Raw genomic sequence first — 72,089 nt, forward strand, 5'->3', positions numbered from 1 at the left:
CCCCCCACCCTGATCCGGGACACCCTTCGGGGAAAACCAGCCGGCCCCCACCCGTGCACCAGGCCTCTATTCTGTAGAGTAAAAGGGTAATATGCAAACTGACCCTAACAGCAGAAAGACTGGGAATGACTGGTCACTATGACACACACTGACCACCAGGGGGAAGACGCTCAATGCAGGAGCTGCCCTCTGGTGGTCAGTGCACTCCCACATGGGGGAACTCTGCTCAGCCACAAGTTCAGCTGATGGCTGCCAGTACAGCGGTGGAGGTGGGAGCCTCTCCCTCCTCCTCAGCATCACTAAGGATGTCAGACTGCAGCTTAGGTCTGCTCCCTGCTGGCAAGTGGACATCCCCTGAGGGCTGCTGGGCTGCCAGAGGGATGTCTGATTGCCAGCTTAGGCCCAATCCCCCAGGGAGCAGGCCTAAGCCAGCAGGTGGTCATCCCCCGAGGCGCCCCAGACTGCAAGAGGGCACAGGCCGGGCTGAGGCACCCCCCCAAGTGCACAAATTTTTGTGCACTTGGCCTCTAGTAGAGTATATAAAACAGATTAGTTGGAAATTAATTTCAGCTGGATGAGAACTATATTGGAACGCCTAGTTATAGAAGGTAACATTTATGTTTGTCTTTGATGATTTCAAAAGTCACAGATGATAAAGAAAGAGCATTCCATCAAAAGTAGATGACTTAAATGCATAGGAACAGTAAAATGCCAGGCATGTTTAAAGTATGCTGAGAGATTCCATTAGGTTTGAGGTTAGGACATATGAGTGATATAATGAGAAATAATGTTGAAATATTAGGTTGGAATAAAATTAAAAAGACTTTGAGTCCAATAAATATTTTGGATTTTGACCATTCCATTTATCCATTCATAGCCATCCAGTGGTCTCCCTTTTTCTATGTAACTTCCCATTTTATAAATCAATCTAGTAGTGTTATGATAACTGGGGAAAGAAGAAAATGATGACAGAATGACCAATTCAATAAACTCAGAAGTTTAGGTGTTAACATGGTAAGGGCCCCAACTTTTATTGTGGCTGTAGACAAGGAAAGAATGGTTTAGCTTTAGCTTTTGTAATAATTGCCAATTGAGAGGTTCATATAACATTCAATTTCCCCATCTTGGCACACACACTATCTAGACCTATGCTATGTAATATGGTAACTAGTAGCCACATGTGACAATTTACATTTAAGTTAAAATTAAGAAAATTAGAAATTCTGTTCCTCAATGGCACTAGGCATATTTCAAGTGCTCGGATATCCACATGTGGCAAGTGGCTACCATATTGGACAGTGCAGATGGTAACTATTTCTGTATTTGGAGACAGTTCTGTTGGGAAATACTGATCTAGGCTATACATCCAATGCAGGAATGTTGCAGCCTGAAATGAGTTATTATGGATAGCACAGTTTCTGCCAGTACTGGCCATCATGGAATTCTGACGCAGGAGAATCTGGTATTTAGTGTCTTTGCCTACACTTTCTGCCAATTCAGTGCTCATTTTTTACTCATTCTCTCATGCTACATGTCCCTCTACAGCATTTTGTGCCTATCTCTATTGGAGCACTTATGACACAGTTGATACATTGATTTCCTTGTCTTTCTCATCCATATATTGTATCTCCAGCATCTAACACAATGAGTTACACAAAGGAACTTACAGAGAAGTTGATTAGTTAAGTTTTGTGAATGAATGAATGAAGTATCAAAGCAACATCCTAGTAGGACACTACCAGGGGCATGACATGAGATATTTTTGATTAAGGTAGTCTGTTAAGTCTGTTCTCAAATATCAACATATTTCATGAACAAATTCTTATACCAAAGATTTCTTTTCTGAAGTGCCTTCATAATTAGGTTTGAGTGGAGTCATACTAGAGATGAAGCTTTTCTGGAAGTCTGACAGACAAGTACAGAAGTGAAGAAGTGCAACTGATTTAGCTTCTAGAGGAGGGAAGGCATTATCCAATCCATTGTGGCTAAGCATCCACATTGCTTTTTGTTAATTAATTTCTCAGGATGATCATTTTGATTCTCATTATGAAATAATAAATGTACAGAGACCAACTGAGTTGGGAAATAGAGTGATCACAAGCTTAGTCACAGTGAGATCTTTTGCCTCTCCATAAAAGTAGAACAGGCTGACAAATGGAGAGTCTGAGACACCTGGGACTTAGATGAAGCAGCACAGCAAGTATGTAGACAAGGTAACTGCTTTTGGTAATTAAAGCTGGTCTGCTTAGTACTGGGAGGTAACAAAGATGGCCTGCTTAGTTCTTTCATGTTTTCCTAAAACATTAAAAGCTCTTAACTTTTTTTCTCCCTTAATCGTATAGGTCCTGATAAATGAGACTGTGTCTCTAGATAGAACCTGAGTGTGGCTTTAAAATCTGATAGAATAATGGTTCACCATCTTACCAGTCTGTTTCCTGAAATGGTTCCTAATTTGAAATCTCCAATTCTTGCATTTCCATTCCCTTTGGGAGAGCTCAATTCTCACTGTTGTCAGCAGAAGCAGTTGCTCAGTGTGGTGCAACAAGCCTGATGGATGGCTTTAATTCGCTAGTTCCAGACTGCCTTTACAATTGCTCAGGTCCTGGAAAGAGCTGGCCACCCAAGGCAGCAATCACTGCCTCTGTGTTTCAACACCTGCTTCAACAATCCGAGTGCATGGAAATTGGTGCCAAGATGGAGATATAGAAAGGGATATTTCTCATGATTTTCACAATGCTAGGGGCTGGCAGAGCATTAGATTGTCTTAATGTTATATCACAACATCCATAGTCTCCCATGTGTTATCATTTCAAGCTCAGGATGAAATAGGTTTTACCTCCTTGTCACAAGAATGACATCAAACAGAAAATATAGATAACTCTTTTCCAAATTTAAATTTAGGAAAAAAATTAATTTGTTTATATATTTACTTCGGGATATCTCCTTGAAAGAAATCATATATATATATATATATATATATATATATATATATATATATATAATCTTTTACTATTCTGTGACTAGTTTAAATTCTTTCTTCTCATTTCCCTTTATTAATTAATTTTACTTACTTGTGTTACATTATTTATTGCTACACATACTCATTGCTACACACAAAGATGCCAGAAAAGTGAACAATTGACTATAACCAGTGTAATATTGAACAGTATACTTCCAATCCCTCAGTTTGTACTAAAGTGATCAGAATAGTTAAGAGGGATATTTTTTCAGGGGAATTTATTAAACTACCTTCTTGCTGTCTAATTGGGTGATAACATTTAGCTTTGCAACAGATTAAACTTTTTTTTTTTTTGTATTTAAGAAGAGTGTGGCCATGAAAGAAATTCATGACTAAACCATTGCTTACCATAAATTTGATAATCATAACCAGGCTATGAAGAGTACTTTCTAGCTTACAAAGACTGTACACATCTATTATTTTATTGAATTCTCATAAGAACATTATAAGAAAGACTGGAGGCCCGGTGCACGAAATTCGTGCATGGGGGGCAGGGGTCCCTCAGCCTGGCCTGCATGCTTTCCAATTCAGGACCCCTTGAGGGATGTCTGACTGCCAGTTTAGGCTCGATCCCAGTTTAGGCAGTCAGACATCCCTCTCGCAATCTAGGACCACTGGCTCCTAACTGCTCACCTTCCTGCCTGCCTGATTGCCCCTAACCCCTCTGCCTGCCTGCCTGATCACCCCTAATTCCTCTGCCTGCCTGCATGATCACCCTTAACTGCTCCTCTGCTGGTCTGATTGCCCTTAACCACTCTTCCCTGCCAGCCTGATCACCCCTAACCTCTCTCCCCTGCTGGCCTGATTATCCCTAACCACCTCGGCCCCCACCACTGTGGCTTTGTCCAGAAGTACATCTGAAAGGATGTCTGGAAGATGTCTGGTCTATCCGGTCTAATTAGCATATTACCCTTTTATTAGTATAGATTGGGCTCAGAGATTACTATTATCCTCAATTTAGAGTGCAGCATAGTGATTTTTAAAGATAAAAGTTTTGAAATCAGTATTTCTATGATTTTTTTTCTCTTTAGCATTTCCAGCAGTTACACTATACTTTCCTAAAGAACAAATTTATATATGTGGCTATACTGGCACTAAGCAAAATCTGGACAAAAAATAAATTTAAGAATCCAGATAGCTATGATAGCTCTTTCTAGTAGAACTTGTCTGGTTCAAAGTGTTTGCTTCCTCCCTCCAACTGCTGTGAGTCCTGACTTTGAAAAACTGCAAGCTCAGCATTGCCCCAAACTCTGGAATCTATCTGATGACAGGACAAAGGCGTTTCCATAGCTACAGACCAACATTTTGGGACTATCATGTTGCCCTTGTTGCTGTGTCAGCCTTTATCTCATGCCACATTTATGATAACTGGGCCTTATTCCTCAGACTCAGCTACTCCCATCATTCTCCAGTTTAGATTACCACATCCTTATCCTCTTATTTTTAAGTTACTGTTGTGTAAGTTGTCATGCATTATTAATACCTCTAGGACAATAGGTAGCTTACTTTCATGAATAAAGTTTTTGGGAATATAGCTATGCCTGTTGTTTATGTATTGCCTATAACTGCTTTTGTGGCACAAAAGCAGATTTGAGTAGTTGCAACAGAAAACATGACCTAGAGAGCTTAAAGTATTTACTGTCTCACCCTTTATAGAAAACTAGAGGCCTGGTGCATGAATTCGTGCATGGGTGGGGTCTGACTGGGCCACCCCAATCAGGGTCGATCACAGCTGATGGGGCCAGGCCAGCCAGGGGGAGGGGATGCAGGAGGTTGGCCAACCAGCCCCGCCCCCGATCGGGGTGGGGGAGCTGATCAGGGATGGGGCCGGCCAGGAGGTGGGGTCACGGGCAGTTGGCTGGCTGGCCCCACCCCCTGATCAAACTCCCAGTTGAACTCTGGGTCAAGGGGATAATTTGCATATTAGCCTTTTATTATATAGGATGTTTGCAGACCCCTGCCCTAGGATCGTACTCATGCTTTGCTTTTCCAGTTTACATTCTCTGTACTTAAGTCTTTTTCTCCATGGAATTTATTGGGGTGACAGTGGTTAACAAATTTATACACGTTTCAGGTGAACAATTCACAACACATCATCTGTACACTATATTGTGTGTTCATAACCTCAAGTCAAGCTCCTTCCATCACCATTTATCTCTGACATGAGGGTGGTATTTTAGTCTTAGCTTAAGCTAGCATAGTGGCTGGGATACGGCAGCCCAAAAAGAGATTTCCCCTTATGTCTGTCTGTATGCTGGTTTGCCTGCTATAACTTATAAGTATTATCTATTCCATTACTAACTGTATTGTCCCTGCCATATGCAGGGCACCTCATCAACTTATGTTCGTTTCCCTCTTACCATGCTCACTGCTTGTCTGGGACACCATCTGCATTTTAAACTAACATTAAAATGAGTTCTTCCTGTAGAATTAGGCTTCTTCCCATACACTTAATCTGTGTCCATTCTATCCTCTCAGACCACACTATTCAGTGTCCTGCATGTCTCAAGAAATAGATCTATTTTCAAGCACTGTATCCTTCTGGTCTGTTCATTCCAACTGAAGGCACCTTTGTTCAAATTTCTCTGGGCCACTCTTCCTAGTCCTTTCTTGAAGAGAGCAGAAAAAATTGAAATTAGTTTAGAGAAATTTCTCTTTGAGTTGGTACTCTAGTGACTCTCCATGTGCCTTAAAAAATCCAGTTAAAATTGAGATCTAGCCCAGCTGGTGTGGCTCAATGGTTGAGCATTGACCTATGAACCAAGAAGTCACAGTTTGATTCCTGGTCAGGGCACATGGTCAGGTTTTGGGCTCAATCCCTAGTCAGGGGTATGCAGGAGGCAGCTGACCAATGATTCTCTCTCATCATTGATGTTTCTATCTCTTTCTCCCTCTCCTTCATGTAAATAAATAAAATATATTTTAAAATTTAAGATCTAGCCCTAGCCGGTTTGGCTCAGTGGATAGAGTGTTGGCCTGCGGACTGAAGGGTCCTGGGTTAAATTCTGGTCAAGGGAAATTGCATGCCTGGGTTGTGGGCTACATGCAGGAAGCGGCCAATCAATGATTCCCACTCACCATTGATGTTTCTATCTCTTTCTTCCTCTCTCCTCCTCTCTAAAATAAATATATTTCATAATATATATAAAATTTGAGATGTAAAAACATAGGGGTATGATTACCATAGGAACTAGTTAGTCATATGTAGGAGCTAGTATTCTTCTTTGGACTATTTATAGATGAGTATCAATTTCTACACTCCATCCTTCCCCTCCTTATTCCTAGGAATGAAACTTGATACTTATTGCATAGGAATAACCAATAGCAAATCTGAGTCCCTCAATTAAAATAAACAGAAGCACCAAAGCTTATAATTCAAAGCATGATTGGAGTTTTATGAAGAGATTTTATGTCAAACATGTTAGTAATTCTGTGATGAAACATATATGTAATTTAGTAGAGCTTCTAACAATGAGCTGATTATATAGTTTCCATGGTAGACAATATTGCGTTTATAAAAAATAAACAATATCTCCAGTACGCTCAAATCAAAAGAGTTGATTTAAAAACCAGTGTGTTTGCCCCATCATCCCATTGGAGAAAACTATATAGGTGAATACCATCGTGTCAAATCTGACACTATAATTATTTTCCCTGTTGTTAGCAGCACTTGAATCAATGATGTTTCCTCAGTGTGGAAAGTAACTTCACTAAAGTAAGTATAATCTCTTTGACTTTCTTTTTTTAAAAATATATTTTATTGATTTTTTACAGAGAGGAAGGGAGAGAGATAGAGAGTTAGAAACATCGATGAGAGAGAAACATTGATCAGCTGCCTCCTGCACATCTCCCACTGGGGATGTGCCTGCCACCCAGGTACATGCCCTTGACCGGAATCGAACCTGGGACCCTTCAGTCCACAGGCCGATGCTCCATCCACTGAGCCAAACCGGCTTCGGCAACTTTCTTATGTATTTAGTTGTCTGGTACCCTGGTAAAGAGATTCAGATTACTGGCTTTGTTCTCCTTATCATTTAGCTGTGTTTCAAGCTAACAGTATTTCTAAACATCTTTATTGACCAAAGAACTTATATGCATATATGCATAACCCATGGACACAGACAGTAGTGCTGTGAAGGACTGGGAGGGTACCTGAGTAGGGTGGAGGGGGGCAAGGTGGGGGGAAGGGGATATTTGTAATAATTTCAACAATAAAGATACATTTAAAAAAAGAATTTAGAAGTATCTTCTCCTTGCATGTAAGTTGTTGTTTTTTTTCTTTGTTTTTTTTGGGGGGGTAAGGAAAAAATTGCTGCTTTTAAAGAAGAATAATATGTTATCTAAGTGAAAGTGATATAGCTTTTCTATTTCCCAATTTTATGGAAAATTTAGACAAATTAAAAGTTGGTTAAAACATCATTTGTGAAGAATTGACCAGAATGATTGGCACTTTAAAGATTGCCAAAGGCCTCTTCGACCATCAGATCATATTGAGGTGGGTCTGGGCTGAGAGAAAACTTGAACAAAAGCCCTGAAGATTTGTATTTTGTACAGATATATTTTTGAACTGTCAAACATACATTTCTCCTTCCTGTAGCAGATTTTTGGAATATTGAATGAATATAGGGAGGAAAATAGCAGGAATCAGGGTTGGCTACTCATCAAACACTTATATATGATTGGCTCTGAGCTGTGATAACAGCACAAAATTTGATCTATGGTTTTGTCCACAGTGAGCTGTTTTCCCTTAGACAGAAGCTAAGAGTAATTGCCCATTTAACACATGCAGAAGATTCTTTTATAGTCAGGCTTTGGTTCTTGACAAATTTGTATTTGTTTGGAGATAGCTAGATAGAGAGAATTAGTAACACACACGTAAGTCCTTTTCCTTAATCAGATTGTAGAATGTTATTAGATATGGGAAGAAATTTAGAGGTTAAGAATTCGTACACCTTCATTTTGGAGATGAGGGAATCAAGGCCCAGAGAAAGAAAATTACTTGCCTAAGACATACAGTTATTTGGTAGTACAGCCAAGAATTGAGTCGAATTTAATAGCCTTTTTTGGTACCATTTTTTTTATTTCTTTATTGATTAACGTATTACATATGTGTATTGCCCCCCTCACCCCCCACTCATGCCCTCACCCCCCTGTCATCTGTGTCCATTGGTCAGGCTTATATGCATGCATTTACTTCACTTCTTTTTTGGACAATATATATTTTATTATTATTATTATTATTATTATTAGTTAAGGTATTACAAATGTGTCCTCATCCCCCCCTTTAACCCCCAACCTCCCCCCTACACACAAACTCATGCTCCCATCCCCCCGTTGTCTATGTCCATTGGTTTGGCTTATATACATGTATACAAGTCCTTCTGTTGATCTCTTCCCCTTACCCCCGCCCTCCCCTACTTTCCTTCTGGGGATTGATAGCCTGATTGCTGTTTCTCAGTCTTTGGGTCTGTCCTTTTTCATCAGTCTATGTTGTTCTCTATAATCCACAAATGAGTGAGATCATGTGGTATTTATCTTTCTCTGACTGGCTTATTTCACTTAGCATAATGCTCTCCAGTTCCATCCATGCTGTTGCAAAAGGCAAGAGTTCCTTTTTTTTTTTACCGCAGCATAGTATTCCATTGTGTATATGTACCACAGTTTTCTAATCCACTCATCTGCTGATGGGCACTTAGGCTGTTTCCAAATCTTAGCTATGGTGAATTGTGCTGCTATGAACATAGGGGTGCATATATCCTTTCTAATTGGCGTTTCTGGTTTCTTGGGATATATTCCTAGGAGTGGGATCACAGGGTCAAATGGGAGTTCCATTTTTAGTCTTCTGAGGTAGCTCCATACTGTTCTCCACAGTGGCTGCACCAGTCTGCATTCCCACCAGCAGTGCAGAAGGGTTCCTTTTTCTCCACACCCTCTCCAACACTTGTTGTTTGTTGATTTGTTGATGATAGCCATTCTGACAGGTGTGAGATGATAACACATTGTCGTTTTGATTTGCATCTCTCGTATAATTAGTGACTTTGAGCAGGTTTTCATATGTCTTTCTGCCTTCTGTATGTCCTCTTTCGAAAAGTGTCTATCTAGGTCCGTTGCCCATTTTTTTATTGGATTGTTTATCTTCCTTTTGTTAAGTTTCATGAGATCCCTGTATATGTTGGAAATTAAACCCTTATCGGTGGTATCATTGGTAAATTGGCCAATATATTTTATTTTGAGAAGATGACATGACAAATAAGAAAACCTCTACAGACTGTGTACCCATTCTGAATATTGACTGCAAGATGGTGAAATTACCCTATTCTACACAGATACTTGCCATATTCCTTTCCATGTTATGCTGGCCTTTCAGTCACTTCTTTGTTCTAGTCTAAAAAGTATTAAACATTGGAATTCTTATAAGTATTCTAAACCAAGATGTACTTTGTAACTTCACCTTTGTTGAAATGCAAATCAGTGCAAAATGACTCATTTAATTTATGTTTCTGTCAAGAGTGTGTTTTTCCTGATTACCTGCCCAGACTATGTGAGAAGACTATTAAGTGCCTTGTTGTCCTTTATGTTGAAGAGGCCATTGGTATTTGGATAGATGCTTTCCTCTACCAGCAATCTTAGTACATCACCTGAGAAGAGAAATTCTAACCTTATGGTTTGTGGATTTCCAATACAATCATTTTTTACGGTTTTATTTAGGAGCGTGAGCTACATGAATATTTTCTTTGTTTTTATTTTGTGTCTAAAACGTGTATCTTTTTATTTCTTTTTCCTCCATTATGGCACTGGGTAGGACCTTTAGTATAATGTTGAACTGGGTAGAGACAGCAGACATTACCTGTTTTATAATATTAGAAAAAAGGCAGTCAGTCTTTCACTATTAAGTGTGATGTAAACTGTTTTATTACAAATTACTTTATCAAGTTGAACTCCCCTTCTATTTATTTTAATATGTTTTTATTGACTTCAGAGAGGAAGTGAGAGAGAAAGATAGAACATCAATAATGAGAAAGAACCATTGATCGGCTGCCTCCTGCCCACCTGCTACTGTGGATCAAGCCCACAGCCTGGGCATCTGCCCTTGACAGGAATTGAACCAGGGACCCTCTATCCACTGAGCCAAACCAGCTAGGGCCTTTTCTATTTCTGATATGCTGAGAATTTTTAATATGAATGCATGTTGAATTTTGTGCGATGTTTTTTCTCCTCTCTTTAAGACAATTGCATTTTTTTCTTCTCTAGCCTATTGATATGGTAAATTACATTGATTGATTTCTGAAGTGTCAAGGGTGCCTTGCATTCATAGGAAACCCCCTATTGATCATGATGTATTATTGATTTTATATACTGTTGGATTACATATGCTAAAATATTATTTTAAATATTTGCATTAATGTTTATGGGGGAATAATGATCTGTAGTTATATTTTCTTGTAATGCATTTGATTGCTAATACTGGCTTCACTGGAGTTTGGGAGAGTAGCTTCTTCAATTTTGAGAATTCATAGAATTTTTTTGATGAGTGATAGAACTCCACATGAAACCATCTTGACTTTGAGGTGTGTGTGTGTTAATTTTAAACCAAAAATTGAATTTTTCGATAGATATAGTATAATGCATGTTATTTGATTGCTTTTGCTTTTTAAAGAATGTCAATTTTACCTTATTTAACTACAATTGCATACTTTTTACAATATTTTTATCATAAACTTGATATTATATTCACTTATAACATTTGTATTTAGAATCTATAGTGATATCCCCTTTCTCATTGTTGATATTGATAATTTGTGATTTTTTTTAACTAATTAGCCTAGAAAGGCTTTATCAATTTTATTGATCTTCTCAAATAACTAGTTGTTGGTTTTCTTGATTTCATCTATTGGTTTTGTGTTTTCTATTTTACTGATTTTCAATCTTATCTTTGCTATATCCTTTTGAGTTTCATTTGCTTTTCTATTTTAGTTTTTTTTATTTCTAGTTTTGAAAACTTACTTTCCTACTAATATAGGTACAGGTTTTGCCCACTATCCAAAAGAAGAGCATTCCTATGAAACCTTTTGTAAGCCAAAGTGGTGTAAAACAAAGAAACAATTACTATTTATATGAAAAGACTTTGAATGTTTCCAAACCCCCAAAGCAACCTACCGAATCATACTAACACATAAAACATAAAATAACGTTAATATATACTAAAATCAGAAATTCAGAAAATAAATCGAGATAAGTACTGGATGCTGACAGACACAATTCAAAGCGATGGTGGCCTGATGCCTCATGAGTGTAGTCCCAGGGAAGGAACTTGGCAGTGCCCCTGTCACTGATTAGGGAGCATACTGCCTGTGTAACAGCTTGCTGCGAAATATATGTTGAATGCTAATGTCACTTTTTGCCTTTTTTTTTTTGTAAAAGTGAAAATCCTCTTTAGATTTCCTTCAGTTAGCAAAAATGGATACTAATGTAGGTCTTTCCTAAAAGTGAAGGGATGGTACACAAACTTTCAAAAAAGTGGGGAGTACCTGTACATAGTAGTACTATAATCTTTCTTTTCAACAATGTTTTAGCTGCATTGCATAAATTCGATATGCTATGTTTTCATTTTCATTCTATTAAAAATGTATTTTAAACCTCTTTGTGATTACTTCTTTGGCTCATAGATCACTTAGAAATGTTATTTAGAAGTGTCTTCTTGGTCTCTAAGTATTTAGGAATTTTCTGGATATTTGGATATAGGTTTCCAATGTAAATTTGTTATGGTTAGGTAACATGATTGCAGGTATCTCCTTTTTCCCGCCCTTTGCCCTCCTCCCCTCACTCCTGCCTCCCCTTCCCTTGTCCTTCAACAAACTATAGTCCCTGTCCATGGGGTATGCATATATGTTCTTTAGCTAATCCCTTCACCTTCTTTATCCAGTCACTCACACCCCTACCCCCCTGGGCACTGTCCAGTCTGTCCCATGTATCCATGCTTATGGCTCCATTATAAAAAAAAAAACCTTTATTGTTAAAAGTATTAAATATGTCTCTTTATTTTGCACCATTGACATCCTCTGCTCTACTCCTGACCCTTCCACAGGCCTTCACCATACTATTGTCTGTCCATGGGTTATGCATATATGAATACAAATTTATTCCCCCACCTTCCCTGCTCTGTGCTTCCACTTCTTTGGTTCTATTTTGTTCATCAGTTTATTTTGTTTATTAGATTCCACGTATAGGTGAGATCATGTGATATTCATATTTCTCTGACTGCCTTATTTCACTTAGCATAATACTTTCCAGGTCCTCCATGCCGTCTCAAAGGGTAATAGATCCTCCTCTTTTTAAAAAATATATATTTTTTTATTTCAAAGAGGAAAGGAGAGAGAGGGGGATATAGAAACATCAATGATGAGAGAGAATCATTGATTAACTGCCTCCTGCACAACCCACACTGGGGATCAAACCCGCAACCCGAGCATGTGCCCTTGACCTGAATCAAACCTAAGATCCTTCAGTCCACAGGCTGATGCTCTACCCACTGAGCCAAACCAGCTAGGGTCATCCTTCATTTTTATAGCTTCATACTATTCCATCATGTAAATGTACCACATCTTTTTATCCACTCATGTACTGATGGGCACTTGGCCTGTTTCCAGATCTTAGCTATTGAAAATAGTGCCACTATGAACATAAGAGTGCATATATTCTTTCTGATTGGTGTTTTTGAATTCTTAGGATATATTCCTAGACGTGACAACACTGGATCAAATGGGAATTCCATTTTTTAATTTTTCAAGGAAACTCCACACTGTTTCCATAGTGGCTGTACCAGTCTGCATTCCCACCAGCAGTGCACTAGGGTTTCCTTTTCTCCACATCCTCACAAGCACTTGTCATTTATTGACTTGCTAATAGTAGCCATTCTGGGAGGTGTGAGACAATACCTCATTTTCATTTTCATTTGCATCTCCCTGATGATTAATGACTTTGAGCATATTTTTTTTCATATGTCTCTTGGCCAACTATATGTTCTCTTAGAAAAGTTTCTATTACACACTTTGCCCATTTTTCAGATGGAATTGTTTGTCTTCCTTTCGTTAAGTTGTACAAGTTCTTTATGTATTTTGGAAATTAACCCCTTATCAGATGTGTCATTGGCAAATATCTTCTCCTATAGAGTGGGATCCCTTATCCTGGTTCAATTTTGCCCATCAGTTAAATTTGTTCATTAGATTCTACATATTAGTGCGATTATATGGTATCTATCTCCCTTTGATTGACTTATTTCACTTAGTGTAATACTCTCCAGGTCCATCCATACTGTTGCAAAGGATAAAAATTCCTTCTTTTATACAGCCACATAGTAATCTATTGTGTAAATATATATGTGTTTTTCACTGCCTGCTTTTAAGATTTTTTTTCTTTTTTTAATATATTTTGTTGGTTTTTTACAGAACAGAAGTGGGAGGGACAGAGAGTTAGAAACATCGATGAGAAAGAAACATTGATCAGCTGCCTCCTGCACACTCCCTACTGGGGATGTGCCCGCAATCAAGGTACATGCCCCTGACCAGAATCGAACCTGGGACCCTTCAGTCCACAGGCCAATGCTACTCTATCCACTGAGCCAAACCGGTTAGGGCAAGATTTTTTTTTTTTATCACATAAACAATTTTTTTATTTGACTTGGTGTAGTTTTGTTCAAATTTGTGTTGCTTGGATTCTTTAAACTTGTTTGATCTATGGGTTTATAACTATAATTAAATTTGATACATTTATTGTTTATTGATCCAAATGTTATTTTTACTTAATTTTTTATTTCTATTATTTCTCTATTCTCATTCAGTAGCTTCACTGACATATACATTTGGTCACTTGAAATTGTTCCATAGGTCACTGATGCTCAGATCATTTTTTTCACCTGTTTTTATATTGTTTTGTTTTTAATCATTTCTATTACCTTACCTTAAATTTCAGTATTTTTTATTCTGAAGTATATAATCAGGTATTAATCCCATTTTAATAATTTTTCTTCTCATATTTTATACTTTTCATGTCTAAAAATTCAGTTGAGGTTTTTGCAATATAATTTCTATAACTTTACCTTTTTGTGTTCTCTCTGAATTCTTAAACATAGGAATACAATTATAATAGTTGGTTTAATGTCCCTAATTACTATTATTTCATCTTTTTCCTTTCTATGTTTATTTTAATAGGTTGATTAATTTTTCCGTTATTATATGCCATATTTTCTGGCTTTTTTTAATACATTGTAATATTGGATGCCAGACACTGTGACTCTCAGCTTATTGCATGCTGAATATTATTGCATTTCTTTAACTATCATTAAAGTTTTTTGTAGAACAAAAACTTGCATAAAGTTTGATTATTTTGAGAACTGCAGGAACTAAGGCCTCTGTCCTCATGATATTGATTCTTTTTTCTTTGTTTCTTGCATTTTTATTTCTTATTGTCTTCACAGTTACAGGTGATAGCTCTGCTTTGCTTTGTGTACTTATCACATTTTTTCATACCATACATGGGACTTCTTGATGCTGTATTAATTATGAATGCCAGAAACTCTAACTTAGTAACTCCAATTAAAATAGAAACCCGCCAAAACCGGTTTGGCTCAGTGGATAGAGCGTTGGCCTGCGGACTGAGTGGTCCCGGGTTCGATTCCGGTCAAGGGCATGTACCTTGGTTGTGGGCACATCCCCAGCAGGGAGTGTGCAGGGGGCAGCTGATCGATGTTTCTCTCTCATCGATGTTTCTAACTCTCTATCTCTCTCCCTTCCTCTCTGTAAAAAATCAATAAAATATATTTAAAAAAATAGAAACCTATTTTCACCCAGTGTATTTATATCAACCATAGGAAGGATTCTGATTTGCCTTTGTAAGACATGTAAGCATTATTTGAACCAATTGTTCCTAAAAATGAAATGTTTGGCCTGACCTAATGACAAGAAGTGGGATAGGAAATAGTATGGAGTAAATAACATAACAGAAAAAAAACAAAACAAAACAAAACAATAGTTTTTCAAATGTACTACATCAGAGTAAGATGAATATGCTTACCCATTACTGGGAGATAATTAAGTTATAACCTTTCTGGAAAGCAATTTTTCAATAAGTATCAAGAACCTTATGTGTTTATATTTATGACCTAGAAATTATATTTCTGGTTATTCATCTTAAAGAAATAATCAGACAGGTAAACAAAGGTTTTTGTAAAAGTATGTTTAGTACAGTATAACAGCTAACAAAGAAAAATTGTTAGCAATCTTATTGCCTAAGATTAGGACAATGTCTAAATAAGGTATGGAATCTATATATATAAAAGCCTAACCAACCGTCATGACCAAACGACCAGAACGACTGCAACAACCAGTTGACTAGTCACTATGACGCACACTGACCACCAGGGGGAAGACACTCAACACAGGAACGGCCCCCTGGTGGTCAGGGTGCTCCCACAATCAACCTTCCATGGCCCCTCCCCCCTGCCCACCTGGCCCCCCCAATTGGCCTTGATGGGGGACTGGCCAGCCAACCTCCCGGGATCCTTTCCCCCAGCCAGCTGGCCCCCTGATAAGCCTTGATCACCGGCCAGGCCAAAGGACCCCACCTGTGCACAAATTCATGCACTGGACCTCTAGTAGAATATATCATTAAATAGATTTACAATTTAAACTGTAATTGAAAAATGCAATTTGAAAGTATTTGTATTTAATCATTTTTAATTTATCCATATTGCATGAAAAATTGGACTTTGAAAGTAAAACTGTATCTACACTATGATACCTTGTGTAAGTTTAATATATATGTGGGTGTTGTATATATCCACATACAAAACTTAAACAAGACTAAATGGCAATACACAGAAATTAATAGCAACAGACTTGGGGGGGGGTGTATTTTTGCCTATAGTACTTTGTAATTTCCAAATTTTTAACAATGAACATCCATTACTTTTAAATGGTTTCCCCCCCTGATTTATACAAAAAATATCTATGACTCAATATCTATTATTTCTGTTTTTAAGAACAGGGACCAAAATATAAAAGGCACTCATCCCCTTGGCAACACTGATTGGTTTAAGGAATACATTACACAAGCAGGTCCAATCAGACTCATTACTTGGCATTGCTATATGGCCTATAGACTTTCATTCTATTCAGTTCTAAATTTCTATTCCTGACTAACATTTCTGCACATGATTTTCACTGGTAATCAGGAATACTTGGAGAAAATTTGATTGATTCAGCATAATCTTTTTTTTAAGTTTAGATATAACTTCAAAAAAAAAAAAGAAAACAATTCACATGTTGATGATCACTTTAGACATATTTTTCTTAATGTAAGACTATATGCTTATTTAGTAACTGTTCTCATGAATTGCACATTACATAAAATACTTCTTTTTAAATTTAAAGAGATTTCAAACATACATAAATATAAAGGCCACTAAAATGCGCCTCCAGATACCCAACATCCACATTATAGAATTATCAAATTTTGATACTCATGCTTTAGCTATAACCACCCCCCCCCCGCGCCTTATTTTAGAGAATTATTTTAAAGAAAATTTCAGGTATCTTGTAATTTCACTCCAATATACTTTAGTATACATCTTTAAAACCATGGATTTTTATTTATTTATTTATTTTTACAAAAGCACAATGCTATCACACATTTTAAGACTGACAAACTTCCTTATTTCATACCCAGGGTACTGGCAGAAAACAAATTGCAACTTCAAAAGGCTTAAGCAAACTGTAATAGAATGACTGTTTATGAAAGTGTGGGAAAAATTAGGAAAACCAGCAAGGAATAGAGCAGTACTCTGGGGCTGACATCCTGAGGGACCCATTGCCAATGCTATCCGTAAATGACCAAGGAAAGAGAAGCAATTTTCATAATCTTGAGAATCTAGCTAAATCTTTATTTTTCTAGGACTGAGGAGTTTCTTGGCATGTGGGACTCAGTGTTAAAACTAGGAAAGTTTTAGGGAAACTGAAATGGTCTTTTCCTCCTGGGTTCACCAAATAGAAGCTATTTTTGATGGATGCAACCAACATGGCCAATCCTCAGGTCTCCTGTTATCACATTCCACTGGACAATCCAAAGTGGAATCTGAGAACAATGTTGCCCTTTTATGTAAGCCACAGAGGTCAAGCTCCAGGTCAGAGAATGAATAAAGACTGGATTAGGAGAGGTAAATAAAATAAATCAGCCTAATTGTATTCACTTTACATTACTCAAATATAGCTGACTGCCTAAAATAATACCTATTTGAATTTGTTTTGTTGAATCAAAACCCCACACATTATATTTGATTGATTGTCTTTTTCATTTTTAAGGCAGAACATTCTTCTCATTTGTTTTTTTTTTTTATTGCTTAAAGTATTACAAAGGGTATTACATATGTGTCCTTTCTTTTTTCCCCTGCTCTTGACAATCCCCTGGCCTCCCCTACCCCCCAGTGTCTTATGTCCATTGGTTATGCTTATATGCATACATACAAGTCCTTCGGTTGATCTCTTACCCGCCTCCTTTCTGCCCTCCAACCCTCCCCGGCCTTCCTGCTGCAGTTTGACAATCTGTTTGAGGCAGCTCTGCCTCTGTATCTATTATTGTTCATAAGGTTATAATGGTCTTTATTGTCCATGAGTGAGTGAGGTCATGTGGTATTTTTCCTTCATTGACTGGCTTATTTCACTTAGCATAATGCTCTCCAGTTCCATCCATGACGTTGCAAATAGTAAGAGTTCCTTCCTTTTTACAGCAGCATAGTATTCCATCGTGTAGATGTACCACCGTTTTCTAATCCATTCTTCTACTGATGGACACTTAGGCTGTTTCCAGATCTTAGCTATGGTGAATTGTGCTGCCATGAATATACGGGTGCATATATCCTTTCTGATTAGTGTTTCTGGTTTCTTGGGATATATTCCTAGAAGTGGGATCACAGGGTCAAATGGGAGTTCCATTTTTAGTTTTTTGAGGAAACTCCATACTGTCTTTCACAGTCTTCATTCCCACCAGTAGTGCACGAGTGTTCCTTTTTCTCCACATCCTCTCCAGCACTTGCCGTTTGTTGATTTGTTGATGATAGCCAGTCTGACAGGTGTGAGATGGCACCTCATTGTTGTTTTGATTTGCATCTCTCAGATGATTAGTGACTTTGAGCATGTTTTCATATGTCTCTTGGCTTTCTGAATGTCCTCTTTTGAAAGGTGTCTATCTAGGTCCTTTGCCCATTTTTTTATTGAATTGTTTATCTTCCTTTTGTTAAGTTGTATGAGTTCCCTATTATTTTTGGAGATTAGGCCCTTATCAGATATGACATTGGCAAATATGTTTTCCCACACAGTGGGTTTTCTTGTTGTTTTGTTGATGGTTTCTTTTGCTGTGCAGAAGCTTTTTATTTTGATGTAGTCCCATCTTTCTTTCTTCTTCCTAGTTACTTGAAGAATCAAGTTCAGTGGTCTTGTAATAGATTTCATAATCTAGATGGTTTGCTTCCCTGTGATATATTTTTAAGTTCTTTAATTTTTAATGTATTACATAATTCTCCCCCCCCCCCCCCAGTGACTTCTCCCTGGCATGCACACTGGTACAGCCACTGTGAAAAACAGTATAGAGTTTCCTCAAAATATTAAAAATGTTCAGAGCCCATGCCATCTTGAAGGGGAGAGCGGCCTCTTCTAGGAACTCAGCAGCACCACCACCCAGACAGGCTTTGGACACTGCCGCGACCAGTAGCCACTCCAGCCAAAATCCTGCTGCCCACTCATGGACCCTGGGACCTCCACCTCCAAAGGTGCACCGCTCCCATAGCAGTAAATGCAACTTCCCCCCTCCCCAGCGGCAGACCTCCATAGGCCACATTCCCACATTTCCAACATTTGCGCGTTTCCAGTGTGCAGACTTCCAGGGCACACACCACTCCATAGGCAACTTTTGGGAGTTACTGTGAGCCCCTGCTTGGTGTGATTTTGTACAGACAGGGGTGTGCTGCCCCACAGTCGAAATTCTGAATTCCCTCTTCCTAAATAACTGCCCACAGACAACCCAGCAGCACAACTACAGCGCCTGGGCCCCTCAGAGTGAATCAGAGCTCTGCACCAGCAAAGGCACTGCCACAGTCGCACATTTACAATGAGCAAGTACCCTGAGCCGATCTGTCTACAGGGCACTCTAGGGAGCCGCTGTGAGCCCAGGCTGGGTGTGATCTTAGACAAAGAGGGATGCACTACCCTGGCAGTAGAAATTCTGAATTCACTCATCCTGGACACCTGCCCACAGAGGCCTTGATTGCGCGGCTTCAGTGCCAGGGCCCTTCAGAGTGCTTCAGTGCACCACTGCACTGGCAAAGGCACAGTGGGTGCCCCTGTGAGCCACCACTGGGAACGCGCACCTATCTACCACAGGTGCGGCAGCAAAAACTGAGTCTTCCCACACCACAGCTGCAGAACTCTGGACACTACAGGCACATGCTTTTCTGGCACACAGGTCTCCCAAGCCCACCCCTCCACAGGCAGCCCTTGGGCGCCTCTGTGAGTCCCTGCTGGGCATGCACTTATATAAACAGGGACGCACTGCTGGGCTGTAGAAACGCTGAATTACCTCTTCTGAGATACCTGCCCAAAGACACTGCAATCCCGTGGCTTCAGTGCCAGGGCCCTTCAGAGTGCGTCAGTACACCCTGCTGGCAAAGGCACCTTGGGTGCCCCTGTGAGCCACCACTGGGGGAGCGTATATCCAACCACTAAAGGCAGCAGCAAAAGCTGAGTCTGAACACCCCAAAACTACAGAACTCTGGACACCACAGTCACGCCTTTCCAGAGGGCAGGCCTCCTTAGCCCCACCACCCCAACAGACGGTTCCTGGGTGCCACTATGAATCCCCGCTGGGCACACGTGATTTCAACCAAGGGCATAAGACAGCAAAAATTCGGACACCCCCCTCCATGGCTGCTGACTTCTAGACACCGCAGTTTCGCCTTTCCAGCTTGCAAGCCTACATTGAGAGAACCCAAATAGCACAAGTAGGGAGTTACACTACATTACCAAGCCCAGGAGACTTGAGAGATCACACAAGTAGCACCATCCCCAAAAGAACCTGGGTAAAAAAGCAAACGGATCTACAATTAAAACATTGCAGCAAAACATGGGAAGACAAAAAAGCAATCCCCGAAGGAAAGAAAAAGAGGATCACCAGAAAGGGAATTAAATAAAATTGAGGCTACTAACTTATCAGAGAAAGAATTTAGAGTAATGGTTATAAAGATGCTCAAACAGCTGGATGACAAATACAACTCAATGAGAATTATAAGGAGCTGAATGAGAATGTCACCAACATGAAAAGGAACCAAGAGGAAATGAAGAACAAAATAGCTTCAATAAAGAACACAATGGAAGGCTTAAACAGCAGACTAGAAGAGGCTGAGGACCGCATCAGCGATTTAGAAGACAAGGTAGGAAAAAACAAACACAGGAGCAACTGGGAAAAAAAAACTTAAAAAGCAAGAGGAGAGCCTAAGGGAGCTTTGGGACAATGCAAAACAAAACAACATTCACTTAATAGGGGTACCAGAAGAGGAGGAGCAGAAGCAAGGAATAGAAAACCTGTTTGAAGAAATAATGACAGAAAACTTCCCTGATACTGGCAAGAAAAAAACTACACAAGTCCAAGAAGCACATAGAGTGCCAAACAAGATGAACCCAAAAAGACCAAAACCAAGACACATCATAATTAAAGTGGCAAACACCAACTTCAAAGTAAGAATCTTAAAGGCTGCCAGAGAGAGACAGAAAGTTACATACAAGGGATCTCCCATTAGAATATCAGCTGATTTCTCAAAAGAAACACACCTGGCCAAAAGGGAATGGAATGAAATATACAAAGTGATGCAAAGCAAGGGACTGAACCCAAGAATACCATACCCAGCAAGACTATCATTCAAAACTGAAGGTGGAATCAGGAGTTTCACAGACAAAAAAAAGGGCTAAAAGGATTTATTACCACCAAGCCAACAATGCAAGAAATGCTAAAGGGACTGATGTTAAAAGAAGAAACAGAAAGGCAAGAAGAAACACAAACATTAAGAATAAAAATGATGACAACCAAGTATTTATCAATAATAACATTAAACATAAATGGATTAAATGTTCCAATCAAAAGGCATAGAGTAGATGAATGGATAAGAAAACATGAACCATATATTTGCTGTCTGCAAGAGACCCACCTCAGAACAAAGGATTCACAAAGACTGAGAGTGAAGGAATGGAAAAAAAATTTTCAGGCAAATTCAAATGAGAAAAAAGCTGGGGTTGCAATACTTAGACCTCAAAGTAAAGGCCATAACAAGAGGTAAGGAAGGCCACTACATAATACTAAAGGGAGCAATTCAACAAGAAGATAAAACTTTGGTAAACATATATGCACCCAAAACAGGAGCATCCAAATACATAAAAAAACTTCTGGAAGATATCAAGGGACAGATTGATAGCAATACAGTCATATTAGGGTACTTTAATACCCCACTGACACCACTGGATAAATCATCTAAACAAAAAACCAGCAAAGAAACAGCAATCCTAAATGCCTCAGTAGATCAGGTGGACTTAATCAACATCTACAGAATATTTCACCCCAAAGCTACAGAATATACATTCTTCTCCAGTGCACACGGGACATTTACAAAGATAGACCACATATTAGGACACAGGCAAAGTCTATTCAAATACAAGAGGCTAGAAATCATAACAAGCATCTTCTCAGATCACAATGGCATAAAACTAGAAATCAACTACAATAAAAACAATGAAAAAAATCAAACACTTGGAAGCTAAATAGCATCTATTAAGCAATGATTGGGTTACCAAAGAGATTAAAGAAGAAATAAAAAGAACCCTGGAAACAAATGACAATGAAAACACAAAAATCCCAAATCTATGGGACACAATGAAAGAAGTCCTGAGAGGGAAATTCATAGCTCTACAGGCCTACCTCAGACAAACAAGAAAACTAGTAATAAATTATCTAACCTTGCAACTTAAAGAATTAGAAAGAGAGGAACAATAAAAGCCCGCAGTATCTATAAGGAAGGAAATAATAAAGATCAGAGCAGAAATAGATGACATAGAGACCAAAAAGATAATACAAAAGATCAATGAAACCAAGAGCTGGTTCTATGAAAGGATAAACAAGATTGATGAACCTCTAGCCAGGCTCACCAAGAAGCAAACAGAGAGGACCCAAGTAAACAAAATCAGAAATGAAAGAGGGAAAATAACAACAGACCTCACAGAAATACAAAGGATTGTTAAAAATACTGTGAACAACTCTATTCCCACAAACTAGACAACCTGAAGGAAATGGACATATTCCGAGAAAAATAGAACCTTCCAAAACTCGATCAGTAATATTCTAAAAACCTGAATAGGCCAATAACTATGGAAGAAATTGAAGCAGTCATCAAAAAGCTTCCAGGAAACAAAAACCCAGGGACAGACGGCTTCACAGGGGAATTTTAACAAACATTCAAGGAAGAACTAAAACCTATTCTCCTCAGACTATTCCAAAAATTCAAGAGGAACACGTCTAAGCTCATTGTATGAAGCCAGCATCACCGTAATAACAAAACCAGATGAAGGCAACACAATGAGAAAGAATTGCAGGCCAATATCCCTCATGAACATAGATGACAAAATCCTCACCAAAATTTTAGGAAATCAGATTCAGAAGTACATCAGAAAGATCATACACCATGACCAAGTAGGTTTTATCCCAGGGATGCAAGGATGGTACAATATCCACAAATCAATAAGCATGATACATCACAAACAAATTGAGAGATAAAAATCACATAGTCATATATATTAATGGAGAAAAAGCATTCAACAAAATCTAGCACCCTTTCTTGATAAAAACTCTCAGCAAGGTGGGAATAGAAATATCATACCTCAACATAATAAGAGCCGTATATGACAAACCCATAGCCAACATCGTACTCAATGGGCAAAAACTAAAACCATTTCCCCTAAGAATAGGAACAAGATAGGGATGCCTACTCTCACCACTCCTGTTTGATATAGTACTGGAGGTACTAGCCATTGCAATCAGACAAGAAGAAGAAATAAAAGGCATCCAAATTGGAAAAGAAGTAAAACTGTCCTTATTCGCAGATGACATGATACTGTACATAGAAAACCCATCAAAAAATTATTAGACTTAATAAATGAATTTGGCAATGTAGCAGGATACAAAATTAATGCCAAGAAATCTAGGGCATTTCTATACACCAATTGTGAATTTACAGAAAGAGATACTAAAAAAGCAATCCCATTTACCGTCATACCAAAAAAAATTAAGATACCTAGGAATAAGCTTAACTGAGGAGGTAAACGATCTCTACTCAGAGAACTATAGGATATTGAAAAAAGAGATAGAGGAAAACATAAACACATGTCAGAACATACCATGTTCATGGATTGGCAGAATCAAAATCATTCAAATGGCCATACTACTCAAAGATTCAATGCACTCCCCATTAAAATACCAACAGCATAATTCACAGATCTAGAAAGAACACTCCAAAAATTTAAATAGAAAAACAAACAAACAAACAAAAAACCTGAATAGCTGCAGCAATCATGAGAACGAACAAAGTTGGAGGGTAGTCAATACCAGATATCAAGATGTATTACAAAGCCACTGTTCTCAGAACTGAATGGTAATGGCACAAGAACAGACATATAGATCAATGAAATTGAATAGTGAACCCAGAAATCAACTCAAACTATGCTCAATAAATATTTGACAAAGGAGTCAAGAACATACAATGGAGTCAAGACAGTCTCTGCAATAAATGGTGCTGAGAAATTTGGTCAGACACATGCAAAAATATGAAACTAGACCACCAACTTACACCATACAGAAAAATAAACTTAAAATGGATAAAGGACTTAAACGTAAGACAGGAAACCATAAAAATATTAGGGGAATCCAAAGGCAGCAAAATTTCATACATATGCCGAAGCAATTCCTTCACCAATACCACTCCTAAGGCAATGAAAACTAAACGAAAATAAACAAATGGGACTACATCAAAATTAAAAGCTTCTGCATAGCAAAAGAAACCACCAAGAAAACCCACTGCATGGGAGAACCTATTTGCCAATGTTATCACAGATAAGGGTTTAATCTCCAACATTTACAGGGAACTCATACAACTTAACAAAAGAAAGACAAACAATCCAATCAAAAAATGGGCAATTGACCTAATAGACACTTTCCGAAAGAAGACATAAGAAAGGCCAAGAAACATATGAAAACATGCTCAAAGTCACTAATCATCCGAGATATGCAAATCAAAATGACAATGCAGTACCATCTCACACCTGTCAGAATGGCTATCATCAACAAATCAATACATGACAAATGCTAGAGAGGATGCAGAGAAAAAGGAACCCTTGTGCACTGCTGTTGGGATTGCAGACTGGTGCAGCCACTGTGGAGAACAGTATGGAGTTTCCTCAAAAAACTAATAATGGAAATTCCATTTGACCCAATAATCCCAATTCTAGGAATATATCCCAAGAAATCAGAAACATCAATCAGAAAGGATATATCTATCCTTATGTTCATAGCAGCACAATTTACCATAGCTAAGATTTGGAAACAGCCTAAGTGTCCATCAGCAAATAAATGGATTAGAAAACTGTGGTACATCTACACAATGGAATACTATGCTGCTGTAAGAAAAGAAGGAATTATTACCATTTGCAACAGCATGGATGGAACTGGAGAGTATTATGCTAAGTGAAATAAGCCAGTCAATGAAAGAAAAATACCACATAATCTCACTCATTTATGGATAATAAAGACCATTATAAACTAATGAACAAAAATAGATACAGAGGCAGAGCAACCTCGAACAGACTCTCAAACTACAGCAGGAAGGCCCGAGAGGGTTGCGGGGGTGGTAAGAGATCAACCAAAGGACTTGTATGCATGCATATAAGCATAACCGATGGATAAAAGACACTGGTGGTAGGGGAGGCCAGGGGAAGGTCAAGGGGCCGGGGGAAAGGAGACATATGCACCACTCTGTAATATTTTAAGCCAGAGGTTCTCAACCTGTGGGTTGCAACCCCTTTGGCAGTCGAACCACCCTTTCACAGGGGTCACCTAAGACCATCCTGCATATCAGATATTTACATTACAATTCATTACAGTAGCAACATTACAGTTATGAAGTAGCAATGAAAATAATCTTATGGTTGGGTCACAACATGAGGAACTGTATTTAAAGGACCAGAAGGTTGAGAGCCACTGTTTTAAGCAATAAAACAAACAAAAAGTTAAAAAAAATAAAAACAAACAAACAAACAAAAACTTTGGCACATCTACACAATGGATTACTATGCTGCTGTAAAAAGGAAGGAACTCCTACCATTTGCAACAGCATGGATGGAGCTGGAGAGCATTATGCTAAGTGAAATAAGTCAGTCAGAGAAAGATAAATATCACATGATCTCACTTATTTGTGGATTATAATGAACAACATAAACCGATAAACAAAAATAGATCTAGAGACAGAGAAGCATTGATCAGATGCTCAAACCTCAGTGGAAAGGCAGGGGAGGGTGGGTCTAAAGGGGAGAGATCAACCAAAGGACTTGTATGCATACATATAAGCATAACCAATGGATACAGACACCAGGGGGTGAGGGCATGAGTGGGGGGATGAGGGGACAATCAGGGGATAAGGACACATTTGTAATACCTTAATCAATAAAGGAAACAAAATTAAAAATGGAACTCCCACTTGAACAAGTAATCTCACTTCTAGGAATATATCCCAAGAAAACATAAACACCAGTCAGAAAGAATATATGCACTCCTATGTTCCTAGAAGCACAATTTACATTAACTAAGATTTGGAAACAGCCTAATTTCCCATCAGCAGATGAGTGGAATAGAAAACCGGAAGGGAAGATGGCGGCGATATAGGCAGACGCGTCCCAGGTCCTGTCCCGGAGCAAATGGAGTGAGCAGCTGAAACTAATAGCATCCACCCCGAATTGGCGAAATTGTGCAGCTGGTGAGACGGTTTGCATCCGGGAAGAGCAGAACTCCCCTGGAAAGGTAAAAAAACCAGGGTTTTGGGCAGGAAAGTTTGCCAGACCTCTGAGCCCAGAGAGTCGGAGGGAGACCGCGTGGCAGACAGCCGCATCCCTTGGGACAGGCACAGCCCCTGACAGGGGAAAGGAGAACCGCGGGATTCCTGGCGCCGCCACAGGGGGAATTGAGAGCTGGGTTCTGTGATCACAGAGGACTGAGCCTAAAGGGGGCAGCCTGAAGAGCTGACCAGACCATGCAGTCCCGGTAAGAGAAGAAGCTTACAGAAACCAAGCCTTTCCTGTTTCCACGGCCTGCGTTTGTTTGTTTGTTTTCACTGAATCATGTTCATGGGACATTTCTGATACAGACACTCACCTGTGCTGAAGAGAGGGAGAGTGTGCGGAGGAGTGGAATCTGGGGAGAGGCTGAGGAGAGAAGGGGGGCCTGGAGAGGTGGCAGCGAATTGAGTGCTGAGACACCCCTGAGCCCAGGACTGGGGCAGCCATTCTCTCAGGAGAGTGAGACTCCTCCCCCCAGCCCCCAGGCAAGGAGCACAGCCACACCCAGATTCCATCCTGAAGGAGATCAAGGATTAAAATAACCTGATCAGTCCCTGGGAGTTAACAGGGTCAGGCCTATAGAGGGATTTTCAATCCCAGCAACAACACAGCGCCTGTAACTAACTATTACGCAGCCAGATCTGGGCAGTGAGCTTCCACTGGAGAGAGAGGCCCTATAGCCTCAGAGGCCAACCCCAGAACACTGCCACCAAGAGGCTGACCCACAAACTGACTCTTTGCTAAACACAAAATAAGGCAGTCTGGGAAAAAATGCGGCCTGCTTTAAAATAAGGACTGTGGTTTACAACACAGAGGAACTGTGTATCGCAGGGAAACCCAACACTCTCCTGAATACCTGGCAGGTCTAAGGCAAGCCACACTGAAGAATAGAAGAACCGAAGGACCTTCACTACTGCAATATTTTTTTTTCTTTTTTCACCTTTTAACTAAGGAACCAATTTTTTCTTCTTCTTCTTTTTTTTCTTTTCTTTTTTTTCCTTCTTTTTCCATCACCTGATTTTACCCTTTTAATTACTACCTTCTTATTTTTAACCAGTATTATTACTGCTACCATTTTACCATTTTTTAAAGTGCCATTTTATTTTCTCTTAATTTTATTTTGGGATTAGTGTTCTCCATTCTATTTTCATCGTTATATTATTGGTTGTTTCTAGTTTGCATTCAACTCCAGGGAGCTGTTGCTGGAATCTGTTGGTATTAATGGCTGTTCTATAGGAGTATTCTCCTCGTATTAAAAGTCTCTTCCCCTCTTCCACTTAATTCTCTCTTTTCGCTCTTTTTTCTTTCTTTTTTCTCTTTCTTTTCTTTTCTTTTCTTTTCTCGCTTTTATTTTCCCCCTCCTTTTTCCCAATTTCATTTTTGTACTCCTTTTTTTGGTCCCTACTTTTCTTTTCTTTTTTCTCTTTTATCTTTTTCCCTTCCTTCCTCCTTATACCCTAATTATCTTAATTCGGGTGGTCACCTTTATTTGGGGTTATTAATATCATGAATATATTTGTGTTTAGTGCCTGGTACATGGTGCCTTGTTGTGTTGTATTTTGTGCCTTTAAATCAACGCAGCAGATCAAAGCTACAGCAACCTCCAGAGCACCACACCCTCTGCTGAGGAACAGCAGCTGTACGTGAAACCTCGCCCCACCAGCCAGCAGAGCCACCTCAGCTGTGAACAGCACCCACCAGAGGAGCTGCTGCCCACTGAAGAGCAGCTGCTACCGCAACCGCCCGAAGAGCAACCACAGACCAAGGAGTCACTGCCACCAAGGGAGCAACCACTGAACAACTCAACATCTAGATATGTCAGTGAGATCAAACATGGGTAGACAAAGAAACCCCCAAAGGAAAGAGAAGGAGGACTCTCCAGAAAAGCAGCTAAGTAATACAGAGGCATGCAACATGACAGAAAAAGAATTCAGAATAAGTGTCCTAGAGTTCATAAACCGGATGGAAGAAAAAATCGACAACCTCTGCAAGAAGCAAGAAGAAAGAGATGAAAAAATCGATAACATATGGAAGAAGCTAGAAGAAACAGATGAAAAAATCAACAACTTAAGTAAGACCCAAGAAGAAATGAAGAGTGATATAGCTGCAATGAAAAACTCCATTGAAAGTATCAACAGTAGACTAGGAGAAGCGGAGGACCGAATTAGTGAATTAGAAGACAAGGAAGCAAAACACACCCAAAATGTACTGCAATTGGAGAAAAAAAATAAAAGAAAGGAGGAGAGCCTAAGGGAGCTTTGGGACAACATGAAACGAAACAACATACGAATAATAAGGGTACCAGAACAACAGAAGGATGAACAAGGATTAGAAAACCTATTAGAAGAAATAATATCAGAAAACTTCCCTGAGGTGGGGAAGAAAAAAGTCACACAAGCACAGAGAGTCCCAAACAAGGTGAACCCGAAAAGACCCACACCAAGACACATCATAATTACCATGGCAAATGTTCAGGACAAAGAGAGAATCTTACAGGCTGCAAGAGAGAGACGGAAAGTTACATACAAGGGATCTCCCATTAGATTGTCAAATGATTTCTCAACAGAAACACATCAGGCCAGAAAAGAATGGACGGAAATTTACAAAGTGATGCAAAGCAAAGGACTGAACCCAAGAATACTCTATCCAGCAAGGCTATCATTCAAACTTGAAGGGGAAATAAGAAGCTTCACAGACAAAAAAAGGCTAAGGGAGTTTATCACCACCAAGCCAGCAATGCAAGGAATGCTAAAGGGTCTGGTATAAAAATAATAAAAAGCTCAGAAAGAAAACAGCCACACACAAAAAAATAAATGGCTACAAACAAGTACCTTTCAATAATAACTTTAAACGTAAATGGACTAAATGCTCCAAACAAAAGACATCGAGTGGCTGAATGGATAAAAAAACATGACCCATACATCTGCTGTCTACAAGAAACCCACCTCATTAGAAGGGACTCACACAGACTGAAAGTGAAAGGGTGGAAAAATATCTTTCAGGCAAATGGAAAGGAAAAGAAAGCTGGGGTAGCAATATTTATATCGGACAAAATAGACCTCAAAGTGAAGGCCATAACAAGAGATAAGGAAGGCCACTTCATAATACTAAAGGGATCAAAACAACAAGAAGATATAACCCTGGTAAACATATATGCACCCAATGCAGGAGCACCCAAATTCATAAAAAAAACTCTTGGAAGATATCAAAGGAGAGATCTACAACATTACAATCATAGTAGGGAACTTTAATACACCACTGACAGCACTGGATAAGTCCTCTAGACAAACAATCAGCAAAGATACAGCAATCCTAAATGACTCAATAGATCAGATGGACTTAATAGACATCTTCAGAACACTTCACCCCAGTGCCACGGAATATACATTCTACTCAAGTGCTCATGACACATATTCAAAAATAGAACATATATTGGGTCACAAGCAAAGTATCCCCAAATTCAAGAAGATTGAAATCATAAAAGGCATCTTCGCAGACCACGATGGCATAATATTAGACATAAACTACAATAAAAACAACCCAAAATACTCAAACACCTGGAAGCTGAATAGCATGCTATTAAATATTGATTGGGTTACCAATGAAATCAAAGAAGAAATTAAAAACATCCTGGAAACTAATGACAATGAAAACACAACAATCCAAAACCTATGGGACACAATGAAAGCAGTCCTGAGAGGGAAGTTTATAGCTCTACAGGCCTATCTCAAAAAACAAGAAAAAATGGTAGTAAATCAGCTAACTCTACAACTCAAAGAATTAGAAAGAGAGCAACAAGAAAACCCCAGAGTGAGCAGAAGGAAGGAGATAATAAAGATCAGAGCAGAAATAAATGACATAGAGACCAAAAAAACAATACAGAAAATAAATGAAACCAAGAGCTGGTTCTTTGAAAGGATAAACAAGATTGACAAACCTCTAGCCAGACTCACCAAAAAGCAAAGAGAGAGGAACCAAATAAAAAAAATCAGAAACGATAGAGGCGAAATAACAACAGACCCCACAGAAATACAAATGATTGTTAAAAAATACTATGGACAGCTCGACTCCAACAAACTAGACAACCGGGAGGAAATGGACAAATTCCTAGAAAAATACAACATTCCAAAACTCAATCAGGAAGAATCTAAAAATTTCAACAGGCCAATAACTATGGAAGAAATTGAAGCAGTCATCAAAAAGCTTCCAGCACACAAAAGCCCAGGACCAGACGGCTTCACAGGGGAGTTTTACCAAACATTCAAGGAAGAACTAAAACCTATCCTCCTCAGACTACTACAAAAAATTCAAGAGGAAGGAACACTTCCAAGCTCATTCTATGAAGCCAGCATCACCCTAATACCAAAACGAGGTAAAGACAACACAATGAAAGAGAATTACAGGCCAATATCCCTCATGAACATAGATGCCAAAATCCTCAACAAAATCTTAGCAAATCAGATCCAGCAGTACATCAGAAAGATCATACACCACGACCAAGTAGGATTTATCCCAGGGATGAAAGGATGGTACAATATCCGCAAATCAATAAACGTGATACATCACATAAACAAGTTGAAAGAAAAAAACCACATGGTCATATCAATTGATGCAGAAAAAGCATTTGACAAAATTCAACACCCATTTTTGATAAAAACTCTCAGCAAGGTGGGAGTACAAGGATCATACTTCAACATAATAAAAGCCATATATTACAGGCCCACAGCCAACATCATACTCAATGGACAAAAACTAACACCATTTCCCCTAAGAACAGGAACAAGACAGGGATGCCCCCTCTCACCACTCCTGTTCAACATAGTACTGGACGTGTTAGCCATTGCAATTTGGCAAGAAGAAGAATAAAAGGCATCCAAATTGGAAAAGAGGAAGTAAAACTGTCCTTATTTGCAGACGACATGATATTATACATACAAAACCCTAGAGACTCCATCAAAAAGCTACTAGACTTAATACATAAATTTGGCAATGTAGCAGGATACAAAATTAACCCCAAGAAATCTGAGGCATTTCTATACACCAATAGTGAACTTTCAGAAAGAGAGATTATAAAAACAATCCCGTTTACCATCGCACCAAAAAAATTAAGCTACCTAAGAATAAACTTAACTAAAGAGGTAAAAGACCTCTACTCAGAAAACTACAGGACGTTGAAAAAAGATATAGAGGAAGACATAAACAGATGGAAGAACATGCCGTGTTCATGGATTGGTAGAATCAACATCATTAAAATGTCCATACTACCCAAAGCAATCTATAAATTCAACGCACTTCCCATTAAAATACCAACGGCATACTACAGAGATATAGAACGAACTCTCCAAAAATTCATCTGGAATAAAAAAATACCACGAATAGCTGCAGCAATCCTGAAAAAGAACAAAGTAGGTGGGATCTCAATACCAGATATCAAGTTGTATTACAAAGCCACTGTTCTCAAAACTGCCTGGTACTGGCACAAGAATAGGCATATAGATCAATGGAATAGAATAGAGAGCCCAGAAATTGGCCCGAACCAATATGCTCAATTAATATTTGACAAAGGAGGCAAGAACATACAATGGAGCCAAGATAGTCTCTTCAATAAATGGTGTTGGGAAAATTGGACAGATATATGCAAGAAAATGAAACTAGACCACCAACTTACACCATACACAAAAATAAACTCAAAATGGATAAAGGACTTAAATATACGACAGGAAACCATAAAAATTCTAGAAGAATCCAAAGGCAACAAAATCTCAGACATATGCCGAAGCAATTTCTTCACTGATACAGCTCCTAGGGCACTTGAAACTAAAGAGAAAATGAACAAATGGGACTACATCAAAATAAAAAGCTTCTGCACAGCAAAAGAAACCATCAACAAAACAACGAGAAAACCCACTGTGTGGGAAAACATATTTGCCAATGTCATATCTGATAAGGGCCTAATCTCCAAAATTTATAGGGAACTCATACAACTTAACAAAAGGAAGATAAACAATCCAATCAAAAAATGGGCAAAGGATCTAAATAGACACCTTTCAAAAGAGGACATTCAGAAAGTCAAGAGACATATGAAAACATGCTCAAAGTCACTAATCATCTGAGAGATGCAAATCAAAACAACAATGAGGTACCATCTCACACCTGTCAGACTGGCTATCATCAACAAATCAACAAACGACAAGTGCTGGAGAGGATGTGGAGAAAAAGGAACACTCGTGCACTGCTGGTGGGAATGCAGACTGGTGCAGCCACTATGGAAGACAGTATGGAGTTTCCTTAAAAAACTGAAAATGGAACTCCCATTTGACCCTGTGATTCCACTTCTAGGAATATATCCCAAGAAACCAGAAACACCAATCAGAAAGGATATATGCACCCTTATGTTCATAGCAGCACAATTCACCATAGCTAAGATCTGGAAACAGCCTAAGTGTCCATCAGTAGATGAATGGATTAGAAAACGGTGGTACATCTACACGATGGAATACTATGCTGCTCTAAAAAGGAAGGAACTCTTACAATTTGCAACGTCATGGATGGAACTGTAGAGCATTATGCTAAGTGAAATAAGCCAGTCTATGAAGGAAAAATACCACATGATCTCACTCATTCATGGATAATAGAGACCATTATAAACTTTTGAACAATAATAGATACAGAGGCAGAGCTGCCTCAAACAGATTGTCAAACTGCACCGGGAAGGCCGGGGAGGGTTGGGGGGCAGGAGGTAGGGGGGTAAGAGATCAACTAAAGGACTTGTATGCATGCATATAAGCATAACCAATGGACATGTGACACTGGGGGATGGGGGAGGCTGGGGGACTGTCTAGGGCGGGGGGATAAAATGGACACGTATGTAATACCCTTTGTAATACTTTAAGCAATAAAAAAAAATGGGGAGAAAGCAAAAACAAAAACAAAAAAACCGTGGTACATCTACACAATGGAATACTACGCTGCTATAAAAAAAAGAACGAATTCTTACCATTTGCAACAGCATGGATGGAACTGGAGACTATTATGCTAAGTGAAATAACCACGTGATATTTTTAAACTTTTACCTCTGCCCTGTAATTTTCTATAAATAATAAATCATCTATTAAGGATTGATTAGCTCTAGATTCAACTTATTTTGGTAAGAATATGTCACAGGGGGTGGTTTACAATTCGTATTGCATCACATCAAGAGACACATTATATGTTGTTTTCCTACACTTAAAGATATCCTGTTTACTAGATTTAGATGATAAAGATATCAATCAATACAATTCCTCTATTTTGGATTCCCTCCCCAATTTTTTTTTTTATTAATTATATCTTTATTGTTCAGATTAATACAGTTGTTCCTCTTTTTCCCCCCATAACTCCCCTCAACCCAGCTCCCACCCCACCCTCCTCCCTCACTCCCCACCCACTGTCCTCATCCAAAGGTGCATGATTTTTGTCCAGTCTCTTCCCGCATCCCCCTCACCCCTCTCCCCCCAAGAATAGTCAGTCCACTCCCTTTCTATGCACCTGATTCTATTATAAACACGAGTTAATTCTGTTCATCAGATGATTCACTTGTTGATAGATGTGTATTTCTTGTTCATAATTTGTATCTTTACCTTTTTCTTCTTCTTCCTCTTAAAGGATACCTTTCAGAATTTCATATAATACTGGTTTGGTGGTGATGAACTCCTTTAGCTTTTCCTTATCTGTGAAGCTCTTTATCTGACCTTCAGTTCTGAATGATAGCTTTGCTGGATAAAGTAGTCTTGGTTGTAGGTTCTTGGCGGCATTCATCAATTTGAATATTTCTTGCCACTCCCTTCTGGCCTACAAATTTTCCATTGAGAAATCAGCTGACAGAGGTATGGGTACTCCCTTGTAGGTAACTGACTGTTTTTCTCTTGCTGTTTTTAAGATTCTCTCTTTGTCTTTTGCTCTTGGCATTTTGATTATGATGTGTCTTGGTGTGGTCCTCTTTGGATTCCTTTTGTTTGGGGTTCTCTGCGCTTCCTGGACTTGTAAGTCTATTTCTTTCACCAGGTAGGGGAAGTTTTCTGTCATTATTTCTTCAAATAGGTTTTCAATATCTTGCTCTCTCTCTTCTTCTGGCACCCCTATAATTCTGATGTTGGTATGCTTAAAGCCATCCCAGAGGCTCCTTACACTATCTTCCTATTTTTGGATTCTTTTTTCATTTTGCTTTTCCGGTTGGGTGTTTTTTGCTTCTTTGTATTTCAAATCATTGACTTGATCCTTGCGATCTTCTAGTCTGCTGTTGGGATTCTGTATAATATTCTTTATTTCAGTCAGTGTATGCTTAATTTCTAGTTGTTCCTTTATCACAACCTCGAGGGTCTCATGAGATTTCTCGTAGCACTCATTAAGTTTATCAGCAGTTTCTAGAAAATTCTTGAAAAACCTTAAAAGTGTGGTTTTGAACTCTATATCCAGTAGTTTGCTTTCCTCCATTTCTGTCATTTGTGACCTGTTTCTTTGTCTCCGCATTTTTTATACTTCCCTGTGTTGATAAAGTGGTTTTCTGTGCTATGTGTACTCTAGGTCCCAGTGGTTCAGCCTCCCCAATTACCTGAGGAGGACACTCTTGGTGCACCCCCTTGTGGTCTTTGTGCACAGTCTTGTTGTAGTAAAGCCTTGATTGTTGTAGGTATCACTGGGAGGAATTGACCTCCAGGCCAATTGGCTATGAGAATCAACTGTGTCTACAGTGGGAGAACTTCTGTGCTGGAGACACCCCTCCAGGGCAAGACTTGCTTCAATGGGGCTTTGGTGCTCACTGAGTTTTCCCCCTGAGTGTGTCCTTTATGGTTCCACGAAGCTGCAAACTGGATGGTCCCACTCTGACCTCTGGGTACACTGGCTCCTGGATCTCTAGGGAGGTGCTAATCTAGCCTCTGCTTAGGCTATCCAGCAAAAGCCTCCCTGCAGGGCTTGGGCTGAGCAGGTCTCATGGGATCAACAAGGCGGAGTTAGCAGTTATGCCTGCCCTCAGTCCTACCCTCAGAGGCTCTGCTTCTCAGTGTCCCAGTATTCACTGCACGCCCCTCTGAGAGAAAGCTGCCCTCGAGTTCCGACCGATGCCAGACAGTCCCGCTTCTCCCGTATAAATCTAGGTCCCTAGAGACTCGCCCGAAACTAGAGCTCAGAGCCTGAGACTCCCTCCCGATTGAAAACAAGAACTGCGCCCTCAGCCACCAGCCCACTCTGTGTGTGCCTCTGTACCTTAGTATTTTACTTCCGCATTGTGCCTCCTCTGAGTCTCGGTATGCTTTTCTCTTTCCTTCTAGTTGTAGAATTTCCACTCTGCCAGCCTTCCTGTTGTTCTGGATGATGTCCGTTACGTCTTTTAGTTGTATTTTTGAAGTGGTTGTTCGAGGCAGCAAACTCCGGTGTTTACCTATGCCGCCATCTTGGTCCCCCCCCCCCCAAATTTTTCATCTAATGATTTCATTCATTTATTATTATTGCTTGAATAAATTAATTCATTGGGAATTGCAACGTAATGATTTTTCTAATTCTATCATTTCTTCCACATATTAGCCAGAAATCTAGTGAGAAAAACTTTTACTCATAAATGGGGGCTATTTAGTTGACTTGAAAGACAGTTTATACTGTAATGTCTGAATTTTTTTTATTGTTTATCTCAAAATAAAGTTTTAGACCCCTACCCTGCAATGATAATTTATTTCCCTTTTTTGAGTATCATTAAGATTATGATTTCTTTTAAATATATACAATATAATTTTTTTACTCTTAATGAGTTTTAATATGCTCAGTGTATTTAACTGCATTGGATATTACAGATGGTATACCATAATGTCTATATTATATCATACATAAAAGCATACAACCTGGCTTATCTAGGAAAATTTTAGTTTTTCAACCTTTATTATCTATAGCACCTTCATTTTTCTTAAATATATCCTTATTTGAACTATATGGTCACTTTATATAATGGTCAGCACTCCTTTAGTTCTATATCTTAAAGTTCTCCAATAGAACTCCAGAAATAGTTCACATAAATTAGACAAACTCTAAAACAGACAGCTAAAGAGGGAGAGGTAGAAACCCCTATATTGTTTTTCCATGTAGGTTCTCTGGGATCCTTTCAGCCTCTGGACTCAAACAATATTAGGTCTGCTTCAATAATTATTCATCAGATACAGGAAAAGATTTGTTGATACTGTATCTCTGATTCGTGCTATTCAATGTGCTGCATTTTTCAAATGCCCAGCTACTCATTAAGTGTAGTTCATTTTGTTCTTGCTCTACTGCTATCATAATGATCAGTGTGTGCCTGTTGAAAGTCAATTCAATTGCCTCAGTGCATAACAAGGGCAAAGATAGGCACAGTGTTCTTTTCTTTAAATTATAGGACATTTTAATACCTTATCTCCAGAAAGGAAGAAAGTTCAGAAGTGGTAAACAGCCACTTACATAATGTTTAAATTGTTAAGGAATATTTTACTAAGATGCTGGCTGCTGAGAACTGATTTAAAAATGTTTAGAATTTTTGAAATTCTCTAGGGATGTTGAGTTACTGTCAGATATTTTTGATATATGGCAATGTTAATAGAAGATTTAAGGCCTAGTAAAGATAGCTCAGTTTTCTTACAAAAATGTACTCCTTCCATAAAGAGTTTTTTCAAGTGACCCTAATGCAACCTCCATCATACATGGAGGGATTACTTTTCAGTGTCATGAAAAGGGAAATAGCATAATGAAATGAGCCAAGTTCTTAAGATGATATAAAATGATATTCCCATAATTGGAATCTTTTTAAAGGAAAGTCAATAGAAGTAAAAATAGGTATTAATTAGCTAATTAATGAATTCGGCAAATATATAATGATAATTCACTATTTGCTAAGCACTGTTCTTGGCATTGGAAATTCAGCAATAAATATGAGCATACACATGAAAATTCCATTTTAATAGGAGAAGATAAGAAATAAGTAAAACTGAATGATTAAAGAAGATAGTAAGACTTCTGGTGCTGGCTAAGATTAATTCACTACAGTTTATTTCCCCAATTGATTACTGCTAAAACTACTGGGCAGAATACAAAAATCAACTGCCTAAAGATACTGAAAAGTAAAACAATGGCAGTAAGGTTTTGTGGGGGGTTTTTTGTTTTGTTTTTGTTTTGTTTTTTACTGTTTTCTTTTTAAAATAAATTTTCTTCTTTATTGCCTGGTTTCCATCCAAGCATGAACCAAGGCACAGAACTGCACTTTAAGTACAGAGAGCAAAACCTCTGAGAGAAACCATCACTTTCTAGCAAGATAACTAATAAAAGGGGACCCTGTAAGTCAGTCTGTGAAGAATCCCTGAGTTGATTTTCTTTCCATTTTCCCCTCTTATTTCTCCCTTGGCCTTGCCCTGAGATAAGTTCCAAACAAGAAGTGACATAGCTGCTGTGACAGTAGAGGAGGCAATATGGACACCTACAGTCCTGAGAGAAAACCTGTCTCTGACTAAAGGAAACTGGAAAAGGAGCCCCTGTGATCTAAAGAAGTAGGAGGGGGTATGGATAGAAGATGGAACTAAATAAGTGCTCTCCTAATACTGTATATGAATCAATTAAGCCCCAGGCTTATCCTTAAACTATGCCTACATAGAACAGAACCAAAGAAACATAACACAGGCTTTAAAAATTAACTGCAAGAGGGTAAAAGGGAATATATAGTGATGGCAGGAAACGGAACTTTGGGTGATGAACAAACAATGAAATAAACAATTGATGCGTTATAATATTGTAAACTTGAAACTTACATAATCATATTAACCAATGTTATCCAAATACATTTAATAAAACTAATTAATTAACTTTAATGTTTTTATTGATTTTAGAGATTGAGGGATAGAGAGATAGAAACATCAGTGAGAGAGCTACATCAATTGGCTGTCTCCTGCATGCCCCCTACTGGAGATAGAGCCTGCAACCCAGGCATGTGCCCTGACCTAGAATCTAACCAGTGACCTCTTGGTTCATGGGTCAATGCTCAACCACTGAGCAATACTGGCTGGGTTAATTAATTAATTTTAAAAGGAATGGAACTGAAGTACACAATGCCACTGAAATCCCAGACTGACCGCTGAGAGATTCATGTGCAGGATAGATCTGAAGAGTATAGCAAGGCTTTGAAAACTGAACAGACATTGAAATCATTGCATACATAAAGTGAGAAACAACTTGAAGTCTTAACATAGCCAGGTTGATTGCTTGCTAAAACAAAAGAAAAATCAATATTCTGCCATGAATTTTACTAGTAAAAGGACACAGAATCTTACAAAATAAGATTCAAAACCCAAGACATAGTTCAAATATTTTTTCAAAGAGCCAGGAAAATGTGTTGAGTTCTCAAAGGAAAATAAAATCAACAGATGCTAACCCTAAAGTGACCCAGATGATAGAATTATAAAGCCTTGAGAGAAGCTATTATAACCATGATCAATGAGGTAAAAGTGAATACTCTTTGAGTGAATGGAAAGAGAGTAGTTCTCATCAAAGAAATATAAACTATGAAAAATTAGAAATTTCACAGCTGAAAACAGATCTGCTACTTACTACAATGAAAATGAGTTTCTTGGCAGCATCCTTAGAAAAAATAATTTCTTGTAAATCCCATTTTCAAAATTTTCAGTGTTTATAGAAGAACACTATAGTTATTTACCCATCAACATGGTGGAGGTGAACAGTGAGAAGAAAGATAAGGCAGATTTGAGAGAATTGCTTTACATTAGGCTTCAGTTTTAGACAAATTAACTTATAGTGGTCTATTAAGCATTGGACTAGAGATGTCAAGCATGAAATTTCATGTAAACCTATGGTGTTCAGGGATAAAGATATAAAAGGAAGTGTCTTTGGTATATAGTGGTATTTAGAGCCATTGGATTTGATGATCTCACATGTTATGTAAGTACTAGAGGCCCAGTGCACAAAATTCATGCGGGGGGGGGGGCGGTCCTCAGCCCAGATTCTGAGAGGGCACAGGCCAGGCCAAGGGACCCCGCCAGTGCAGGATCAGGACCTGGGAGGGACACAGGAGGTTGGCCAGCTGGGGAGGAACTGCGGGAGGGCTCCAGGGCATGTCTGGCCCATCTCACTCAGTCCCTATCAGCTAGACCCCAGCAGCAAGCTAACCTACAGGTTGGAGCATCTGCCCCCTGGTGGTCAGTGCAAATAATAGTGACTGGTTGACTGGTCGACTGTCTGCCCCCTGGTGGTCAGTGCATGTCATAGTGAGCAGTTGAGTGGCCTTAGCATATCATTAGCATATTATGCTTTGATTGGTTGAATGGCCCACTGGATGACCAGACACTTAGCATATTAGATTTTTATAATATAGGATAGACATTCATGAGCAGGTATTCTAGGAATGCATACAGGGCACTCAGAGGAGGCAGGGCAAGGAATCTGGGGAGGAGAAGCCAGAAAACCAGGAAGAAAGCCAAAGGGCACAGTGTCATGGGGAACAACTGACTGAATTTTGATCAACTTTTTAATGCTTTAGAAGATGAGGATAGAGAGGTAGCCATTAGATTTAATAATATGAAAGTCATTGTTGATCTTGACAAGAGTAGAATCAGTGGAGTGGTGGGAAGAAAACCTCAATGGAAGTGGGTTAGTGAAAGACTGGGAGTTAAGTGATATTAGCTACAATTTTATGAAAATAGGGAATATTAACCTGGTTTTGGAAAATTGCAGGGAAATGTGGAACTACCTGGAGGAGAACTTGCAGTCAAAGAAAGGATCACAGGATGCTTGAACCAGATAGACCCACGTGTACCAACTGAGGTCAAGGTAGGGAAAATGACTGGCTCAAAATTGGATGGTAGTAGTTGACTTTACTATTGATTTTATTCCTAATTATTTTTTTAAAAAAATTGGAAAAGGTAATATATTTAATTGTTTAGGTTTTTTTGCACATTCAAATAAACTCAGAAAATTCAGGCTACACCACAGTTACTCGTATCATTTTAAAGAGCAAAACAGCCTTCCATGAACTTCTCTTATGAGCACACAATTAGAGTGCAGTTTATAATCCAATAAATATTTATTAGCAACCAGCTATGTGAAAAGGACTGTTGAAAATCCAAAATAAGCCCTGACCAGTTTGGCTCTGTGGATAGAGTGTCGGCCTGTGGACTAAAGGGTCCCGGGTTCAATTCCGGTCAAGGGCATGTACCTTGGTTGCGGGCATATCCTCAGTAGGGGGTGTGCAGGTGGCAGCTGATCGATGTATCTCTCTCATCGATGTTTCTCACTCTCTATCCCTCTCCCTTCCTCTCTGTAAAAAATCAACAAAATATATTAAAAAAAAGAAAATCCAAAATAAGTACAATACCCATGAAGGGTGTAAACTATAATTCTGTGTGGGATAAATAAGATGTACATAAAGGACTCTACCACAAGAGAAGTTAATCCCATGTCATGTTTTTTTTTTCTTTTATAGCTTTTCTTTAATTCTGCTTCTTATCATAATGAGTTGATTATCTCTTCCAATAGACTATGAGCTTTTGGAAAACAGGAGCTCTTTTACCATCTCTGTTCCTTTTGTTTCACTCACTCTCAGTACTCAGTATATATTTGTACATAATAGGAACTTATTACATTCTTATTGATTTTAGTTTAATTGGTGAGATAACATAATAATGAACATAAAATGAAACTGTGTTGATGGTCAGATTAATATAATGTTCTTACACAAACACTTTTTATTATGAATATTGAATTTACTATTAAATATTTTTCTTACAACTCTAACAAGTAATACATAATTTTTTAGCTACTAGCAAATCTGTAACTAAAATCCAACGCTTTTGACTCCAGTGATAGTTGAGACATAATACAGTTTAAGAATATATTTTCTACTGTGGAATGAAAAAATTTGGTATTAATCTGTATTATAGCATGGTCACATTTCTAGAATTTTTATGTACACATATTTGCATAGATAATTAGATAATGTTTTGAAGGAAATTTTCAAAATATTAATCACAAATATCTTTGGGTTGAGAGATTTGGGGAATTTGTTTCTCTTTGTAATATTTTGATTGTTTAATTGTTATTAATAGAAGCATTTATAACTGTTTACAGTTAGAGGAAACAATAAAGCTATTTTATCTTTTGAAAAAACAGAAATTTTCATCATTTAGACAATGACCTACCACAACTATTAGACAATTTCAAAAGTCTCTGTGTAGATTAAATACCCACTCCATCTTGTGACATAGATGGATGATGTGTTCACAGTTCTCCTCAGTCACTATACTGTTTCTCCAATTAAGAATCCCACTTAGATAATAATACTATACTGTAAACTAAAACATCTGTTAAGAGGGTAGATCAAATGTTAAGTGTCCTTACTATAATTCAATAGTTTTTTGTGTGTGTGTGTGTGCGTTTTGTTATTGTTGTTTTAAAGAATCAGTAACTAAGCTAATTGGTTGGAAAAGAAGGTATTTCTTTTGCTTTATTCAAACCATTTTTGTAACATTTCAACTGTTTCCAATTAGTCATCTCAGATTTCTCACATATTTGTTTCCTAAAACACAGAGATTCTGTCACTCATTATTTACTAATGAATAGATAGAAAATAATGGCATTGAATATATAAAATAATCACTGAATTTACTGATTTTTTTCTGTTTTTGGCCAATTGAAGTGGTATCACATCTCTGACTTTAACAAATGTTTTTGGTGCAGGAAGAAATTAGAAATGTATAATCAGGCTCTGCTTTAAGGAATGAGACTGAACTTAGTAAAATTTCCTTATTCTGACCTATACATTAAGAACATTATGAGTACAAATAAGGTTTAAATAAATATAAATAAAATAAATATTTAGCCCTGCCCAGTGTGGCTGAGTTGGTTGGGCATCATCCCAGGTACTGAGAGGTTGCTAGTTCAATTCCAGGTCAGGGCACATGCCTGGATTTCAGCCTCAATCCCTGGTAGAGGGCGTGCAGGAGGCAGCCGGTCAATGTTTTCCTCTGACATCAATGTTTCTGTCTCTCCCTTTGCCTTCCTCTCTCTCTCTAAAAATCAATTTTAAAAAAATCTTTTAAAAATAAACAAGTACTTAACCATTGTTGAAATAAATTGATAAAAGAGCAAAAAGAGTAAATTTATTTGAAAACGTGACTCAAATCGTCCCTGTGACTTTTAAATACTGTGAGACAAAATGTGAAGATTTCCTAATCCTCTTATGCAAGTTTATCTGTGAAACCGCATGCTTACTCATGGTGCTCTCAGATAAGTGAATTTAAAGACATATGTTAGAAGGTGGGCAGGAGAATGGATTTGGACTCATAAAAATTCTGTCTCAAGATGGAATCTGATGAGATGCTATTTACATAAGTGCTTCCTGGTGCTTATTTGAGTCTTTACTTGGAGAAGGGTGGGAATTTAAGGACAAACTCCAAGTGCATGAGAGTTAGAAGCTAGTCTGCATGAGGCTAGCAGAAGGATTAGGACTGAGGCAAAGGTAGTTTCCAGATGGGACTACTTAGTATGAATGAATCTGCTATTTTTATCAAACAAAACCAGGTTGGAGATTTTGTATGTCTTTCTGGGGGGATTAGTGAGTAGAGATGGCTAAGAAGATTCCTACTTTTCCATTTAATAACTTTCATATTTAAAGATTAAAATTGAATATTGAATTGTGTTTGATATCCTTTGGAGTTTTCCTTGGCTTTGAATTTTATTAAGGTTAGGAAGGGCTTAAAAACTATTTCCCCTTTTCTATCAGCTAAGAGTCAGTGCTTCTTCTTTCTTCAAATATCCTCAACTATTCTCTGGTCAGAAATTAAACTAAGCAAATAAATGCAGCATAAATGAACCAATATGGAAACATTTTATCAAAATAGCTGGGTAAGAAATGATTATACATTACATTGATAGCAACACAATTTTCCTTCTGAATAAGTCATTTTAGTTTGGCCTTGCAAAGATAGTAAGTTTTGAAATATCCAGAGAGCAATTAATAGGACTTTCTAGTTAACCAAGAGAGAAGGCAAAGCATATAAAAAAGCTCATTATAGATAGTTTCTGAACACTACTGAGCATTTTCCTAGGCTTACTGCTAACATGCACTTTTGCAAAACTAGTCAAAATAGAAATAGAGATATTTAATATTTTGAAAAATCAAAACTGTGATATTTTATATAAGTAATCATTTAATACTGAACCTCCAAATGACTTGTGTTCCAAAAATGTGTTTGTAGTACAATAGTTAGTTTCTATGGCAAAATGAGTTTTGGGTTTTGGTTCCAATGTTATAATTGTTTGATGCTTAGGTTTCTAAGCTGTAACCAACAATATACTTATAGCAATTTCTATTTATAGCAATATTTCAACAATATCTAAAGGTTAGTGTGATTTATTTCTATGGGTAAAGCCAGTCTACATTGCAATTTAGGATATCATAAATGCTTGTGGCCAATTCTGAGGATAACAAATAGCTCAGCCAGACTAGTGTCATGTTTTCTGTAAGGCAGTGTTAGAAAAAAAAAACTGGACATATATAATTGGGTGAAATTTTGGAGAGTCATAAAGCTTAGACCAAGAGATTTGCTCATGAATTCATCTTCTAAACAAAAATCCAAACTTTACTTGTCAGTCAAAAACATTCTTCAGATTTCTGTAAACAACAGGGAACAACTGTGCATATCTTCCAAATATATTGTATAAATAAGTGAGAGACTGCATGGAGGGCACAGAAACATCTGGACTAGAATGATGGTAGAGAGTAAGACATCAGAGACAGAATGATAACACTAGACTATAAACTTCAGACCAGGATTTTGTGCATTTCACTACCAAAACCCAGTACCCAGTACAGTGTTCAGAAAATAATCTATGCAAAAATGAACTTGAGGACTTATTTGATTTGAGACTTGTCCAATGAAGAGGTGAAGAGAGGATTAAAAAGTTTTAAGCCAGAATGACTTTGATTCAGTTGGCAATTGGGTCTCGTTTCTGAGGATGCCTCCTACTAGGGAATATAAAATGATCTAACTGTGGTCCTTGGTTGAGAGTGACACCCACAACTAACCCCCATGAAAAAAATTAGGTTATCATATTGAGCTGTCATTTGGGGAACCTGGCACTCTCTTCATAACTCTTGATATTCTCATATACTAACATAATACATTACTGTTTTTTGTTTCTGTAAAACAAATATAAGATTATATAAAGTAGTTTAGAGCTGTGTCTCTATGATAATATATACAGAACTTCAAATTAGCTGGTTATTTTAATAAATTGCACATAAAATTCAATAATGTGGAATATGTAGGATGGGATAGACCAAACATTCAAGCAGATCATTAAAATTTGGTTAAAAATTAACAGGTGCTACAGCATTAAACACAATGCAGATGTCTCTATGTGGAACTATTCACATAAATAAGCAAATGAGAAAGTTTAGTGTCCTTTTTGTGCTATAATAGGAAAGAAAATAAGATTCCCAAACTTTCAAGTGGAACATATTTTTAATGGTAGAATCTATATAATACTCAATTTGTGTCTCTGATATCGTCTTTTATTTTACTTAATTAAATATGCTTATAAACATTTATATATCTTATATTTTTGTAGCTGCAAATGCAAAAAAATATTCTAAGTTGTTAGAACAGTTAGGACATTTTACTATCTCACTTAAGAAATATGAAACTTAATATCTAAAATATAAGAAAAACGTGTGCAACTCAGCATCAAAAAAAACAAAAACAAAACAACCCAATTAAAAATGGGCAGAGTACATCACTTGACATTTATCCAGAGAAGATATTCAGATGGCCAACAAATATATGAAAAGATGCTCAACATCACTAATCATAAGGGAAATGCAAGTAAAATCACAGTGAGATATCACTTCATACTTGTTAGAATGGCTATTATCAAAAAGTCAACAAATAACAAGTGTTGGCAAGGATGTGAAGAACTCTCATGCACTGTCATTGGAATTATACCATATATTGGTACAGCCACTATGGAAAACAGTATAGAGATTCTTTAAAAAATTAAAAACAGAACTACCATGCAACCCAGCAATTCCACTTTGGATGAATGAAAGGGGAAAGGAAAATAGAGGTACAAACTTCATGAATAAGCTAAGAAGATGTATTATACAGCACAGGAATATAGTCAATAATATTGTAATAATGTTGCACAATGACAGATGACTACTAGACTTATTGTGGTGATCACATCATAAGATACAAAAATGTCAAATCACTATGTTGTACAACTGAAACTAACATAATGTATGCCAGCTATATGAAACTCTGAGATGTCAAACAAAATGAACAATTAAAGATATATATATATATATCTCCTATCTAATAAAAGAGAAACATGATAATTAGCATACGACCGCTACCCTTCCCATTGGCTACTCAGGTCAATATGCAAATTAACTGCCAGCCAAGATGGCGGCCGGCAGCCAGGCAGCTTAAAACAAACATGAGGCTTGCTTGCTTCAGTGACAGAGGACTCCAACATTCCCCGCCTGCCACGGCAAGCCTCTGAGCTGCAACTCTAAGCAACTATGTTACAAATACAGAAGCTAAACAAAACCCCAGAAACCTGCTTTAGTCGGCCGGGCTTCAGCCAGCAGGATCGCAACATTGTTTCAAATACAGAAGGTAAACAAAGGCCAGAAACCTGCTTTCAGCAGAGGCCTAAGAGCTGGAGCCTTAGGCTAAAGCTGGCTCAAAATAAAAATAAAAATAAAAAAAGGAGCGGTTGGGAGCTTCAGTCACCCGCCAGCCTGAAAACAGCCCTCAGCCCCTCACCCAGACTGTTCAGGAAACCCAGTGAGGACCCCCACCCTGAAGGGTATGTGAACAGCTGCAAACAGCCATCAGCCTCTCACCCAGGCTGGCCAGGCACCCCAATGGGGACCCCCACCCTGATCCGGGACACCCTTCAGGGCAAACCAGCCAGCCCCCACCCATGACCCAGGCCTCTATCCTATATAGTAAAAGGGTAATATGCCTCCCAGCACCAGGATCAGCGGAGCCACGAGGCCTCCCAGCACCAGGATCAGCGTGACAGGGGGCAGCGCCCAAACCCCCTGATCGTCCTGTGGCTCTGTGTGTGACAGGGGACGGTGCCCCAAACCCCTGATCGGCCCTGCTCTGTGTGTGACAGGGTCCAGTGCCCCAACCCCCTGATCGGCCCTGCTCTGTGTGTGACAGAGTGCAGCACCCCAACCCCCCCACCCACTGGCCCTGCTCTGTGTGTGACAGGGTAGAGCCATAACCTCCCCAACAGCCCTGCCCTGAGTGTGAGAGTGGCGGAGTCCCAACCCCCTGATCAGCCCTGCTCTGTGTGTGACAGCGGGCGGTGCCCCAACTCCCCTATTGGCCCTGCTCTGTGAGTGACAGGGGGGAGCTCCTTAACCTCCTGATCGGCCCTGCTCGGTGCGTGACAGGGGGGAGCTCCCCAACCCCCTGATGGGCCCTGCTCTGTGCGTGACAGGGTACGGAGCCCCAAACCCCTGATGGGCCCTGCTCTGTGTGTGACAGGGGGAGCGCTCCCACCCCCTGATTGGCCCTGCTCTGTGCATGACAGTGTATGGAGCCCCAATCCCCTTGATGGTCCCTGCTCTTTGTGCGACAGGGGGCAGTGTCCCAACCCCCTGATTGGCCCTGCTCTGTGCGTGACAGGGGGTGGCACCGCAACCTCCCCATCGACCCTGCCTTGAGTGTGACAGGGGGCGGTGCCCCAACCCCCCAATCGGCCCTACCCTGAGCATGACTGAGGGTGGCATCGCAACCTCCCAATCCACCCTGCTCTGTGCATTACAGGGGGCGGCGCCCCAACTCCCCAATAGGCCCTGCTCTGAGCCCGACAAGGGGCTGCACCTAGGGATTGGGCCTGCCCTCTGCCATCCGGGAGCAGGCCTAAGCCAGCAGGTCATTATCTCCAAAGGGGTCCCAGACTGCGAGAGGGCACAGGCCGGGCTGAGGGACCCCTCCTCCCCCCGAGTGCATAAATTTCTGTGCACCGGGCCTCTAGTATATATATATATGCCTAAGTGACTGTTACGACCAGATGACCGGACAACCAGGAAACCAACCAGTAGCTATGATGCGTACTGACCACCAGGAGGCAGACACTTAATGCAGGAGCTTCCCCCTGGTGGTCAGTGTACTCCCACAGCCAACCTCTTGTAGTCCCTCCTCCTGGCCAGCCGGCCCGATCTGCCCCAATAGCCGGCCAGGCCAAGGGACCCCATCCATGCATGAATTTGTGCACTGGGCCTCTAGAGATAATATAAAAGATACAGAAAAAGCATTTGATAAAGTCCAGCACCTATTTATGATAAAAGCTCTCAGCAAAGTGGGAATAGAGAAACTATACCTCAATGTAATAAAGGCCATATATGACAAACCTACACCCAACATCATACTCAAAAATCTACAAGCATTCCCCTTAAGATTGGGAGTAAGACAGGATGTTTGCTTTCACCACTAGTATTCAACATAGTACTGAAAGTTCTAGTCATAACAATCAGGAAATCAGAAGAAGTAAAAGTCATCCAAATTGGAAAGGGTGAAGTAAAACTCATTATTTACAGAAGACATGATAGTGTGTATAGAAAACCCTAAAGATTATACCAAAAAACTACTGGAACTGATAATTATATTCAGTAAAGTAGCAGGATATAAAATAAATACCCAGAAATCAGTTGCATTTTTATATACCAATAATGAACCATCAGAAAGGGAAACAACAACAACAACAAAAACACCAAAAAACATTCACAATTGCTTCAAAAAGTGTAAAATACTTAGGAATAAATTTAAACAAGGATGTAAAAGACCTGTATTCAGAAAATTATAAGACACTGAAGAAAGAAATTAAAGAAAATATAAGTAAGTGGAAACATATACTGTGTATATGGATAGGAAGAATTAACATCATTAAAATGTACATACTACCCAAAGCAATCTACAGATCCAACACAATTCCAATCAAGTTACCAACTGTGTATTTCACAGAACTAGAACAAATATTTCAAAGTTTATATGGAACTACGAAAGACCCTGAAAAAGCACAACAATATTGAGAAAGAAGAACAAATTTGGATGAATCATTGTACCTGATATCAAATTATACTACAAGGTCATCATAATCAAGACAGCATGGTACTAGCATAAAAAAAGACATATAGATCAATGGAACAGAATAGAGAGCCCAGAAATAAACCCATGCCTTTATTGACAATTTCTATTTGACAAAGGAGGCAAAAGCATACAATGGGGTAAAGATAGTCTATTCAATAAATGGTGTTGGGAAAATTGGACAGATACACAAATAAGAATAAACTTAAAATGGGTTAAAGACTTAAATGTTAGACTCTAAACCATAAAAATCTTAAAAGAAAACATAGGTGCCGGGGCTGACCAGCAGACCCTGAGCGATGGACGAATGGGTTACTCCAACACAACATTTGCTGTGAAAGAGAGGACTAAGAGACTCCCTGGCTAAAGGAACCAGACAGCTTCGATTGCCTGCTTCATTAGGCTTTTATTGTAGTAGCAGTTTGAGATAAAGTTTATCTTTTAGATACAATCAGTAGGGTAAGTAATATTGGGAGGACACATGTGTTTGTAAAGTCCTTTAAGCAAGGGCACCCAAAAATTAAGCATAAGGATTCCAGTAAACACCCAGGGGTCTGCACGTGCACAGACTTATTTGGAAAGGTCAAGAAATAATTAGGGGCTCCACCTTTGGCACTCCCCTAAGTTGGAATTTTGATAAACGGGGTGGGTGGCCTTCCACACACTTCCCTTTTCTCAGAATTTCTTCCTTACAAACTTTCCAACCAAGTCTCATGCTTCTCAACACATAGGCAGTAAAGTCTCAGATATTTCTTGTAGCAATACTTTTATTTTTTCTAATTCATCTCCTTGGGCAAAGGAAAGAAAAGAAAAAATAAACAAATGGAACTACATCAAACTAAAAAGTTTTTGCACAGCAAAGGAAACCATCAACAAAATGAAAAGACAACCCACTGAATGGGAGAACATATTCAATGACACATCTGATAAAGGGTTAATATCTAAAAATTATAAAGAACTTATAAAACTCAACACCCAAAAAATTAACACTCCAATTTAAAAATGGGCAAAGGACCTGAATAGGCACTTCTCCAAAGAGGACATATAGATGGCCAATAGACATATGATTAGATGCTCCAAGTCACTAATAATCAGAGAAATGCAAATTAAAACCACAATGTGATATCACCTCATATGTGATAGAATGGCTATCATCAATAAATCAACAAACAACACATGTTGACAAGGATATGGAGAAGAGGGAACCCTTGTGCACTGTTGGTAGGAATACAGATTGGTGCAATAACTGAGGAAAACAGTATTTAGTTACCTCAAAAATTTAAAAATTGAACTGCCTTATTACCCAGCAATTCCACTTTGGGGAATAAATCTGAAGAACCCTAGAACACTAATTCAAAAGATTATATGCATCCCTATGTTCAATGTAGCATTATTTACAATAGCCAGGATTTGGAAGCAGCCCACGTGTCCATCAGTAGATGAGTAGATAAAACATCTGTGGTACATTTACACTATGGATTACTACTAAGCCTTAAAAAGGAAGACAATTGTACCCTTTGTAACAGCATGGATGGATCTAGAGCAGCAGTTCTCAACCTGTGGGTCGCGATGCCTTTGAGGGTCAAAAGACCCTTTCACAGGGGTCGCCTAAGACCATCAGAAAACACAATATAATTACATATTTTTTTGTGATTAATCACTATGCTTTAATTATGTTCAATTTGTAACAATGAAAATACATCCTGCACATCAGATATTTACATTATGATTCAAAACAGTAGCAAAATTACAGTTATGAAGTAGCAATGAAAATAATTTTATGGTTGGGGGTCACCACAACATGAGGAACTGTATTAAATGGTTGCAGCATTAGGAAGGTTGAGAACCAAGAGAATATTATGTTAAGTGAAATGATCCAGTCAGAGAAAGATAAATAACATATGATCTCACTAATATGTGGAATTTAATGAACACACTGAACTAACAAGCTAAATAGAGACAGATTTCTAGATAGAGAGAAAACAGATAACTCGTGTGGGGGGTGTTGGAGGATGGAGGGGTTGAGAAAAAAAGAGAGAGAGGGCTCATGGACATTGACAACAGTTTGGTGATTGTAGGGGCACAAGAGGGTTAGGTGAAGGTGGAAGTGGATATGGGGGGGTCAATTGTGATGGAAAAAATAAAGAAAAAAGTTTTAAATGCCAAGGGTTGGTTAATTAAGAGATTGTATAATGTCATCAAGGATCCAAGTTGGTTTCTTCTATTCTGCCAGTCTTAGCAATTTGGTTACTTGTGTTTGCAAAATGGTTGCAAAATTTTGTGAGCCAGGCATCACATTTTTATATATTTATTTTCACAAATCCTTTTTTTGTGTGAGAAAGTAAAACTATACACAAAGTCTACTCTCACATTTCTCTGGGAAGAAAAATGGGATTGCCTTGATTGGCTTAGACTAATCACTGTGTGTTCCATGAGACTGGAGAGAGCAGATCCCTGAAGCATTGGATCAGACAATAAATAGCTGAAAAAATTAGGATATGGGTAGCAAGGAATTAGGAGAGAATGGTTACTGAGTAGGCAAACAATAGGATAACTAGTAGTGCATGTGATTGCAAGTTGTTATATTTTCAGATGTTTTGTGTAGCCATTGGTTTTAATTTTTGTTTTGTTTTGTTAATCTTCACCCGAGGATATATCTCCCCATAGGTTTTAGAGAGAGTGGAAGGGAGGGAGGGAGGGAGGGAGGGAGGGAGAGAGAGAGAGAGAGAGAGAGAGAGAGAGAGAGAGAGAGAGAGAGAGATGTGAGGGAGAAACATTAATTCATTGCCTCCCACATGCACCATGACCTGAGCCAGGGATGGAATCTGCAACCCCGGTATGTGCTCTTGACTGGAATCAAACCCAAGACCCTTTGGTGAAGAGGGGGCAACACTCTAACCACTGAGAAACACTGGCTAGGGCCCATTGTTTCTATTTTTGAAGAAAGGACTGGAGTCAGCATAGTATTTATATTGGTATGCGTATACTAGTATGTTAAAGACTTCAGCCACAAGTTATTAAGCAGAGTACCTGAGCCCAAGAAAAAAGTAGGTAGACATCTTTACATATCTTAAGAGGAATCCTCCATTTTAATGAATGTAAATTGCTGATATTTAGAATTCATGATGGATGACATGGAGTGGTTTCCTTAACTTAATCTTAGTGATAATATCTATCAACTCCATTGGGCATTTTTTTAGGTATATAAACTATTAACAGACATGGCTCAAACATCTAATTTACAAAAATATAGTACAAGAATGCAGGTCTCTTTGACTCTCAAGCATTTACTGCACTTTCTTCACTGATTGACCAAGGACTTTCTGAATATCCAATACATATTGCTATTTCAGTAGCATTTGAGCTTTTATAGAGGGGGCCACTCTGTATGAAAGAGCAACAGCTGCGGAAGTCTAACACCAGCAAGCAAAAAACTACTACAGTAACAGAGCCCAGAAAGAGTCCTTTCTCCAGCAAAGTTCTTTGGCAGGCTACAGAATTAGCTAGTGGGAATGACTCATCAATAGACGTTGGTGTAAAAAGTAATTGGCACAGATAGATTTTCTTTTATCTTTTCCTTTTTTTTCCTTTTTAGTAGATTCACTCATTATCTTTTCATAACCATAATGGTGCAGTGACAGGCATATCTGCTTTATTAATGTTTTTTCACACCTGAAGTGTCAAGATCATCACAAATAAATTTCTGTTATTCCCAGAAAAAATGTAGGAAAAATAGAAAGCAAAGATTTCAAATGAATGTCTGAATGACATGGAGATTTTATACTTTTAATCTTAAACAATAGTAATATGATTATTACAACATAAGTAGCACTACCAATGTATTTAAAATTGACAGGTGCAGGAAAAAATTCTTATATATGTTTTAAAGCAACACTAATAAAAATATCTCTCATTTAAATTTTTTTTTCTGTAAGACATTGAACTTATAAATTTATTTAATTAAAATTATTAATAAAATTTTGCTTCAGGAATAGATATTAGCTCTAAATTGTATTTTTATTTTATACATCATTTAACATCACTTGCCAAGTCAAAGAAGCTGGCCTTTTTATATATGAACATGCATTCTTTTTTGGGTTTTAACAGCCATTGAAACGCCAGCCCCTGAAGTTTCTATGGGGATGATGCTTATTTATAGATCCAAAATTTGCAGCATCAGTTCTTACATCCTAGAATAACCAATGTTCATATTATGCAGAATGTCTGAGAAATAGTTTTTTTTGTTATCTTTTATCAGCAATCTGAAAATTTCCAAGGTAGTTTTAGTGGGCTATATTCTAGGAGCCCATTACTTAAACAAGATATCTGTGAAGCTATGCTGTGTAGAAAAACAAAGGAAAATCAGATAAATAACTGGCTTTTTTCACTTACCATAATACTCTCCAGGTCCAACCCTATTGTCTCAAAAAGTAAGATTTCTTTCTTTTTCACAGCCCAGTAGTGTTCCATTGAGGAAATATACTATAGCTTTTGTATGCACTCATTCACTGATTGGCACTTGGGCTGCTTCCACACTTTTGCTATTGTAAATAATGCTGCAATGAATATAAGGATGTATATATTCTTTCAAATTAGTGCTTCAGATTTCTTCAGGTATATTCCCAGAAGTGGAATAGCTGGGTATAACTCAATTCCATTTTTTAACTTTTGAGGTAAACTCCATACTGCTTCCCATCAGCCATCTGCATTCACATCAACAGTGCAGGAAGGTGAAAAAGGTGAAGGGATTAAGCAAAGAAAAAAAAATCACAGACAACAGTACCATGATTACCAGAAGGGAAGAGAGGATGCGGGGAAGTAGAAGAGGGTAAAGCAAAGATGAATGGTGATGGAAGGAGACTTGATTTGGGGTAGTGAATACAGAGTGCAATATAGAGTTGATATATTATTCACCTGGAACCTATATAATTTTATTAACCAATGTTGCCCCAATAAATTCAATTAAAAACAAACAAAATAATATAGGTAACTAAAGGCAAACAAAAAATGTTTAGGTAAACATAACTGAATTTTTAATGTATAAATTGTTGGAACTAGTTTAAATGTGAAACATGTTGGCAAGATCTCTATCTTATGAAATTTATAGAACAGCAAATATACTGAAACCTATTTTTTAAATGAATCTATACTTGAATGATAAATTATTTCAGGACAAATAAGTCAGTATAGAGCATTATGATTTGAAACTTAGTTAATACAAGGCTCTCAAGAAATGGCACTGGCTGAAAATCCACATAGCCCATTTTGTTAATATTTCCAATATTTAGATTTATGTTACTGATAAAGGCTACGAATGAACAACACATCATATCTTTTGGAACAGCTGTGTATAAAAAGGAATATGGACCAAATGAACTATGACTCAGACTTAATATCATAAGCCAGGCCTTGATTTCCTACATTAAATCACACATAAAAATATATGCATTGTCCAATAGCCATGCCCTGCTTTAAATGACTAGATGGAGTCTGCCCAAATTCAAAGAATAACTCAGTGTCACTCAAATGCTAATTTACCTCAGTTTTGATAGCAGAAAATAAAGTGATGAATGCATTAGGAGGATTGTGAAACACGTGGAGTTGATTTTAAAAGGCAGGTGAACTGGTTTTCATTTGGCTGTGGGTTCCTGTACTCTGCTTGGCTTGAGCCTGAGGTTAATTGTTAATCCCTTTACAATTAGCTCTCTTTTATAACGTATTGGACACTTTGGTTAATTTTGAATGTGTCTAAATGATATTCCACATTTGCACTAACTCCTTTTGGTAATTTGTAGATAGAGGTAGCTATTTGCAAATATTTGGGTATCTGCAAATAGGGCATAAAGAATAATTTAAATACATAGTGAAAAGTAAAGAGATACAAATGAAATGAAAGGTTCTTGTATGGGAGAAAACAATCACAGTCAACAACTAGAAGGATCAGCACTTTTTAATGGGTTCCCTTCTTTGGCTCTATGGAGAAAGAGTATTACAGTCAGATATCACCAGCATTAAAATCATTACCCAGTATATGGGCAGATGGCTGGCCGATAATTGTTTATAGGGACAGATGGCAGTTCCTTGTACCCTCTTTCTAGTTTCTTTGTTTTTAAAGCTCAGCAGTTGCAATGTGAATCCTTCATAGGATCATAAAATACAAACCACTTTAAATAACTTTGAATCAAAATTTTGGCTGATGTGCTTAAAAGAGACAGTCACAGTTTGAAATAAGCTGCATAGAGATGCTAGGTATGGCTCTGCAGGTTACAGTTTATAGGAAAAGCAGGCTAATTTCAGCTAGGTCTACACACAGACACAAACTGACATCAATAAAATATAGAATTGAATCTAGTCAAGTATTTTTACCCTAAACTGAACAAAGGCAAAATTTTAGTAAATACTCAATAATCAATCACCAGCATGTGTTGAGCACTTGGCTAGTACTCAAGAGAGCTACAAAAGAAGTACCAGGCCTTGTCTACACCTTAGTTAGCTGACAATCTAATTGGGGACTGAAATACTCCATAGAGCAGCGGTTCTCAACCTGTGGGTCGCGACCCCTTTGGCGGTCGAAGGACCCTTTCACAGGGGTCGTCTAAAACCATCCTGCATATCAGGTATTTACATTATGATTCATAACAGTAGCAACATTACAGTTATGAAGTAGCAACGAAAATAATTTTACGGTTGGGTCACAACATGAGGAACTGTATTTAAAGGGCCAGAAGGTTGAGAACCACTGGTATAAGCAAAGACAGGCAGAGAAGCATAGACCTCACCTAAAACCCTATATTCTTCTTTATTGCACAGTATTTCTCCTAGTTCAGGCCCCTTTTATAATATGGCAAGGGTAAACAACATGCCTCTTTGATTAATGTAAAATAATAATATAAAAGAATTATAGCTCAGCCTGAATATGTGGGAACTTGAATTCTGGGCTACATATTTCAGACATTGTCCTTTAAATAACTGGGAGTACCACTGAAAGTTTTTAGAAAAGATGATGTGTACAAATGTTGTTTTCAAGAAGGTTTTGTTTGGTAGGGTTTTGTGAAGTAGATTGGAAAGGTTAAGACCGAATATAACCCATGTAGAAAATTATTGCCATACTTAAGACTAATGATGATAAAAATCTCTAAAATAGGATAGAAACCATGGGCAAAGAAGAAAGGTGATAGCCACTGTGAAGGAGGAGTCAACATAATGTGATGATAGACTACATGTGAACAGACAAAATGAAGGGCAAGAGTCAGATGAAATGTTTACAATTCAAGTGATTAGAAAAATAATTTTTTCTTTACAGTAATATAAATCACAAAGACAGAGAGGAGAAGGAGGAGTCACATTTTAGTTTATGTTTGATATGCTATTTGATATTTTAGGGTGATGTGCAAAAGTCAGGTGGAGATGATTTGTTTAAGAAGGTATAGAGGTAAAAATTACAGCTTTAGTTACTAAGAGTAATGGTTGAAATGGTAAAAGTGGATGAGATCAGAACATATGTTAACTTTTTATCTCTGTGCATATATGTGCATGCATGCATATGCATGTCTATGTGTGTGTATTTTGTGGTATCTGCAGCTGAAAGCTTATATATGCATTTTCTTAGTGAGTATAAAAGTTTACTTATTTTTTAAATTTTATTATTCTTTTGTAAATAATGGCATAATGTCTGCAGGAAAAGAATTCACTTGACTGGATGTTACATTCAGAAGAGGCTGCCAAAAACAAACAACAAACCATAGCAAATAAAAATATATGTGTATGCTTGCCTCAGCAGAAAAATGTAGTTTTGATTCAACTGAAATTTTTTTTCTGCATTTCAAATGAAGCAAATGCAATAGTAGTGTTATATCAAGAGGTTTATTTTCCCTAAGTGGTTCTTACCAGGGACTAAGATAAGAAACTAAAGTGATTTTGGTTTGATTCTTATTCATTTTCATCACAGTTTAATTATATTTCCAATCCCCAGAATCCCTGACATATATCAAATTCAGGGTATATAAACCTCCCCCTTAAAAAAAAATCACAGACAGATTTTATTTACTCTAAGCTTTGGGACTAAACACATTGGAGGAAAAACAGCTTTATAGCACTGCAGCTTCTTGATATGGAGTTTGATGCTGCTCTTTGTTCACTGGGCCCTAACCCAAAATGGTATGCAGTGCTTGAACTGGAGGAGGGAGGAAGAGATAGAATGGGCTCTGTGTTATTTTATTTAAATATAATCATTATTTAGAGTTTGAAGAGGCACTAGACATCATGTATTTCAATCTCTACATTGTATATGTCCTAAGCAAACATACGCAAAGTTATATTTGACTAGGAGACCAGCGCGTGATTCAAAATCACGCTGCGCCGCCCACCCTCCTGTCTGGCTCTGCCTCCCTCTCAGGCCCTTGAAGCAGCTGGGGCCACTGCCTATCTGGCCCTCCCCCAGTTCAGGCATGCCGCCCAGCCCTGAGGCTGCAAGGGCAACCTCCATTATGGCATCCTGGTTAATTCGCATATATATAGAATATACAGTGGGGCCTTGACTTACAAGTTTAATTCATTCTGAGACCAAGCTCGTTAAGGAGCTCGTTAAGGAGCTCCTTAACTCAAATTACTCTGTCAACTCAATGCAAAAAATCTGCAGATAGACAGCTGGTATCTCAAAAAAACTCGTTAGTCGGGACACTTGTAAGTCAAGGCCCCACTGTGTGTGTGTGTGTGTGTGTGTGTGTGTATAAAATTATTATTCAAAGTGATAGAGAATTACAGTTCTACAAGTTAACCCACTCTATTTTCAGAAGACTAAGCAGGATAAAATTCTTGACTATATTGAGCTGAAATCAGTACTATGAGTTATGAGTGATAGCTTAACCTTACAGAGAGACAAAAAATATTACAGTTCTGTGCTTTTTCAGTTGTCATTAATTTGGTTTGTCACTTATCTGTGCCCTCTTACCAATCAATGCTTACTGCTATAATAGACTCGCCTAACAATCAGTTAATAGGGATGGTGAGGAGGTGCATGGACAGTAGACTGTGAACTCTTTGAGTGCAGGGATTACAAGTTACTACTCATTGTCACCCCATAGATAGCAGCTAGTACAGTGTCTGGCACATAGCAAAGTGCTCAGTAAATGGTTTTTTTTGTTGTTATTATTGTTGTTTTGTTTGTTTTTTGTTAATCCTCACCCAAGGATATTTTTCCATTGATTTGTTTTTTAAAAAGAGAGTGGAAGGGAGGGGGAGAGGTACAGAGAGAGAAATATCAATGTGAGAGAGACACATTAACTGTTTGCTTCCTGCATACACCCCGACGAAGGCCAGGGATCGAGCCTGTAACCATGGTATCAGAATTGAACCTGGGACCCTTCAGTTTGTGGGCCTATGCTCTATTCACTGAGCCAAAGGTGCTAGGGCATAGTAAATGTTTAATGAAAGGAGGAAGAAAGGAGAGGAGGAAAAGAGAAATATATAGGAGAGTGATTCATATTATTTTTGCCAATTGTGATGTTTAATATTAATTGAGTGCAGTGTGTCTTGGTTGACACACTGTACATATTTATAAAATGTATATATGTATATTATGCATATATACATTTTATAAATTTATTGGAATTATTCATATAAGATTTTTAATCTAAACTTATCTCAATATTTTGTATGCAGAGTTGTATTTTTCTTTGAATGACAGGACTTTGTGTTAATAAAAAACTCTCTTGAAATGCCTCACACTCACTGTTGGGGTCCTAACACTGAATCATATTGCCATCATTCTACCTAAACACATCTAATCCTAAATGTAATGACAGGAGGGCATTGTAAGATGGGCCTTAACATCCCATCATCGCTATGGACCTTTAAGGGATTACTCTGATGTTATAAAAAGAATCATACAAACAAATGAACAAGCAAACACAAAAACATCAAAGCCCTCTGTTACAGTATAGCTGCATTATTTAGAAACTGAAGCATGAAGATGTAATCAATGAGTAATGAACAAGCTAAAATATTGTTCCTTATTTTCAGTTTACTAAAAATGATCTGAAAGAATATGGGGAAACTTTAGTTGGGTGGTGGAACTCTGACATATCTTTGCACAGATGGAGACTTGATAAGGAGGGTAAGGAATTTAACCCTTACATAATTATCATGGCTGCCTTGATTTTCATTTTGACTTGGGATTCATTGTTATATATAAATTTTAAGATTGTATAAATGCTTATTAAATTTTTATCTTGATACTATTTGACATCCTGACAGAGAAAGTAACTTTAAGTCTGTTGGAGAACCAGATTAGCAGTCAAAAGAAGTTATTATAAGTCCCTATTTGCTATGTGTCAGCCAGAATAGTAGAAAGAGGACATTGTGCTAGTGAGAAAAATCAACCAGGAAGCCAGCAACTTTTAGAAAGTTTTAAAATTTAGTACATAGACTCCCCAGCCGGCATGGCTCAGTGGTTTAGCATCTATGAACCAGGAAGTCATGGTTCAATTCCTGGTCAGGGGGAGTGCAGGAGGCAGCCCATCAATGATTCTCTCTCATCATTGATATTTCTATCTCTCCCTCTCTTCCTCTATGAAATCAATAAAATTATATTTAAAATAAAATAAAATTGAATATAAAGGGAATAGGGCAGTCTCTTTCTAGCAAATACTTTAGAGTTACAGAAAATGATAAGGATATTAGTATATTGGGAAGGGTATTAGGAATAATTAAGGTGTTGGAATAGATTCAGGTGGATGTGCAGGTAAAGAAAATGCAAAACAAAACAAAATAAACAAAAAATAGAGTTTTATTGGAGTGAGAATGTTAAGGAAAACTATGCATTGTAATATTCAATTATGCCAAGTACAACATGACTTTGTTCCAAATACCCACATACTCCCTTTTATACATATATTTATACATTAGCTCCCTCCTTTCTCATTTATACACATGTGCACCTACCCTCTCATCAACTCAGCCATACTAAAAAGTCTGCATGTATACGTGCATAGGTAAGTGTGTGTGACAAATATATTTGAAATCACTTCTGAGAAGAAAACTCATTTTAAAAAGTCTAATTTAAACCTGGCCGATATGACTCAGTTGGTAGGAGTGTCATTTCACACACCAAAAGGTTGTGGGTTTGATCCCCTATCGGGACACATGCAAGAGACAAATGATCAATATTTCTCTCTCAGCCCCTCTCTTTCCCTTCCTCTCTCTAAAATCATTAAAAAAAAAAGGTCTAGCCCTGACTGGTTTGGCTCAGTGGATAGAGAGTCGGCCTGTGGACTGAAGGGTCCCAGGTTCAATTCCAGTTAAGGGCATGTACCTTGGTTGCGGGCACATCCCCAGTAGGGGGTGTGCAGGAGGCAGCTGATTGATGTTTCTCTCTCATTGATGTTTCTAACTCTCTATCCCTCTCCCTTCCTCTCTGTAAAAAATCAATAAAATATATTTTTTTTAAAAAAGGTCTAATTCAGTCAACTGGTGGGATACCTTTTTTTGTGTGTGTGCACAAAGAATTGCATTGCTTATTGTGTACCAGGCACACTTTCATAAATGATCTCATTTAATCCTCACATCAATTCCATGAAGTAGATACTATTATGATGACTTTTCATTTAAGAGATGAACAAACATCATTGCATCTTTGTTTTTATCTTTGAGTGAGGTTCTTTTCTGTCTTCTTCATACTTCAGTTACTGTAATAGTAATTCTTGTTTAAGATGCTCTTTGGGGTTTACCTTAGCTGGTTTGCCTCAGTGGATAGGTGGATAGAGCATTGGCCTGCATACTGAAGGATCCCAGGTTCAATTTCAGTCAAGGGCACATTCCTGGGTTACTGACTTGATCCCAAGTAGGGAGCGTGCAGGAGGCAGCTGATCAATGATTCTCTCTCATCATTGATGTTTCTATCTCTCCTCATCCTTCCTCTCTGAAAATATATATATATATATTTAAAAAGATGCCCATTGGGGTCTTCCTGGTAAAGAGGCCTACCAGTCAAAAGAAATGGGGTAAATCTAGTCATTAGGAAACCTTATCTTATTGCCTTTCACAAGTACTATTTGATTCCCATCAAGTGTTCTCAAAAGTAACATCCACATCCTACTTTAGTGACATAGAATAGAACCTGCCCATTTATCTTTCCTCTTTCTCCTTTCAAGAGTGTAGAGCATATAAAAGATGCCCTCTCCTGTTTTTCTGTGCAGCTGGTGTAGCATACATCTTTGCACATTGAAGCACCTAGGTTAAGGTATATTTCACTGTATAGTAACTTGTTTTTCTACCCGGCACATCTCAAACTGTCATCTTAGCAATTAGCCCTTCCTTAGATAATTCTCATGGCTTTTAAGGAGGTAGTTGAACCCTACTAACATCAATGCTCATAGTAAGGTAGAAGATGATCTTTCAGATTTGGAACTGAGGTAAACTATTCATACTGTATCTCAGCTGAAATAGTACAGCACTGGGGAGGTGCCTACAGGAGCTGAAATTTGGGAAAAGGCTAACTCTGCTGCCTTTCCCATTACATTTAAGAAGTGACAGATCATTGGCAATCATAGGAAAACTGGTCCAAACTGTTGCAACACCAATACCTTTGAAACATATAATAATTAAAATATATGAAACATAGGGCCTGGTTGAATAAAGATTTTCTATTTTGAAGAGACCCCTAGAGATCACATAGTACAATGGCTCCAGTTTCTTTATCCTATGACAGTGGTTCTCAACCTTAGCTGCACATTAGAATCACCTGGGAATCTTTTTAAAATCCTGATTTCTGGGCTTCATCCTCTGGAAATTCTGTTTCTTTGTTATGGGGTGGGGCCACAACATTAGTAACAAAGAAACAGAATTTCCTGAGGATGAGGCCCAGAAATCAGGATTTTAAAAAGATTCCCAGGTGATTCTAATGTGCAGCCAAGGTTGAGAACCACTGTCCTGTATAATAAAAGGCTAATGTGCAAATCAACTGAATGGCAGAATGACCAGTCGCTATGACACGCACTGACCACCAGGGAGCAGGTGCTCAACACAGAAGCTGTCCCCTAGTGGCCAGTGCGCTCCCACAGGGGGAGCACCACTCAGCTAGAAGCCAGGCTCATGGCTGGCCTGGTGAGCATAGCAGCTGTGTCAGGAGCCTCTCTCGCCTCCACAGCAGTGCTAAGGATGTCCAACTGACATCCCCTGAGGGCTCCTGGACTGTGAGAGGGCGCAGGCCAGGCTGAGGGGACCCCCCCCCAAATGCACGAATCTCATGCACTGGGCCTCTAGTTTGTGCAATAAGAAAAAAAGGACTGTGTCTTAATCTTTGTCACTTGAACACATGGTGTTCAATACATGTTTGTGCAGCAATTTTATACTGAGAATTGTAAGTGACATCCTCAAGAATACATAGGTAGTAATGGAGAAGACTGGATTAGAATCCTCATTTTATGCCTGCAACCTATGTTTCTAGCAGCACATAAAAGTCAAATTTTGAATCCCTAGAACATTATGCTATAAAGCAAAAGCCTGCTTAACCCTAGATGGCTATTTAAGTGAATATCAGTCATGTCCTCTGAAAACTGCGGTGGTAAGATAATTTGGGGCATTTATTGCTAGCCACTCTTCTTAACCTTTGTTTATTTTCAAAATAGAAATGCCTCATGACTCTCTAATACATAACTGTGAGACTTAATTTCTCTTCTTCAGGGATAAGCAGTTTTAAAAATGTGTAAACATAAGCAAATTCATCCAGGGAGGACAATGTCCTCATATTCCCATTCTCTAGGAGTTTAGGCTGGGAAAATACAGCTCTTCATTTTAGCCATAATTAATTACTTTGAGAGTATTACCTATATCACCAGAGGGACCACAAAGAAAGAGTAGAAAGCAGGCCAAGTTATAACAAGGCATTGTTCCCAGCATATTGCAAGCAGCAAGTGACACTTAAGGGAATAGCCACGCAGCCTCAGTCAAACAGTGTGCTCTCTCAGGTTAATATTATTGGAATTATTAACTTCTGAATTGCTGCTAGGAGGAGCTACTTTGTACATGACAAGACCCCTGTGGTTAAGTGGAAAGAGAAACCAATAAATTACCAAGCAGCACACATGATTAAAGAGCGGAGCTGGGAAAGAAAAGGTTTGAAGTGTTCTGAATGTGTGGTCAGCACAGAGATAAATTAAGGAATAAAAAAGATAGCCAAAGGCCCATATGTAGCAGTATTTGCCTGCCCCTATCCCTGTCAACTGCAGTCCTGAGAATTTTCCACCACCAACAGGATCAGCAGTTCCTAGTCCTTGAGTCAGTTCTGACGGAAGCATCCAGAAAATCATTAATATTAGTAAGAATCTTATATTCCAGGCATTGTTCAAAACTCATCAAAATGATTTTTTTAATCCTCACAAGAACCCTATGAGGTTTTACAGAGTAAACTGATGTTAACTAATGTGCCCAAATGCCTTAATTAAGACAATTCTAGCTGCTATAATATTAATAAGTATCCCCAAAGCTCAAGACTTAACAGGAGTGTATTTTTTTTAATCCTTACCCTAGGACTGGGGATCAAACCTTCAACCCATGTATGTGCCCTGACCCAGAATTGAACTGTCAACTTTTGGGTTCACAGGACAATGCTCAACCAACTGAGCCACCCTGGCCAGGCAGTAGTGTAGTAGCATTTCTTGCACACAAAATTTAGCACAGCTTGTAAATGGCAATCTGTACCTTATTCAAATTCAATTGCTTCATGATTAAATTAATTTTGCAACTCACCATCATTATTGCAAAACAGATACTTTAACCCCTACTTATTAGAGCAAAGGCAAGTTGCATCCCTCAAAGAATGAATACATCACCTCTAGCTATGATTGTGATAATGATAACAAATGTGTTTAAATTGGTATTATATCTATGTAGATTTAAAAAACTAGTTTTAGAACCAAAAATAAAAAATCTCCAATAATAATAAAAATAATAATATAACTAAAGACATGCCAGGCATACTTAAGTGCTTTACATCTACCTTTCACTTAACTCTTAAAATCTCCTACTTAAGATGGTACTACTTTATTGTCATTTAAAAAATGTTGTTATTATATTTCACCAGCGACTCCAGAAGCCCTTCCATTTTCCCTGGCTAGTCAAAAACCTCTCCTCTTCCCCTCTAAAATAACTTCTATCTTAGTTTTATAGTAATCACTTATTTGTGTTTATTTTCAGTTCTGTCCACTTTTATGAAATTTGTTGTTTTTTAAATTTCTTTTTATCTACAGATTTCCCATCCTACCCATTATTTTATTAAGATTTACTCAACAAAGAATCCAAAGAATATGTTGTACAGGCATAGTGTAATGCGTGTTCCCCTCTCCTTACTATTTTCTGGGAATTGGCACTTGCACCTGAAGCCTACATAAGACCAAAGTTTGTTCTCTTTAGTAAAACTATAGGCAGTGTTCTTTAATTATGGGGCACACAAATGTTTGTTCAATATACTCCTTTGTGGTGTTAGTAGCTGTTAATGTTCACTGCCTAGATCAAGTGACTAATTAGGGACTGAAAATGGTAAAAATTTTAGTTCTATATAGAACTATTCTATAGATAGTTCCTTATAAATAGATGTATCTTCTCATTTACCAATTTATTAGTGAGGGGTAAAATTCACCTAGAAGGAGAAGGAATAAGTGCTTCATCTTTCATTCTATTTACCTGTTTATAAAGAAAAGTAAATCTCCAAATGTGAATAATTCATTTATTTTTAAGATCATTATGTACTCAAGTATTTAACATATTTAATAGATTTTAAGCCATTGTCATATTTTTGAAATTTTAATTAACATTTGTACATCGCATAAGATTTAGAATTTTAAGTATTTTTAGTGTACAGTGGCATTATATTCACAATACTTTGTAACAAACACCACTATCCATGTTCTAGTTTTATGTGGATTTTTATCATGATAGTTTTGAATTGTGTCAAAAGCCTTTTTATCATCAATTCAGAAAATTATGGTTTGTTTGTTATATAATGTAGTATATTACCTTGATTTTCTAATGTTAAACCATTCTTGTAGTCCTGTGAGAAATCTATTTGCTAAAGGTGTGTAATATTTTCAATATGCTGTTGCAATCAGTTTGCTAAAATTTTGTTGAGGATTTATGCATCTATACTCATAAAGAAGATTGATCTGTAACTTTAAATTTTTTTAAAATCTTTATTGTTGAAAGTATTACATATGTCCCCTTTTTTCCCCCATTGACTCTTCTAGCCTTCTCCCCTCCCTCCCTGCTACACCCCCCCGCAGCCTCAGGTCTTCACCACCCTATTGTCTGTGTCCATGGGTTATGCATATATGCATACAAGTTCTTTGGTTGATCTTTTCCCACCCACCCATCCACCCCCTGACTTCCCTCTGAGATTCAACAGTCTGTTCCATGCTTCTATGTCTCTGGATCAATTTTGTTCATCAGTTTATTTTGTTTGTCATAGAAAGACAAGTATCATGTGATCACACTCATATATGGAATCTAAGGTCTAATTTTTTTTAGTGTGATTTTTTTTTCTGGCTTTGGCATCATAAAATGAACCAGCAAGTGGTCCCTTCTATTTTCTATTTTGGAAGGGTTTGAGGAGAATTTGGGTTATTTCTTCTTTATTTGGCGGAAATTACCTATAGGCCATGTGGTCCAGTTATTTTCTTTGTTGGGAGATGTTTGAATACTGATTTAATCTCTTATTAAAGAACTGTTGATTTTTCTATTTCTTCTTGAATTAGCTTAGGTAATTTTTGTGTTTTTAGATATTTATCCATTTCATCCAGGATATTTTATTTTAGTGTACAATGTTCATAGCATTCTCTTACAATTATTTTTATTTTGTATGGTTGGAAATAATATTCCATTTATTTTCATTTCTGATTTCAATTATTTGTGTCATCTCTCTTTTCTCTTTGTATGTAAATTTAATTGATCTTTCAAAGAACCAACTGATGTTTTCTTATTTTATTTATTTATTATTTTTAACAAAAAAATTTATTGGGAAGTGAAACAAATTAGTATAAAGTGATTGAGTAACAGTATGTTTTCATTTTAACCCTCTTTCAAATAATAATGAAAACCTGTCAGAAAAAATTTCAAATTTACGACCACATAGTATCCAGATGCAATCTTTAGGTAAAGCTGAATAAGTTTTTTTTTTTTTTTTTTTTTTTTTTTGTGTGTGTGTGTGTGTGTGTGTGTTTAAGTTGGTTAACTTTTATTTTGTCAGGTAATTCTCCTATTTCTACTTCAGCCCCCCTTTCAACTTGCATTATTTTAAAATTAAATTTATTGGGTTGAGATTGGTCAACATTATCATATAGGTTTCAGGTGTGGGTTTCTATGTTACAAGATCTGTATATTGCACTGTTTGCCCACCACCCAAAATCAATTCTTCTCTTGTCACCTTATATTAGGACCCCCTCTACCTCCAACCACCACTATATTACCTATCTTATATCTGCTCTGATTTTTATTATTCCCTTTCTTCTGCTAGCTTTACAGTTTTAAATTACTTTGTGGGGTTTTATTTAGTTAGTTAGTTAGTCAGTTAGTTTCTTAAGGTATAAAGTTAGTTTACCTATTGAGATTGTCCTTTTTAAAAAATTTATCTTTATTGTTGAAGTATTACAGATGTCCAATTTTTTCTCCATTGACCCTTTCTAGCCTGCCCCTACCCTCTACCCCAGGCATTCACCACACTATTATTTGTATCCATGGCTTTAGCATATATGCATATAAGTTCTTTGGTTAATCTCTTCTCACCAGCCCCCAACTTTCCTCTGCGATTCATCAGACTATTCCATACTTCTATGTCTCTGGGTCTATTTTTTTCTTCAGTTTATTTTGTTCTTTAGATTCCACATATGAGCGACATCATGTGATACTTGTCTTTCTCTGACTGGCTTATTTCACTTAGCATAATACTCTCCAGGTCCACCCATGCTGTCTCAAAGGGTAAGAGATCCTTCTTTTTTACTGTTGCATAGTATTCCATGGTGTAAAAATGCTACAGATTTTATATCCACTCATTTGCTGATGCGCACTTGGACTGTTTCCAAATCTTAGCTATTGTAAATTGTGTAGCTATGAACATAGCGGTGCATATATTCTTTCTGGTCGGTGTTTCTGATTCCTAGAAGTGGGATCACTGGGTCAAATGGGAGTTCCATTTTTAATTTTTTTGAGGAAACTCCATACTGTTTTCCACAGTGGTTGCACCAGTCTGCATTCCCACCAGCAGTGCACTAGGATTCCCTTTTCTCCACATCTTGGCCAACATGTGTTGTTTGTTGATTTGTTGATGATAGCCATACTGACAGGTGTGAAGTAATACCTCATTGACATGTGTGAGGTAATACCTCATTGAATTTCCTCTCTTTCCTTAATGATCTCTGTGTAGTCATTCTATCCATTATTGTATGTTGTATATTGAAGTCTTAAAATTTTATTGTAGAACTATTTCTCTCTTTAATCTATCAATGTTTGCTTCATATATTTGAAGGGTTTTGTTTGGTATATACATGGTTATAATTGTTATATATTCTAGATTAATTGATCCTTTTATAAATGTATAATGTCCGTTGTCTATTGTAACAATTTTGGACATGAAGCTATTTGTCTGATATTAGTGTAGCACCCTTGCTCTCCTTTGGTTACTATTTACATGGAAAGTATTTTGTCATTTTTCACTTTCACTTTTAAGATATTTATGTCTTTGGATCTCTTATAAACAGTATATGATTGGATCATTTTTTTTTCATTTTCCTAATATTTATCTTTTGATGGGAGTTTAAACCATTTACATGTATTTATGGCAGAGGTTCTCAACCTGTGGGTCGCGACCCCTTTGGGGGTCGAACGACCCTTTCACAGGGGTCGCCTAACCCTGTGATGGTCGCCTAACCATCGGAAAACACATATATAATTACATATTGCTTTTGTGATTAATCACTATGCTTTAATTATGTTCAATTTGTAACAATGAAATCGGGGGTCACCACAACATGAGGAACTGTATTAAAGGGTCACCGCATTAGGAGGGTTGAGAACCACTGCTTTATGGGATGTACAGACAGTTTTAGTGGCTACCAACCACTGTTTTGCTCCCTTTTTTCTAATTTATTCACCTGGATTGCTAAATCATGCCTGCCATTAATTGGGGTCCATTATCTTAAAATTGGAGGTGTTAAGAGAGTGGGAAGCCCAATTTTAGCTTTAGAACTGAATCCAGTTTTCAAGTCTAGATTTACCATAGATAAAGCTGACTATTTGAATCCCATTTGGCTTCTTGCACCCATTCTCAATCCAGAAGAATAATAAATATTTTGTCATCTGAAATGTCACCATTATCTAATATGGCATCATCAAGTTTTAGTTATTGAGAAGCATCCTTATTCTTGTCTTATCAATCCAATCCTATATAATAAAGAACTAATATGCTAATTAGACCAGATGGCAGAATGACCTTCTAGAATGACCTTCTGGAATGACCTTCCAGAACGACCAGTGGGCAGGGACATGGGCTGGGCTGTGAGGACCAAGCCCCTGGCAGGAATTTCATGCATCGGGCCTCTAGTTATTTAATACTCAAGTGTCTGTACACCATACACAAGTTACTATCTAGCCACCTTTGAACATGTTAATTATTTGCTATATCTTGGACCTAAATCAGTGGTTCTCAACCTTCCTAGTGCTGCGACCCTTTAATACAGTTCCTCATGTTGTGGTGACCCCCAATTTCATTGTTACAAATTGAACATAATTAAAGCATAGTGATTAATCACAAAAACAATATGTAATTATATATGTGTTTTCTGATGGTCTTAGGCGACCCCTGTGAAAGGGTCCTTTGACCCCCAAAGGGGTTGCGACCCACAGGTTGAGAACCGCTGATCTAAATGATTAGTTTTACCTTGCCAGGTATTTCTTCCTTTGGCCTGCTTTCTTAATAAATGTAGGTGTAGTATAATGTAAGGTTTAAGAACCTAAATATTGTATTAGACACATTTCTAACTTTGGAACCTTAGACAGATTACCTATACCAGGGGTCCTCAAACTACGGCCCTCGGGCCACATGCAAATACAAATATTGTATTTGTTCCCGTTTTGTTTTTTTACTTCAAAATAAGATATGTGCGGTGTGCATAGGAATTTGTTCATATTTTTTTTTAACTATAGACCGGCCCTCCAACGATCTGAGGGACAGTGAACTGGCCCCCTGTTTAAAAAGTTTGAGGACCCTGACCTATACTCTATTAATTTTTTGTCTGTATCATGAAAATGGTGCTTATAGTAGCTAATAGTAGCTTCCTAATAATGTTCTTATGAGGTTTAAATTAGATCATATATGGAAATCTCATAGCAGTTCCCAAAGTAAGGACTCAAAAATGTGTTGATTCTCTTCATTTTCTTGCCAGACACTTTTACTTGGTGGGTTTATTTTATATACAGTCCTATATGTTATGTATTAATCTGCCTGTGGGCCAAGATCATCAGCATTATCTAGGAGTATATTAGAAATGCAGACGCTCATCCCCCAACCCAGATGTATTGTATTAGAATCTGCATACTAAGAAGGTTCCCAGGTGATACTTATGCACATTAAAGTTTGATAAGCACTGTTCTCAATGCCTATGATAGGTTGTCTTAACCTTTAAGGAGACACCGATCTTCAATGGAATAAACTGAATCTATGGAAGAGTAAAAGGGCAAGAGACTGATTAATAAAATAAGCAATACCTGAAGTAAAGTAATACAGTGGGGCCTTGACTTACGAGTTTAATTCGTTCCGTGACAGAGCTCGTAACTCAAATTACTCTTATGTCAAATCAAAAGTGAACGAGTGAGACACGTGATGCTGGGCTGATGTTGTGGCATTCACTGTGACATTTGCTGTGCCAACTAGTGGTGGGGTATCTGAAGCTGGCTTGTAACCCGAATTTTAGCTCACAACTCAAAGCAAAAAATCAGCCGAGAGACAGCTCGTATCTCGAAAAACTCTTTAGTCGGGACAATCATAAGTCAAGGCCCCACTGTAATGGAGAAAGAAGCTGGAACAAAACAAATTGAGAAGCAACACCAGAGAAGAGTAGTGTAGGCTTCATTTCTGAAAGTGGTAACTGCAGTGCCATGGTTATAGAAGTAGAATTATCATCAGCTCCAGGTCCAAGCTAGACCAGAACACAGGCAGGATAAGGACAGAGCTATATAAAGTTACCCAGAGCAAGTGCAGGCTCTGCTTCCTTGAGGGGCACCTAGGTATGTCAACTGAAATTTGACTACCTCAACTGTATATCCCTCAGAAACTCCAGGACAAGGAAGAGGCTGTTCTGTGGTTGTATATTCATTTCCTTCTCACTGTCACAATGGGGCTTATCACCAGACATCAGAGCAAAGAAGAGGAAGAAGGTCTGATAACGTAAGAAATACCAGGCCAGAAATATGGATAGATAAGTCCTCATACCCTGGCTTTTGGTTTCTAGGTGGCAGAAAATGAGTTATATAAATATAAATTGCTTTAAATAGTGGGCCATCACTCAAGGCTTGGAAATCTTTGTTAAAAAGAAATTTCCAACTCTGGCTCAGTTGCTTGGAACATCATCTTGTACACAAATAGGTTGTGGGTACAATTTGATTCCTGGTCAGGACACATATGTGAAACAATGGATGGATGTTTCTCTCTCACGTTGATTTTTCTCCCTCTCCCTCCCCCTCCCCCTTCCCCTCCCCCCTCCCTCTCCCTCCTCTTCCTCTCTCTCTCCCTCCCCCTCCCCCTCTCCCTCTCCCCCTTTCTCCCCCTCTCTCTATCCCTCCCTCCTTCCTCTCCCTCTAAAATAAATAAGCATATCCTCAGGTAAGACTAAAAAAAGACATTTCTACCACAATATTAGTCAAGCTGTGGTTACGGTGACACAAGAGCTCTAATAGCTACACTTTATGGTGATGGGCAGCATTGACGTATGGGTTATATGGGCAACTATAATTGAATCACAGTAGGCTCTGGTCTTTTAGTCTGCAATAGGTCAGATTTCCATGTAGCCTAAGTAGTCAGTTACAAATATGGTAACCTTGCAGCTGTGCTTGGAAAGACACTTGTACCAAAATATGTTTTTTCCATTTGCCTGCTCATGAAACAATCCTTTAGCTGGAGATAAAACATCTTCCTTAATGAGATACACTCTATGAAATGAATTAACAAGGAAGAAAGAAAAGAAGTAGGGGAGGTGAGAGTCAGAGAACCCAGGGTGTGGGTGTTCAGTCACAGAAAAGGGATTGACTATTACAAGTTATTTAGGAAGAAGACCATGGCCTAGGGTGTGCATGTGCACAAACACACATGCTCATGTACAATTTTCATCTCTTGACTTATATGCTATTATTCCATTTGTATGTCTATACAGAGTTCACTGTAATCTATCAGTAAATAATCTTTGGGCATACACTGAGCCAAGACCTATAGTACAAATGTTTTCTAACTTCCAAGCACAAGGCATTTGCCTTTACAGACATACCTCCACCTGGAACACAGCCTATATTCCAACATTTTAAGTGGTGTCTGGCTTTTCAGGCCAGTCCACAAGAATGGATTTGATTGCTAAGTAGTAAAACTAATAGTATAAGCTTGAGAGCTGAAATCCAAGAGCAGTGGGCCATTTAGCATAGAAGAGAGAAAGGCAAAGTCAAGTTCCTACTCCAGGCAAAATTAGGAATGGGAAAAAAGAGGTATTCATACAAATTGTTATCCACTCTTCAGATGATAGCTTAAATGTTCTTTATCAGTGTTGCCATTATTGATCCTCTACTCCTGACCATTCCAATCTAGAATAGGACTTATTATATACACACTAGGACAGTGGCCCCTTGAATGTGGCTCTTCCACAAAATACCACGTGAGGGTGCGCATGTATAGTGCGATTGAAACTTCCTGGCCCATGCACAGAAGTCGGTTTTCGGCCTGGGCGAGTCTATTTTGAAGAAGTGGCCTTAGAAGAAGTGGGGGGTGTAGCTCGGCCAGGCGATGGGGAACGCAGGAGACACGGCCCTGTGCCCCGGGATTCGCAGCGTGGGGGAGGTACATTGTTTTGAGGTAGGTTCGCTGAGGTCGACCCCTTCCAACTCTCCCATTCACACTCATCTATCTGAAACAAGTATACAAGACGAGTGTGGATGGGAGAGTTGGAAGGGGTCGACCTCAGCAAATGTACCTCAATCAGATTGAGGACATTTTTAGCAAAGGCCAGCTCAGGAGTACCCTAATTAAGTTAATAACAATGTACCTACCTATATAGTTTAAGTTTAAAAAATTTGGCTCTCAACAGAAATTTCAATCGTTGTACTGTTGATATTTGGCTCTGTTGACTAATGAGTTTGCCGACCACTGGACTAGGGGACCAGTGCACAAATTCATGCACCTTTCAAGGAACTGTGGGCCGTGAGGCTGCTGGTAGGCACAGGGGTGGGTCTCAGCCCATCCTCCGCTTCCCTGCCTGCCCCCTCCCACCATGGCCCCCAGTCCCCTGTTTGCCAGCAGCAGGAGCCTCGCTCCCACATGCTGACGGTGCCATCCCCCCTCCCACCTGCTAAAAGTGTAGAGCGATTTGGGCCAGCACCAGCAGTGGGTATGAGCAGGGTGGCACCCTCAGTGGGTATGGGCAGAAACTGCTGCCCTGATCACCCCTCAGGAGCAGGGGGAGATGGAGAAGCCCTGAGGGG

Source organism: Myotis nattereri (assembly GCF_964212035.1).
Source record: "Myotis nattereri genome assembly, chromosome: X".
Classification (NCBI taxonomy): domain Eukaryota; kingdom Metazoa; phylum Chordata; class Mammalia; order Chiroptera; family Vespertilionidae; genus Myotis; species Myotis nattereri.